Source organism: Patiria miniata, unplaced genomic scaffold (genome assembly GCF_015706575.1).
Source record: "Patiria miniata isolate m_02_andy unplaced genomic scaffold, ASM1570657v1 HiC_scaffold_27, whole genome shotgun sequence".
In the NCBI taxonomy this organism is placed as follows: domain Eukaryota; kingdom Metazoa; phylum Echinodermata; class Asteroidea; order Valvatida; family Asterinidae; genus Patiria; species Patiria miniata.
The window spans coordinates 5,235,326-5,306,901 of NW_024037066.1; the positions used below are offsets into that span (position 1 = coordinate 5,235,326).

General features: G+C 41.6%; 4 protein-coding genes across 6 annotated transcripts; 2 read left to right on the top strand and 2 right to left on the bottom strand.

The window, feature by feature from the left end:
* The first annotated feature begins 1,924 nt into the window (after window positions 1-1,924).
* LOC119734412 (deoxynucleotidyltransferase terminal-interacting protein 2-like) lies at window positions 1,925-9,762 on the top strand. Of its 2 annotated transcripts, none has more exons than XM_038207909.1 (8): window positions 1,925-2,391; window positions 4,304-4,328; window positions 5,776-5,921; window positions 6,532-6,661; window positions 6,842-6,937; window positions 7,088-7,252; window positions 7,877-7,986; window positions 9,382-9,762. In XM_038207909.1, the coding sequence occupies exons 1-8, from the start codon at window positions 1,955-1,957 to the stop codon at window positions 9,479-9,481; spliced, it is 1,209 nt and encodes a 402-aa protein (XP_038063837.1). In that variant the 5' UTR covers window positions 1,925-1,954; the 3' UTR covers window positions 9,482-9,762. The 2 variants fall into 2 exon arrangements, with proteins under 2 accessions (XP_038063837.1, XP_038063838.1); XM_038207910.1 differs by having other exon boundaries at window positions 1,925-2,383; window positions 4,296-4,328.
* A 10,720-nt stretch (window positions 9,763-20,482) lies between these two features.
* Window positions 20,483-42,106, bottom strand: LOC119734290 (ubiquitin carboxyl-terminal hydrolase 20-like). 2 transcript variants are annotated; one of them, XM_038207708.1, is made up of 25 exons: window positions 41,950-42,106; window positions 40,707-40,797; window positions 40,195-40,248; window positions 39,580-39,642; window positions 37,735-37,925; window positions 37,449-37,528; window positions 36,317-36,386; window positions 35,783-35,896; window positions 35,203-35,281; window positions 33,522-34,170; window positions 33,212-33,303; window positions 32,883-33,052; window positions 31,056-31,126; window positions 30,438-30,471; window positions 30,291-30,336; window positions 29,885-30,005; window positions 29,509-29,574; window positions 28,118-28,244; window positions 27,429-27,492; window positions 26,655-26,760; window positions 26,257-26,338; window positions 24,024-24,132; window positions 23,221-23,326; window positions 22,488-22,556; window positions 20,483-21,776 (listed from the first exon to the last, which is right to left on the bottom strand). In XM_038207708.1, exons 2-25 carry the CDS (start codon window positions 40,776-40,778, stop codon window positions 21,601-21,603), a joined length of 2,811 nt encoding a protein of 936 aa, XP_038063636.1. In that variant the 5' UTR covers window positions 40,779-40,797; window positions 41,950-42,106; the 3' UTR covers window positions 20,483-21,600. The 2 variants fall into 2 exon arrangements, with proteins under 2 accessions (XP_038063636.1, XP_038063637.1); XM_038207709.1 differs by having other exon boundaries at window positions 40,707-40,815; window positions 41,950-42,103.
* A 1,475-nt stretch (window positions 42,107-43,581) lies between these two features.
* On the bottom strand, window positions 43,582-45,559 carry LOC119734291 (histone H2A-like). The gene has a single exon (XM_038207710.1). The coding sequence runs from the start codon at window positions 45,398-45,400 to the stop codon at window positions 44,981-44,983; it is 420 nt and encodes a 139-aa protein (XP_038063638.1). The 5' UTR covers window positions 45,401-45,559; the 3' UTR covers window positions 43,582-44,980.
* Window positions 45,560-49,729: 4,170 nt separating this feature from the next.
* On the top strand, window positions 49,730-51,374 carry LOC119734574 (melanopsin-A-like). The gene has a single exon (XM_038208111.1). It carries the CDS (start codon window positions 50,277-50,279, stop codon window positions 51,372-51,374), a length of 1,098 nt encoding a protein of 365 aa, XP_038064039.1. The 5' UTR covers window positions 49,730-50,276.
* The last annotated feature ends 20,202 nt before the right edge of the window (window positions 51,375-71,576 follow it).

Consider the following 71,576-nt stretch of genomic DNA (forward strand, 5'->3'; position numbering starts at 1 on the left):
CGTGCAGACCCTGTGCTTTGTGTTACATTATGAGGCTATTTTGGGGGGTCAGACATGTTGGCCTGGGGCTGGTTTTACCATAGAGATTGAAGAGTTACTGTAGATGTGTAGGTTTTTTGGTGTTTTTTTTTACAAAGTCTTGGGACACAGGGTATCAATTCAGAAGTCCCAATCAGTGAAATGCGGCGGTACCGTAGACGATTCGTGCACATGACAACATGAATGTTTCACGGTGGAGATGTAGATATGACACAGTGATTCCAAAAATGGACGGAGAACAGTAGGGCCCGCGCATTAGCCGCGGCATGTTTCTCACAAGTGGGCATACAACAAAGACACCGCTAAGAAAGTGCAATCAGTGACAGACACGATACCATCATTGTGCGCTCTTTTCCGTGCGGGCCCATAGGCTAATACATTACTTTTGTTTAAACGAATGAATGAATCACCAATCGTGGGCCCACTGATGAGTACACTTTAGAAGACGCTCGGGTTAGCTTTAAGAAAGTGGGGAACCCTCCCCAGGAATATAAACTTGTTTCACAGCCCATTATTTTGACGAAACCAAGAATTCAAGTTGGTCGCAAAATAATGAGGGTCCGAGTGAGCGCTAGGATTCTAGCTTCATAAATATTGTATTGGTTAGAAGTGACGTCACGTCCTGCAGTCAAAGTTTTTATTTTGTACCAAAAAATACGACATTGAAAACCACAACAAGTATTTTCACATTATAGAGAGTCAGTTTTTATACAAATCAGTATGCAAACAAAGCGACTTAAAAATGTTTTGAGAGCGGTGTCACGAATCTGGACGACAAAAAGGACAGTGTTTCCTCGAATCGCCTGTCTGATCATGTCTTTATTTCTAATCTTTCCCTGCAATGTGATTGGCCGACCTGACGCCCGCGCAACATATTCTCCCATGAATCAGTTATACACTCATTAGATCCCGAGGCCCCGAGGCGATAATACATCAAGCCAAGTGGAAAATAGTTAATTAATGTGTTTTCGCTCTCAGCCTGTAGTCAGCCTGAATTTTATTTGCAATCACGCTCCCCTAGCCCTGTGTGTGTAATTCCTAGATGGACTGAACACACCGTCGCACGGCGAGTGCTGTCCTTTTTGAGCGGGCAACGCGCACTCGACGGGGCACGGGGGCTTAAGTCCCAAATTGACGGCGGACACAAACCGTCCCAGATCCGGTCCTAGTCACGGGCATACGATGACGGGGAGCTTAATAGTCGGCGACAGCAAAATGGTGAGGAACAATTAACTCAGTGCCGGCGATGCCGCGTGAATTTAGGATCAGCATGACCGGAAAGAGGGACATCAGATCGGTGCATCAATACGTTGCCCCATTTATGAACAATGTTAATCGACCTTTTTTTCGTGACTTCCTCCTAGTCACTTGGCCCCTTGGGGTCTCAGGCTGAGGGCTACCTGGCCACCTAAAAGTCGTATTTCCGCCGACCCAGTATCACATGATTTTAAATTCTGTTTCATAATTATGAGGAAGCTTGCTTGGATAAGTGCTTTTGCGCGTTTCCCTTTATTGTTGTTGACTTGATATCGTGTGATTTTTTTTGTTTAATTTATTTGCATAGATATGCATGAGTTTACCTATTGTGCTTTCATTGTTAATGAATTAAAATAAAAGATGCTTACCTGAACTGTTCTTCTGTAATGTGCCGGGAAATGTAATGACGGTCCAATGTTTTCCACTTGCTGAGAATCCAGTTGTGGAGAGTGTCGGTTCGTTAGTTTGTCCTTTTCTTAATCTTCCATTTTCCCATTACGTTTTCTAACCGTTTGTAGTTAATTCAGATTGATGCGGTGGCCAGCTGGCTCAGTGATGCTTTGAAAGTTTGATTTTCAATGATATGCATGCAAAACAAGTTTTGATATTTTCACTAGCGCACGGCTTTTGTAGAGAGCGCCCTCTATCATATTTCAAGATGGCGCCGACCACGAGAATATCGAAAACGAAGAAAACTCCGAGTTCTCAACGGGAGAATCAACAGATACCAAGCGCAGATGAGCCTACTGAAGACGAGCCAACATCAGCAGACGATTTCTCCGATGTATCAAGCGATGGCAGTCTCTCCACAGATTCAGAAATGGAGGATCTTGTCCAGCGAACTGTTGCAAATATGACCGGCAGTGCACGCGAAGAAATTACGCGTGAGGGAAAGCCAAAGGGATCTAAATCCGACACCGCGTTAGACATTGGTGCCGGCGCGAGCCGGGGTGGAAATAAAGATCACACGGTTCTCCCGTTCGTTGTGGATGCCAACCCGAATTCAAAGAGCAGTATTAGAATTGAAGTTGATCATGCTACGGGTTCTATGTCAAACGAAGTGAGTGACAATGATGATGCATTCGAGGGAGAAACGGAAATGGGTCAACTCGTACCCGAGTTAACTCGTACCCGAGTCAACTCGTACCCCAAAATTGACACCCAAGTCAAGTCGTACCTGAGTTAGGTCGTACCCGAGTCAAGTCGTACCCCAGTCAACTCGTACCCGAGTCAAGTCGTACCCGAGTCGACTCGTACCCGAGTCAACTTGTACCCGCAGCTCAAAATAGTTGCCTATTTTCGAAAAGAAAATCAGTGAAACGAACGGAAGATCGGAGGGATATGGCCGGTTGTCCGTGCACGGTGACATCGTTTGTGCCGAGCCTGTGCGCGCACTCGCTGGTCGTGGTGGTCGTACCGTGCACAGTGACATCGTTTTTGCCGGGCCCGTGCGCGCACTCGCCGGTCCACGTGGTTGTCCGTGCACGGTGACATCGTTTTTGCCGGGCCTGTGCGCGTACTCATCGGCCAACGTGGTCGTACCGTGCACGGTGACATCGTTTTTCCCGGGCCTGTGCGCGCACTCATCGGCCAAAGTATGCATGCTTTTATCAATTTATTTTATTTTTGTATTACAGATGATCCTGTGGTTTTCCATTTTCTGCTGCTCAAACCGATCGATCGGATGGTCTGTCACACAGTTCATGATGAATCGAATCGGATGTCAAGTTTCGAGGACGAAACCCGATTAGCTCAGTTTTGTTTAAGATAATAAAATTTTCTCTTGCACTTGAATTACAATTTGCTAATGTCAAACAATCTTTCACACCCAAGGATCAACTAACAAATTGGTCCCCTAAAACTTATAGAAAGAGCATCTCTGAATGAAACGAGCCACCATTTTCCTTTATCGTGTTTACTTCCTTGATGCCTCAAATGTAAACAAATAATTAAAAATCCTACATTTCTGTTACCAAAATAATATTCTAGTTGAACTTATCGCAGAAACTTTATTTAAGCTGCACAAGATTTTTTTTACGACATTTACCGAACTAATTGTACAAAAAATGACCAACATATTAAAGAATCATTATAAATTAAATAAAGATGTCCGTGTGACTCTTTTAAGTTTCCTGTAATATATTTTCTCTTCAGATTTGTACTTTCAGGGCCCCCAATCTTCCCAAAGAGATTTGTGCCATGTGCAGTTTTTATTCAATAAATGATGCCAAAAATGGAGTGAGTGAACGTTGAAATATTACTTTTACATTACAAAATTTGTTTTTAATAGCAGCTTTCTTTAAAAAAAAAAAAAGGTCTTAAATACTAAATTCGTAAAAAGAAAACTATGCCCTTAAAACACGTTCGACCGAACAAAAAAAAGACGTAGCAGTTCGCACAGTCACTCCGCAATCTCAGTGATCCAGGGTCTCTGAAAAAAGAAAGAAAAAACATCATTACTAAGAGAAAATACTACACAAATATTAAAATAACACATCTGATGATCTGGATGAAAAGTGAAATTTACCGTTTATCAGCGAGGGCTCCGTCGACTCGCGAGTACCACACTAATGCCGATTTGAAAATGTTCTCCGCGCGGTACCCGTCCGTTCGCGATGAAGCCCTTGCCGATGAACGGTACATTTTCCCTTTTCATCCAGATTGTGATCAACATTTGATACCACCGCCTTCAACTAATCCTTGAACTTTATATGTATTTCTGGCGGCGTAACTAGTATTTCTCAGTCGCCGTTTTTGAGGGTAAAATCGGAAGTTTTGTTAACCATCCATCTGTACTTCCAAACTAAAAAAGGAGGGGAGTACGAGTTGACCTGGGTGCGAGTTGACCCGGGTACGAGTTGGCTCGGGTACGAATTAACCTGGGTACGAGTTAACTCGGGTACGAGTTAACTTGGGTACGAGTTAACTCGGGTACGAGTTGACCCGGGTACGAGTTGACTCGGGTACGAGTTAACTCGGGTACGAGTTGACCCAAAATCGGAGAAACAGATGTGATACCAGCAAAACCCCAACTTTCAACGCTTTCGAGTCATCTCGTACCTTGGGCAACTCGTACCTTGGACAACTCGTACCTTGGACAACTCGTACCTTGGACATCTCGTACCTTGGACATCTCGTACCTTGGACGACTCGTACCTTCAATTAAGACGACTCGTACCATCAGAATAAAAAGTAGATTACGTGCGTGATTTAGTGTGCACAGTTTGTGGTTCCTTGACTCCGAAACGATACGATTCTTTTCAAGTCAAAGTTAATTTTTATCCCACAGAACCACATTCAAGATCTAATGGCTTTGCCAGGCAGCGTGATTTTCGGCGTTGGGCCTGCCGCAGGGCAATGAAATTGACTGCCGGGCCGGCCTCCGATGGCGCGAGCAGCGGTCGCCGTGCGCGGTACCGATGCCGGTGACTCGGAAGCGGCCGGCCAGCGCGGCGCGCGCGGCACTGCCATTCTGTTTTTAATGGAATTACATGTACTTGGAAAAAAAAAACAATTAGCGGTAAACACATAGTTTTGGGATGAAAGTATATCGATTCCGTAATACATTTATTTGCAATTTTTAAAGTAGGCCCAAGTCTCTAAATGCCGTTGAAAAACGGCAAACTGCAACAATGTCACCGTGCACGGACGGTCCGACTTGTTAAAATGAAATCAATCAATTATGGTGGACTATATATAGCAGCAAATGTCTTTCGAGCAGCGAAAGTTAGTATTTCCTAACAAAATTGGAAATATTTGCCAGTCCAAGATTCACGTCTTATCATTTTTGCGGTGATAATATATATGAAGAAAAAAGTAGTTCAGGCGATTAGAGGGATCAATAATAGGAAAATGTTGCAACCTGACGCCACTTTTTTCTTCATATAAATATATCATCTCAATGATGGTCATTCCTTGCAAAAATGATGGTAAGACGTGAATCTTGGATAAAAACATCAGTTCCATAATATTTGCACGTAGCCTAAGTCTCTAAATGTAACGGAAGACTGCATCAAAAATGTCACCGTGCACAGACGACCGGTCAGCGCGGCGCAAGAACCGTGTCACTTTGCACGGATGGCTACCGTAGGTTGACCTTACCGCGTGACGTACCGCGTGGGCCTGTGCATGCCGCGCACACAGTGCGTGTAACATGCCGCGGTCGCGGCCGGCTTCGCGCTAAATAAATTCCTCTTTTGGGGGGAAAGAGAGCCCATACCGTACCAAAAAGAGATTCGCCTTTATTTTAATAAGCAGTCCACTTTCAATGAGTTACGGTCCACTTTATTCAGCCTCGGATCATTATCCTGACTGACGGTACGACTTGACTTACGCGTGATGGTACGAGTCGTCTTAACTGAAGGTACGACTTGCCGAAGGTACGAGTTGTCCAAGGTACGACTCGGTATAATGACGTCGAGTTGAAGGTACGAGTTGTCCAAGGTACGAGTTGCCCAAGGTACGAGATGACCTGTTACCCTTTCAACATCCCTTGAACAGGAAGAAGAAATGTTCATATCCTTGGAGCCTTTGAGTGACGCGCCATCTGCAAAAAGTCAGGCAGTACATGAGAAAAAGTTGCCATATCGTCAGAGTGAACGTCTTCCAGGGACAGCCAAGCCAAGGTATGTCAAAATAAATTAATTTTAAAATTTTTTATCCATTATTCTTCTTGCATAAAACACAGTAACAAAAAAATTAAGTTCTTTTCTGAAGCCCTGGGAGTAATTGCAGAATACCCCGCCACCCGGAAATACACCCCTAAAATCACTGGCTACGAGGTTGGAATCACTGAAAAAGAAACAATTCAAGTCCATTGCCAGCTACGCGGATAATGAGTGGGGGTCCATTATTTGAGAACGAAGCAACACAAAATGAATGGGAGTTCCTGAAAAAATTCTAAGTCCAAACCAACCACCCTGTTGGCGGCTACGAGGCTACGGAGTGGGAGTCCCCTTGAATATGGGAGTGCAATGGAGCATGACGCATAGTACATACAAGCATAGAGCAAGGACAACAGACGCTGAGAATGTTTATTGAGGTCAATCAACCGTGACCTCGTAGCCGGCTACGAGGTGGATAGATCGAGTGGCGGGGTATTCTGCAATTGTGCCAAGCCCTGTAGTGTTAGATAATTAACAGTTTATAAAAAGGCTTTAAATATAAAAGCAACCTTTATATTATTTAGACATAAATTATTGAATCAATTTTTTTTCTTCTTCTTTTTAATTGAAGCCTTGAGTTGCCCACAGAGCTTGATGCAGGACTTGACCTTGAAGAAACATATCTCAACTTCACAGGAGAAGCTCCTAAGGAGAGCAAAATGTCTGCCAAGGGGGTCTTGGCAAAAAGTAGCCAAGACAAGGTGACATATATGAAGAACTTTAATGTTTGTAGAAGTTTAATTAACATTCTGTAATCTTGCACTCTGTAATCTTATACTTTTTCTCTGCTCTGCAACCCGCATGTATAGGTAGTTTGACAAACGAGTTATAATAACAGAAATTGTTGCTCTTGAATAATGCTTTTTTCTCTTCTTTTATAGCTTCTGAAAAAGAGCATCATCACCCCAGACTTTGAGAAACAACACAGTGTTCCACCATACAGAGTGGCCACACGACTGCTTAAAAGACGTAAAAAGGTTTGTTTGTAGCTTAAAACAAAAGAATAATCAAGACGTAAAAATTTGAGGTGGTTTAAAACTGTTTCATGATGTGCTATGTTTAATTAGCAAGTTTGACTCGGAGATTGCACATGTATGTCAAAAATATCCCTTTGTGAAACTTAACAGAAGGAGAGAGAGTCCAGCACGGGTCAGGAATGGTACAACATGGCCGCGGCTGAAATGACAGACCAACTACGCAACGACATCAAGGCAGTACGCATGCGCTCCACACTGGATCCAAAGAGATTCTACAAGCATAACGACATGACAGCAATGCCCAAATTTGTACAGGTATGTTTTGAGCAAAATCTGTCAAAGTTTCATGGGGTAGCCTTAACCACAACTCCCAGGCCCTATCAGGATGCATCATCAGTCCTTCAAATTACTCCAAAATACTCCCACTCACATTTAAGACGTTGAAGCCGTGCAGATGATATCCAGAAGCAGTGCCAATGATATCCAATATAATGTCGACCAATATTTATGTATGGCTGAGCATAAACAAAATACAAGGTACAGCCTAAGACCTTGACATAATGCATCAGCCAAAATCAACACTTAAAAGGTACGCAATCCTCAAAAAGCATCCAAAAGCGCCTGGTTGATTTTGGAGGATTGAGGGTTAGGGTTAATTAATACCAGAGATTCCTTACAGGCAAATAGATTATTCATCCACTTTTATTTTTACAAAATGTCTTGCGCATTGGAATTCCTTTACCCTGGTTATTTCAAAGTTGCTTTAATTTCAAACCTTCAACCAGAAGCCCTTTTCATGAATTTGATTGTGAGCTATTGCGTTCGGAATCCTCCATTTGTAACAAAAGTTGCACTATGCTTGAAATCTTTTAAGCAATCCAAGAAATATCTTCAATATTCCAAGTTCCCACTAAGAATATTTATCCCCCGCCGGTGTAGGTTGGGACTGTGGTGGAGAGTGCAGCTGATTTCTACCATTCCAGGATCCCCAAGAAGCAGCGCAAGCAGACCATCGTGGAGGAGTTGCTAGCCGACGCGGAGACACGAAGGTGAGGCTGACTGTCTGTAAAAGCTCCAACTCCCGTATCAGACTGGTATTCTAGAGTCAGACTAAACAATGAGTTTTCTGAGCAACTCAGGTCATCCAAAGTACATTTTCGTGAAATTGAGACGGTAAATTTAGTGAGGCTGACTCTCTGTAAAAGCGCCAACTCCCGTATCAGACTGGGATTCTAGAGTCAGACTAAACAATGAGTTTTCTGAGCAACTCCGGTCATCCAAAGTACATTTTCGTGAAATTCAGACGGTAAATTTAGTGAGGCTGACTCTCTGTAAAAGCTCCAACTCCTGTATCAGACTGGGATTCTAGAGTCAGACTAATCAATGAGTTTTCTGAGCAACTCGGGTCATCCAAAGTACATTTTTCGTGAAATTCAGACGGTAAATTTAGTGAGGCTGACTCTCTGTAAAAGCTCCAACTCCCGTATCAGACTGGGATTCTAGAGTCAGACTAAACAATGAGTTTTCTGAGCAACTCAGGTCATCCAAAGTACATTTTCAGGAAATTCAGACGGTAAATTTAGTGAGGCTGACTCTCTGTAAAAGCTCCAACTCCCGTATCAGACTGGGATTCTAGAGTCAGACTAAACAATGAGTTTTCTGAGCAACTCGGGTCGACCAAAGTAGATTTTAGTGAAATTTAGACGGTAAATTTATGCATCAGTTTTCCATTGACCAGAGAGCAGAGTCAAGACGAGGCAGTCCTAGTAGAGCTGGCCCCAGGGTCCACAATTGATGCCAAATGGCTATTCGCTGGAAATCTCTTCATGCATCTGTCAAGGCTGAGATTTGTCAGGATTTTTCCTCATTTCAGGATTTCTTGTCAGGATTTTTTTTTTTTTCTGATTTCAGGATTTTTAGAATCCCATTTGAAATCTAAAATTCTGAGCTTTTACCGTTAAAGGTGGTTTTATGGTATTTTGCCGCTAAAAAAATATGTAGAACAAACAATATGGGTATTTTGCAGGTGCCTTTGGGCAAATGAAAACGTATACCATGAACCCTATGTTGCTCAGATCCCAGCCCTCACGATCTGCAATCAACAAACCGTCTGTGGACTATTTCATGGATTTGTTACTTTCCCCCAATCCCACCCCTGATCTTTGTACACAACGGGCCTGATGTATCCCATTCATTGGCATTACGGGGTAATCCTATATGATAGCACTGCCCGACTCTAAGTGAGAGCGAGTCGGTGGGTCAGTCAGTGAGTCACAGAGAAGACTATGGGCTGGCCCTCTGGGACCAGCAAAAATATTCTGTAAATTGATTGAAGGGTCTTTCAAGAGAGTAATATTGAGTAGAAAAATACTTCTTGAAGTTTACCTTCATCAGGATTAACATGCTCTCAGATGCTCACACAGTGTTGTCTTTTTTATCGGCAGATACAACAAGAGGAAGTACTTGGAGCTTCAGGAGAGGACCAAGCGTTGGGGTCCGAGGTCAAGCAGAAACAGGAAAGGGAAAAAGAAAGCTGGGAAGTGAAGGGCCAACATGTGATGTCTTTTTTTTCAGTCTCACGGGCTCAAAGTTTATTCATGCAATTCACAAACCTTTCTTTTTACGATAGACCTGTTGCATCTGATGTCCCGTCTGAGGGCAAGTCTTTGTTAAAATGACAGATGCTGGCCTTAGTTAGGGCATGGTCAGGGTTCACCGTGCAATGGTCTATTGACGAAACTGATACTAAGGGACATTGTTTCACCAGATCATGGAAAGAAGAGTAATAAAATTGTCAAAATGACAAGTTTGCATGATAATGTGAAGTGTTGATTTATCCTGTTGTTATCTTATGTAAAGTGTGATGAATTTTTTATGTAGTTATGAAAGTCAATGAAAACAAAAATCAAACATTTTAACCTAATTGCAGTCAAAGCACTCCCCGTTCCTCCCCCTTTTTTTCAATAAATGAGGATGATGTGTCCAGTGTGGTGTGAAATTTGGAGTCTATGAAATACGGACTCGTCGACAGTATTGTGCATAGCTCAGCCAACAGAATAAAGGGAACTCATGATGCATGTGAGGCAGAGAGTCCAATTATGGTAAAGGGACCGGATTTCATAGGAGTCCAAATTTCATATGACACCGGCCCCCTTTGAAATGATCTCTCCCTTTTCTCCAACATTCACTCCCTCCACTTTTGTCATGCCATCCTTTCAGGAACCATCCTTTATAAGCCAACAAAAAACGTACTGACAATGTACCCCCACCCTAATCCCCAATCGCCGCAATATTGGGGCCTATTCTTTGCCGACCAAAACATGTTCTAGTTGCAGAGTGGCATTAAATAAATCACAGCTTTTGAAGAAGCACAACTTTTTAAAATCCATGATGGAGTTGACAAAGGCTGATTAAAAAAGAACGACATGAAGATTTGTTTCACTCGACCTTACCATCTTTCATTATTGTATCCTGGCAATCGTTATCAACGAATACTAGATGTTGGATCAACAAAAGCTAAATACATGTATTAGGTGTTTTTGACATTATTATTCAATTTAGAGAAAACTGATTCGATAAACGATTTTTTTTGGAGGGGGGGGGGGGAGAACGGACCAATGCTTCCCGCAGATTTGCCAAATTTGTTTATACTTCAAAATACTTATGTCATTTATCCCACCATGATCCCACAGAGAGCCCCCTCAAAAACATCTAAACATTTTTGTTCACGAAAGGGAACCATCCCCCTTGGGGTTTGGGGCGTCAATACAGATTGCCAAGGGCGGATCGGGGGGGGGGGGGCCACCCCCCCCCCCCCCCCCCAACGAACCAAATTTTTTGTTTTAAGTGACGTCGCCAAAAAGGCAGGCACTGCGTACACCGCCATCTTTTTCTCAAAATAATTTAGTTAAAGTGGTCAGAAATTGCAGTCATATCGCACCACAGAGCATCTAGAATCAAACAAATTTTCGGCGCCCTTAAGCGGGACCCGAACCCATTGTGGTAATTTTTTGGACCCACTTTTTGGGGACCAAAAAATTGTTTGCCCCCCCCCCCCCTAAAAAAATATTGCTGTGTTGTTTTGGAAGATAACAAAACACAACCTTCTTATATTCCTGAAATTCGTTTACTTTTGATACGCGGGGATTGGTCGCGTCTCGAATGTAAAATCCACTAATGAGTTGGGTTAGGCAGCCTTAACGACGATCCATTATCACGATTGACTAGAGTGTTAACTTTTCAAGACAGAGAGCAAAAAAAACGTGTGCGTTCTTGCGATAGTGGGTGACAGGCTCCAGCAACGATCCCTCGATCTACCCGCACAAAAAATGTGTTCCTGGGGGACTCCATGTGGGCGGTGGGCCCTTTCTTCTAGTCTCGATAGGGGGTATCTCCCATAAACAAAATTCCTGAAAAGGGTACCTCTTTTGACTGTCTTCGAAGCATGGGTAATGCAAACTAAAAAGGTTCTTTATTGAGGCAGAGCAGAGATACAACCCTTGGCTTTTTTGTATTCTAGATGTTTTATTGGCACGAGCTGATAGAATGGGTGGCGGGGTCCAAGCCAGCAAAATAGACCCGGTTATCTCCGCCTCGCCACCCCGGTGAATGAAACCAATGGAGCAGGGCAGGGATGTTTGGACGAATTAACGGATAAAGCCCATTGTTGGGGCTTCACCGTTTTATTGTTGGGTGTCCGACAACAGATCGATTCACGGCAGACGATAGAGAGGGGAAACATACCGAGGTAGTATGCCGGCCATTCTGTATGCCGGTCTCCGGACGGTAGTTGGCCTAATCTCTTTGATTGAGAGGTGATGTTTTTTATACCGTTTTTCTTGATGGAATTTATTCGCTTTATGATCGAGTCAAATTATTGTGCGAGGCCTAAATTCCGCTCTTTTGATGTAAATGGGTCTTGGGGGTAGTGAGAAGACAGGCCCGAAATCTCTCCTGAATAGTTGCAGCGTGGCGCAGGCAGACAGTCTGATCAATGTGGCACCAGACACGCCCTCGGAGATACGCCGGGACTGTCTACCATCCGACGCCCGGCGACTGCGGTGGGGCGGCTGGAAGCTCTGGCCGGTTCCAAGAGCTTTGGAGGTGGTTTGTAGGATTGTGACCAAACTTGGTTATCCCTTCTCTTCTGCGTGATAATCTCGTCAGTTCCTGACTTGTGGCTGTCCAGTTCGGATCTGGTGATCGATCAGAATCGATGACCCAGAACCAGGGTGCACACATGGGTAACCCACGCGGGCACGGTAGAAATGGTCGTTTGATGGACAACCGAGGAAATTTGAGCAGAAGATCACGAGAAGTCTTCGAAGAAACTGGTAAGCTTCTTCATCAAGTACAAATGTAGGTGTAATTCTTAAGCTGGGCGGGGACCGATAACACAACGTGATTAAATTTTACTGAACCCAAAAACCTTAAAGGGGTCTCCGGGAAAAACAAGAAATTGAAAACAGGTAGGCCTATACTAGTCTTGGGTGAAGGAAATTCCATTTAAGTTTCAGTGTGACAATTTCTTGATAATTTTGTTTTGTATCCAAAATAAATTGCATCAGTAGAATTTAGGACTTGTAATATGTTTGCTCAATTCAACTTTCTGGGCGTGGCCTGCCGCCATTTTTTTCTTTGGGGAGGGGGCGGGTCAGGGGTGGTGTTAGATCAGATGCAAAGACCGATTTTATGGAGCTATAAAACATGCATGTTTAAAGAAGTATTTAATGTCTTGCTCTGCAAAAAAATATATATATATATAGGCATCAAATTAATGTCGGGTGTGAATTTTTGTCAGTTGTTCTCAGTAATAACTTTTTCAGCACACACATTTCCTCAGCCCTATCATTTGATTTGCAAATTTACTATTGACTGTTTAGCATGTCACAAAGTTGTGCATCTTTGTTTTGGGCCCAAAATAAGTCATGTTAATTAGACTCAACAGTGGCGTAGAGATGTCATTTTTATTGGGGGGGGGGGGGGGGATTTCTTGAAAAGGGCACTTGCACATCCGTGCTGAAATGTAGACACGTTTTGTTTCATGTGCTCCAGACACTTGGCCTCCGTAAAATCAAATAGTCGATGGGGTGGGGGGGGGGGGGGGTAGCATCTGTCGATGGGGGCGCTGTTCAAAACCGACGATTATGCACACTAACGGACAATATCTATATCTGGTGCTTTTCAGGGCGATACATGCGTGAAATTCAATAAAAGGCACTCGGAACGGCCGATCGCACAAAAAAGGGCACAACTTCTTTTTACAAAGGGCACTTGTTCAGAAAAAAGGCACTTGTTAAAAAAGGCACTCTTTACAAAATATTGGGATGGGGGGTACGTGCTGGTGAAAAAAGGGCCATTTGAATGGAAAAGGTCAGTCATTAAAAATATTGGGGGAGGGGGTTAGTGGGTGGTAAATACCCCCTTACCCCCGCCCTCCGCTGGCTACGCCTATGCTCAAGAATGACGTATACACCACGGTAAAAGAGGGAGGCGATAGGCCCCGCCCCCTTTTGAAAACCAGCCCTTTCAAACGTAGGTTCAAACTTGTTAGCTCCTTAATTTTGAGAAGCACTTTTTTACCCCTCCATTTCCCCCTGCTTGGGAGGGGGGTACTCAATAGGTTGTTAATAAAATGGGATGCCGGGAATATGCCTTGAGCGCTGCAGAGGGGCATTCTCTCCCCCCCCCCTCCCCCCCCCCCCCCCAAGTTACACCACTGCCCGCTATCGGGTCCGACTTTTCTGAAGGTGACTCGGACTGGAGAGGAGTACCGAATATCAGGCGCGGTTCTACGGGGGGGGGGGGGGGGGGCTAGGGGGGCTGTAGCCCCCCCCCCCAATTTTGTCTAGCCCCCCCAAAATAAATTCCGTAAAAAAAAAATTGCATTAGCAAAAAGAAGGATTGTGATGTACATGTGAACGGTCTCCCCGTAAAGAAGAAATAGCCGTGACAAGGGTGCATTAGTTAATATAGTGCAAGGGCGGATCCAGGAGGAGGGGGGGGGGGGGGGAGGCCAAAGGGGCCCATCGCCCCCCCCCCCCAAAAAAAACGAAACCAATTTTGTTTTGTTTTATGTGACATCGCAATAAAGGCAGGCAATGAGTACACCACCATCTTTTCCTCAAAAACAATTGGTTAAAGTGGTCAGAAATTGCCTCAAATCGCACCACAGAGCATCTAGAATCCAAAAATTGTTCGGGGCCCAAGCGGGCCCCGAACCCCACGCCGTAATTTTTTGGACCCACTTTTTTGGGGGACCAAATTTTTTTTGGGCCCCCCCCCCACAAAAAATTGTGTTCTGGATCCGCCCTTGCTATAGTGTGAATGATTTTAGGATTTTATTGGCGTTCCCCGTTGAAAATATGGCATGAGCCCCCCCCCCCCCCCCCCCCCCCCCCACCACCACCACCTATTGATTTTCGGAGGCCTAAGTGTCTGGAAAAAAGAACCGGTCAACATTTCAGCACGCCTCCCTGAAAAAAATTCTGGATCGACCGTGCTAGCCCCCCCAAAATATTGGTTCTAGAACCGCGCCTGCCGAATATATTTGCTCACTTATGCTTTGTCGTCCGAACCGAATAAATGTAATGTTCATTTGAAATTTTAAAAATTAAGCTGGGAAACAAGGAAATGGGAATGACACGATTGAGGAACTTGCATCTGTGCAGTGAGGCTGGCGCCCAACATGAGTTATGTAAACCTCTAGCCAGCTAAGCAGACGAATTAGATTTGCTCATTGAGATGAACTTTTATGATTACCGCCGCCAAACGGAACAGTGTGGGTCCTGAGATTGAGAATTAATTGATATTCTTTCCCCGTTTTCTATAAGCTGAACCGGAACCCACTGGCAGCTTCTTATAGTTTCGAACGAAGACCTTGCGGCGGATTTGACAAGTTCCCCGCTCACTATAAAATTTGACTTCTTGGTGCAACACAATTGAGGAAGTCAATTGAATAATCGTTTAGACAGCGCCTTGTACGGTGGCCCACAACTGTCACGGCAAAAGCAAAAGCGCCACGGCAAGCGCAACAGCGCCGCGGCAAGCGCAACAGCGCCGCGGCAAGCGCAACAGCGCCACGGCAAGCGCAACAGCGCCACGGCAAAAGAAAAAGCGCCACGGCAAAACAAAAAGCGCCGCGGCAAAACAAAAAGCGCCACGGCAAAACAAAAAGCGCCACGGCAAAAGAAAAAGCGCCACGGCAAAAGAAAAAGCGCCACGGCAAAACAAAAAGCGCCGCGGCAAGCGCAAAAGCGCCACGGCAAGCGCAAAAGCGCCACGGCAAGCGCAAAAGCGCCACGGCGAAAGCAAAAGCGCCACGGCGAAGGCAAAAGTGCCACGGGTTTATTGGGAAGGGGCGTAATCATACATGCCGCTACTACATCAAAAAATAAAATGGGAAGGAGAATGGCCGCCACCAGGAATTCTTATTAAGCACAGAATTTAATTCTTTGAGAAGTGATTTTATGGCTGAGAAAATAGCAAGGCCAAGGAAAACCGGTCACGTCAGGAAATAAATCGTCGATATTAATTTGTTGTAGGATAATTATTATTCCAAGAGAGTTGCTGCCGTGAATCAGAGTTTATCAAGGAGTGGGACTCGCTATCAGCACCATCAGGGCCGTTCCTCATTTCTTTACATTTTTTGGGATGCAAACAATTACGAGGACGGGAGGCTCTGTGAGCTGATGCATTTTTTTGAAGAGTTTTTTTCCTTCCGACTAGCATGCAGAGAAGAGTTCCGATAATTTGAGACTTAGTTCACCCATGGGCATCGCGAGGGGGGCAAGGGGGCGCTCCCCCCCCCCCCCTGGAATAGCACACAAAAAAAGGAAGGGGAAAAAACTGAGAGAAAAAAAGAAAAGAAAAAGAGGCGCGAAGTCATAGTGGTGTAAATTGAATGAGTTGGGGGGGGGGGCAAAATGTCCCTGCCCCCGTCTAAAACTGAGAAATCGAGAATTTGTTCAGAAATACAAGAATTTTTTGGGAAAAATATGTTTTGCCCCCTTTAGAAAAAATTCTGGCGACGCCCATGAGTTCACCGGTGTGTATACCAGTGTAGGCACACAATTGAGCTGCCCAGAGTTTGGATATAGAATAAGAAAGAAAGAAATTAACTCAGAACCTAGAACTCATTGGCCCATCCACCCCCGGCTCAAGAAACCAACAAGCCGAACAAGACCTCATGATGCTTAGCGATAGCGATGATGAGTTGCCCTGTGGACAGTCTTCCACATCATCGCAGAATCAGCCTGCAGGGCAGAAAGAGGGCTTGTTTCCGGCATCAAATAGTTCCGTATTCACTCGAAACAAAGCAAACGGCTCTTTTCAGATTCACCAAATTTTCATAGAAGAGCTTAGAACTGTGCATCTCAACGATAACACTTCTCCTTTGTTTAGTGTCTCTCCCTTACCCCCCCCCCTTTTTTAAGTTAATTTCTTCCTTTCTTATTCTATATCCAAAGTCTTCGCCTGTGTTACGTTCCTTACATGAAATCCACGACCTAACCTCCTCTGTCGAAAGCGTTGCAACTGTCTAATAGAACGATCCATTTCTCGATTTGTGAGTTATCTTCAACTCAGTCGTGTTTATTGGGAAGGGGCGTAATCATACATGCCGCCACTACATCTAAAATTAAATGGAAAGGAGTATGGCCGCCACCATGAATTGAGAAGTGATTTTATGGCTGAGAAAATAGCAAGGAAAACCGGTCAGTGCAAGCAACGTTCAGCGAAGAGTTTTGAAATTCCCGCTCTCTGGGAATTTCTAACCTAATGGGCCCGCGGGCGAGTTACGTGTTGACAAGCCTTACCCACCCACTGCCGCAGCCCTGCAGGAGAGCCTTAATCGACTTCCTATAGATGTGTATGATATACTGAAAAAGAAAAACAAATTAACTCATACACTCTGGGCAGCTCACTTTCGTGCCTACACTGGTATACACACCTGTGAAAAAAGGCTCAAATTAACGGAACTTCTCTGCATGCTAGTCGGAAGGGGAAAAAAATGTTTTCAAAAATGCATCAGCTCACAGAGCCTCCCGTCCTTGTAATTGTTTGCATCCCACGAAATGTAAAGAAATGAGGAACGGCCCTGATGGTGCCGATAGCGAGTCCCACTCCTTGATAAACTCTGATTCACGGCAGCAACTCTCTTAGAATAATAATTATCCTACAACAAATTAATATCGACGATTTATTTCCTGACCGGTTTTCCTTGGCCTTGCTATTTTCTCGGCCATAAAATCACTTCTCAAAGAATTAAATTCTGTGCTTAATAAGAATTCCTGGTGGCGGCCATTCTCCTTCCCATTTTATTTTTTGATGTAGTAGCGGCATGTATGATTACGCCCCTTCCCAATAAACCCGTGGCACTTTTGCCTTCGCCGTGGCGCTTTTGCTTTCGCCGTGGCGCTTTTGCGCTTGCCGTGGCGCTTTTGCGCTTGCCGTGGCGCTTTTGCGCTTGCCGCGGCGCTTTTTGTTTTGCCGTGGCGCTTTTTCTTTTGCCGTGGCGCTTTTTCTTTTGCCGTGGCGCTTTTTCTTTTGCCGTGGCGCTGTTGCGCTTGCCGCGGCGCTTTTGCGCTTGCCGCGGCGCTGTTGCGCTTGCCGCGGCGCTGTTGCGCTTGCCGCGGCGCTGTTGCGCTTGCCGTGGCGCTTTTGCTTTTGCCGTGACAGTTGTGGGCCACCGTAGCCTTGAGAAGAAAAACACCACCACAATACGCAAGAATTAAACAGACTTGCGACGTCCTGCTAACAAAATGGCGGGTGCCAGTGCCAGAGAGTAAACGCAGGACTTGTAGAAGTTAACTCTTTTTTGATAGACTGCATATTCAGCCGTCCCTTCCGTCCTCCAGCGGTGTTCGCCCATGATTGTCCAAACGCAATTCTTGTTCAATTGTAAACTTCAAGAACTGTGTATGGACATCAGTGGCTGACATTAGCGACACACCAAGCTACAAGCGTGAGGAAACTTCTAATTTAAACCTTTTTTTCCTTCAAATTCGCCAAGCTGAAAATATTTTGATTCAGAGAGCCACTCCTTGTTTACCAAACTACGGCTCGAGGTGCGGCAACACCAAAACTGATAGAAATATCTTGCGATGAAACTTAAGAAGGCTACTATTGCCAGACCATGTCCGAATGTTAAAAGGGCAATAAATTGGGTCCAAGTTTAACCTTTTAACATTCGAACATGGTCTGGCGATAGTAGGCTACTATCGTCAGACCATGTCCGAAAGTTAAAAAGGCGATAAGTTGGGTCCAAGTTACTCGGACTAAAAGAGGGCAGGGTTTTTATTTATGAGGAAATTTACGGGGTAAAATGATGACAGTGCTTGAGAGGCTGAAAAACTGTGACGACTCGTCGCACGTCTCCAGGTGCAAACGGGTAAGAAAGTCGCATTTTTTTCCAAAGTAGGCCTACTAATCAAAATAACAAAATAGACTTAATCTCAATCAAAAAGACTGCTTGCATATTGGGGCTGCAAAAGTAATTTTGGAAAATTTGACAGTCATTTTCAAAAGTCATTTTTGAACCGAACAAGACCAAGTAAAAAAGGGAGGTGTCCGTATGTCCTCAACTACACGACTACCATTTTATGAAAGGGTCTATTTAGAGAATTGCGTCACTTTTCATGGTGAAATCTCTTTTTTTCCATCCTGCCTTGATTGGCAACCATAGCCTTTCACTCTGTGACAAATTAAATGACACAAAACCACAATTGAAAAGTGGCGCAATTCTCTAAATAGACCCTTTCCTAAAATTGGTCACTGCTCAGTCAACCGTGAATGTAATGACATGATCAGGGTGTCATTTTAAAGAGGAGATTCAACCCTAACAGAGGATATCTCCGTTTGATTCACATGTGCCCTACTTCTGTTCCAATTAGCAATAATATCTCGGTTTTGGGGTGTTTTTTTTATCCCCCCTGTAGTGTATTGCTCCAGTTCGCTTGAAATTGGGAAATTTATAATTTGCATGACCACTGAAGTTGAACTAGAAGATGACATGCTAAAATAATTTTCTATCACTTTTCGAGAAAAATTGATGTATTTTCAGAAAACAAAAATATGCAAGAGCAAAACTAGTTTTTTAGCATTTTACAAAATGCAATGAGTAGGAATTGAATGTAAAAAATGTTTAAATTGTCTCAAAAACACTTCTAAGAGACATGATTAGATGTCCCAATCATATGTAAGGCCGAGTAAAAAAAAAATAAGTAGTTTCTCTTTCGGACTTTTTTGAAAAAACAAAGGAGGCAGGGACCATTTCCCAAGATGCAAATTTTCCGAGATGGTAGATGGATTATTCAATAAATTCGACCACTTTGCTGATAAACAATTATGTCCAAAGAAGCTGTAACTCTCTCTACGTAGCAACAATTTTGTTGGAAACAAGTAAAAGACGATATGAAAAATATATTGCAAATGTATGAATAAAAAAAAAGAGGCGTCTGGGGGAAAAAAGGAAGGGGGCGGGTACGCGAAACTGGTATTTTTTTTTTTTACTTGGCCAATTTTTGTTGTTTGTTGGGTTGTTGGTGTATTTGTGTTTGTTTTAGCAAGTAAAATACCTAAGAATCTTTGTTCATGATTTTCTTGAAAACAGACTAAAACCAAACTGTCACACCTATTCAACCAACATTAAACTTTCTGTTTTGATAACTACTTCATAATTTATTCTGCATATTTGGAACGAATTCAGTTATAACTCGTAAACAAGTAATTTGTTTTTTCTGTCCAGATACATTTGTACTGTAAATAAATAAATTAATCCAGCGGTTTAACAATTTGAGATCCTCAAACACTGAAAAAACACCACACACAGTGAAATATAATTTATATACATGTACCTAAGCAAAATTACAAACTTCTGCTATTAACAAATTGGTATCTGGAAATAGAAATATATGAAGCGAACTCTGCAGTGTAACTTGTATGATAAAATCAAAGTGAATCAATTATTTGATCATGAATGAAACGTAGCATTATATTCACATTTCACAAATTACAAAGACATTTAATTTGAATTTTTTTAACAGAAGTACATTTTGTGAGTCAAACTGGTGTATATTTTTTAGGAGATGGATCACTTTCCATATTTCATTAATTATATTCAATAAATTCATTGAATCCATGGAAAGAATGAAGTATCCAGGCGCCTCTATGGAGCATCAAGAAAATTATTAGAAAATTATTTCCTTACAAAATTGGAAGTTTCTCAGTCCCAGAATGATGTCTTTTCAACATTTTTGCAATAACTGACCTTTACTGAGACGATATATTACGTCAGGTTGCAACATTCTTTCCGAGTCCATTTCCAAGTACTTAATCATTTATTCTTCAAATCATTGATTCGGTCAAATGTTGTTCATTTGTCACTGTACTGTTTTTGGGACATAAAATGATTACTTTCTTCTCTGATGTTACCTGTATTCACTGTCATGACTTAATTTTCCATCCTGATCGTATACTGACGTACGCTTTGCAAGACCATCCATAGGTCTTCTTTAATTTACATTCTTTTGTTTGTGGTTCGAAAAATTGCCCCATGCAGCTGCAGTGGAATACCTTTTCCAACATAAATAATAAAAATACTTTAGATATTTACTTCACGTTTCTCAAACTTACATATGTAAGTATAAATATTATCTTTATGCTGACATGTGCAAATGACTAAAAGTAATATAAGTAGTGCTTGCAAAGGAACCTGAAAAATGAAAGTAAAGTCTTTTGTTTTCGATATCAAAATTCAAATACATTCTTATTAATAATATAACAGGAATGTGGTTTCAGATTTGCTAACAAGACTAATGTTGACAATGTTGAGTAAAACATATACGCCTCAATATTTAAATTCATGTTTCTTGCGCTCCAATGCATTTTTTCAGTCTGGATTCGGTGTCTTGCAGGCTCTAATAGGGGGATCAGAGGAGGCTGGCTGGGCGTGGTTGATTTGGGCGTGGTTGATTTGGGCGTGGTTGATTTGGGTGTGGTCAAACTGGGTGTGGTCAAACTGGGTGTGGAAGTCGGCTTGGGATGCATTCATGTTTCTTGAGTGCAGGTTTTTTATTTATCTGGAGGAGGGTGTCCTGTTGGCTTTACTTTGCTGCTTCTAAGGAGCCTGACTGGGCGTGGTTGATTTTGGGCGTGGTCAAATCGGGTGTGGTCAAATCGGGTGTGGTCAAACTGGATGTGGCAGCTGGGATGCATTAATGCATCTTGTGTTCAGTGCAGGTTTATTATAGTCTGGAGTGGATGTCCTATGGGCTCTAGTTTACTGCATATAAAGAAACTGAGTGGGGTTGACTGATTTTGGGTGTGGTCAAATTGGGTGTGGCCAAAGTAGTTGTTGGGATGCATTCATATTTCTAGAGTCACGTACAGGTTTTGATTACTGTCTGGATGGTGTGTCCTCGAAATAACTATATCTGAGGTGGCTGATGGTGTTGTCAATGCGGGTGTGGTCAAACTGGTGGCAGTTGGAATGTATTCATGTTACTTGCAATGGTTGTAGATTGTCAAGTCTGGATTCAGTATTTTCCTTTGAGTGCATGTTTTCTGCATATAAGCCAGTTGACCGGGTGTGGTCAATTTGGGTGGAGCAACAAAGAGTTCATACATGTGTCTTTGGTTGAGTGCCTACAGATGAACTCTTTTGTTCAAAGTCTAGATTGGGGGTCGTCCCGCGGGCTCGCGCTCTCCTCATCCGACATGGCTGATTGGGCGTGGTCCATGAGGGAAGGGCGGTTTGGGTGGAGGAAAATCTCGGGTCCCCCGTCGTAAATGGAGTGGAGGTAGCACCACATCTCCTTGGAGATCTGGCCACAGTCGGCTCCTGAGAAGAGCAAGTTGTACATTCAGAAAGTAATAGGGCAGCGTCTGAATTTTGTTGGAAGCTAATGAGAGGATATCCCTGTCGCTGGAATCAGGGTCCAGGCACGACCCTCAGTTTTGAGGATAAGGAACAGAAAGAGTCGACTCAAGTGAATCTTTAAATGCTGATTTATTTCTTCTCCAACTCAAAAAGACCCAACCAATCAAAAAGATCCAGTCCATAAAAGACTTGTAGTTCCTCTATCCTGTCTATGACGCCATTTTCTGTGAGGATGTCCCTGACACTGGAATCAGGGTCCAGGCACGACCCTCAGTTTTGAGGATAAGGAACTCAAAAGAGTAGACACAAACGTAATCTTCAATGCCGAGGGTCATGCCTGAACCTTGATTCCAGTGTCAGGGATATTCTCACAGAAAATGGCGTTTTTCATGGACTGGATCTTCTGATGATCTGGATCTTTTTGAGTTGGAGAAGAAATAAATCAGCATTGAAGATTACTTTTGAGTTCCTTATCCTGAAAACTGAGGGTCGTGCCTGAACCCTGATTCCAGTGTCGGGGACATCCTCTCACTAATATCGACTATCTACCCTCAGACCATGTTACATTTGTATATCAATAGCCCTTTAAAAGAATACAGACAAATTCTGTTCACCTGTACATATAAAGCACTAAAGCAAGATCTGTGAGGTTTTTTTTTTAATATGACTTACCATGCTTTAGTACAGCATGCCCTCCTTTCATGATGGCGATTGGTCGATTGTCAATGGGGCCTGGTGGATCTGTACAGAGGATGGACCAATCAAATTGCTTGTATTAAGCCGATAGCTCTGTATCATAATCAATCTTCGTTCACAGAACGTGATTTGTGATTTATTCCATATGCAAGTGGTTGAGTGCAAGTGAAAGGGTGGAAAAAACTGCTCATTTTCTACTCAAGTATTTGCACAAGAAGGGGTAGGATGGGAGAAAAGAAATAATGATTAATGCAAAAGAAAATGTTATATATTGGCTGCGTTCAAAATGGGGATTCATTCCTGTTCCAAAACAGGCCCAACAAACTCTGCCACTGTTAACTGTTGGGCCAAGAAAAAAAAAGGCCCTAAAAATTATCCAGGTAGGAAGGTAGGAAAATAATGTCATTTTGTAACTTTTTATGCTTGTTTGTTGGTCTTTTATACTTACTGTGTTTACTTTAGTACCTTTAAATTTATTCTGTTTAATAAACATTAATTAACCAAAAGCTCACACAAAATGCTTATCGAATGCTTGGTTTTTATTTAAAATATACTTTATTTTAAATTTTTGGCCAAATATGGCAACAAAAAAGTTTGAGGTCAGCAATTTGGCCTAAAAAATCCAGGTAGGTTGGGTCACTGTTTTGGGGACTTAGTGGGAGTTGGGAAGCCTTTATATCTTCCTGCATTCTGTTGCGAGTCACTGTACCTTTCTCTTTAGCCTTGACAAAGTTCTCCCAAGTCTTGAACCAGGCCAGACTGATGCAGTAGATGACAGAGTCTGGGGAATCGTCTTGGGAGAAAGCTTCGTTCAGCTGTCGGACAAACAAAACAAAATCAAAGATGAAATCAAGGATGGAAATGAAATTAAATCTTACAATGCAGCGAGAAGATTTACAGAAAGTTAAGAAGGGGAATAACCGTGGATTGTGGTAACAAACAAAAATATCAAAGATGAAATCAAGAACGGAAATTAAATTAAATCTAACAATGCAGCGAGAAGATTTACAGAAAGTTAAGAAGGGGAATAACCGTGGATTGTGGTCGAGAAATCAGTGCATGTGCAAGGGCAATCATCAAATTTGAAAATCCCAAGATGACTGCAGAAAATTTCCCAAAATATTGTTATGCGAATGGGGCTCACGAAGTGCTTCAATTAACATTTTGCGCAAGTGCAATCCATACTTTCGTGTGTTCTCAATACGCAAAAAATCCCAAGGCCCAGCGAAACGCTCCCAAGCCCCGGCCTAAATTCCCAAGATCTGGGGAAAATTCCCAAGGAGTGGCCATGCTTAGTGCAATCCCTGTTTGAAACAATGGTGTTACTGTTGCTGTTATTTATCCATGAGCAAGATTTGTACCACAAGCCTCAAAATACTTCTGCATGAATTCAACGTCTGCCATGCCAGTATCATAATCATAGAATGCTTTACTACCTAGGATACATTAAGAAAAATGGTTAATGTGCAACATTTTAAATGTTGCGCTGTAAACTGTTTTTAACTTTCTTACTCTGAGGAATGTTTCCTTCTCGTCCTTGCGTCGTCTCTCAATTTGCTCAGCTTCTGCTTGGCAGGTGGAGCATCCATACAGGTGGTTGACAGCTGGGCCTCCGCCATACCTACATCAAATCAATCAATCAATGTTAAAGGGAATATACATCATTTGCTTTTGCTGTAATTTTCAGAAATGGATGGAATTGGGAGGTTGGAAATATATAGCACATATAGTTACACTGACTTTTTTGAGGTTTTGGGTTCGAAAATGCTATAAAAACCAAGAAAAACAATCATTTTCCTGTAGTCTGGTTCCCTGACTCTATTTAAGAAGAAACAGTGCAGTTTACATATATTGGGGAATTGTAAGGTCAGGGAACCAGTCTAGCTGGCTTGTACCTGTTCATAGGTGTGTAATCGATTGCAAACAAGTGCGATTGTCAACTGGGGCCAGTATTTGAAAAAAAGCCAGTTTTTTCCAACGCTGATCGGCCGATCAGCGTTGGAAATTGATACAAAAATACCACTTTTCTTGAAAATGACAGTATACCAGGTGCCATGATTTTACAGGATGCTTTACACTGTCATTCACTAACAGTCCAGCAAGGTATTTCAAAATGATTTGGTAGTTTTATTTTTTGAAGTTTGCAAATGTTGTAATTTCCCTTTAAAGATATAGTCCATCATTTGTAATTTGTGCATTTTGTTCGTTTGAAGCAACAAAAGTGCTCAAAATCTAAAGAAGGATACTGAACAACTAACCTGACGAAGTTTCAGCTCAGCTTCAGCTGTACATTCCGAGAAAAACAGCATTCTAGGATCTCAATTTCAAATCGAAAGTTGCTGAATCATGTTTTGAATTGTGCCTGAATTCAGCGTCCGAGACACGTTCCCACTGAGCCGATTGCAACTACGCGATGTCGCGCACTGATCCGACGAATTGTAGCAACCGCGCATGCGTGTGCATCGTGCCAATGCTTGCGCGCGCTTCGCCGAATAACAAAACGAACTACTAATTTAAATTGCTTACAGTGCGTCCTAAGAAGCACCGTTGGAAAGGCCTTCTTTCGTTGATTACTTCAAAATGACAGCTTGCTGGAAAGTATAATTTCACAGGGAGTTTAGTCCCCTTACTATCTTTCAACCAAGTATGTTTTTCAACAATAATTACGCCAGTTACTTTTCGGATAGCTGCAAATGATGGACTATAGCTTTAACCCTCCTGTTGTCTGATCAGTCACAGAAAAATCAAAAATTTCTTCCACTTCCCCTGCCATGGATTAGTATACAGGCTTGTCAAAAAACAGTCATATCACATTCATGTGAAACACTGTGACTAGTCAAATTCCATCAAAAGAGGTAACGGGTAGGCACATGAATAGCTGGCATATCAATCACCTCCAGTCAAAACAAGGCAAAGCAAGGGAACTCTGAACAGTTAAAAACAGTCAAATCAATCAAACTGCTTCAACTGACGACGAGAACCATGCAAAACCATCCAACTAGCCATTTAAATTAAATCATTCAATTCAACCTTTTATTAAAAATCACATCCGATCAAATGAAAATCAGTCAATCAATTCGGGGCGATTCACAATGCAGTACACCACCAAGAGTTTGCCATGGAGAGTTCATTTTTCCCAGTGCATTGTGGGAGAGAGTCGACAAATTCGCAGCGTGAGACATTTGAAATTTTTAGTTTTTCCGTCAGTAATTACATAAGCGTATGATTCAAGGATCTGTTTGCCCTTTTCTTTTCATCAATATTGTGTTTTTTGTAAGGTGGCAGAACGCTATGCCCCAATCTATAACAAATTAGCTCAAGTTGTCTACTGACACTCATTCAAATGGGCCATGTTTTGTCGACCATAAACTTCAAAAAAATGGACTCTCCATGGAAAACTCTTGGTGGCGCACTGCATAGGGTCATGGCCTAGCGGTTAAGAACACCGGACTCATGCTCTGGTGTTTCAGAGGCAACAGTGGCGTGGGTTCGAGCCCACCAGGTGGACACTTGTGCCCTTGAGCAAGGCACTTAACCATTATTGCTTCGTCCTTCGGATGGGACGTAAAGCCGTAGGTCCCGTGTAAAAGAACCCAGTGACACTTATCGCTAAGAGAAGGGGTTTGCCCCGGTGTTTCTGCTCTCCAGTATAAACTCCCATGCAGAGAATTTAGGAGATGAACCAACCAAGAACGAAGAATCGCCCGAATTGAAGATGATCTGATGATCTGATGAATGTACTGACCTTTGATGGAGATACTCCCAGACTGGCTGTGGCACCTTCAGCACCAGCTGGTCGACGTAGGAAGCCTTGCTGGGCGGTACACCTACACAGAAAACAAAAATGGTTGAATATGATCTAAAACTGTATTCTCGTATTTCCACATTAAAACCTCATTATTTTACAAACAATTACCTTCTGCTATTACCTTCAGCCATAATTACGCATGCCAAATGACAATATTAACTGTGCGAGCGACGTAACCCGAGTTGAATGTGCGCTCAACATTTTCTTACTTTTGAGAGTACTGAGATTGACCCAGCAGACGCAGCTTATGAGAGTGACGAAAACAAAAATTGACTATAGGCAAAGTAGAGTAAGTTTCACGACAAGACATGTTTGGTTGCGCGGCTGTAACTAACCTCCGTGTTTGCACAAGAAGTCATTGTTGGAGATGGGGCCCGGCTCGGCAAAGCTGTTGAACTTGTTCAGCCATTGCAGCGACACATAGAAGTGGAGAAAGCTTGGCTGCAGAAACAAAAAAAAGTGGATATATAAGCTTGAAAGCAAGTAGCAATCAATTGAATCTATCAACTGAGTTAACACTGATGATTTTCTGACAGTTCAAGGCATAAAGGATCACTTGCTTTTCATGCATGACATTAAGCCAGATGGAATAATTCCACGGCTGGGTGTTTAACCCTAACTCCCTGGGCCTTTTTACTAGGATGTGGCCTCAATCCTGCAAAATCCTCCAATTGGCCTCATGGAAAAAAAGCATATAGCCTCAATCCTGCAAATTCCTCCATTATTTCTTGAATATGATCCGTGGAGGGGTGACCACTGCCTGAATCCTGCAAAATCCCGCGGCAGTGACTGTCAATATGTTGAGGCTTGGCCAGTGACATCCCGGAGCAGTACGGAGGATTTCAAGCATAATCCAGGCCTATATTTATGCATGGCTGAGCAAAAACAACACAAGGTCCGGGCCAAGACCTTGACAAAGTGCATCCTTCGAAATCAGTAACGCTCTTTTGCCATGTAACCTCAATCCTCAAAATTCCTCCACTTTGGCAAAGAGGATTTTGAAGGATTCAGGGCGGTTAGGGTTTAGTACCAGTAGTACCAGGGGTACACAACTTTAATAATGAATCCAATTTACAGACGTGTAAGTTATTCCAGCCGATGATGCCTACCTCATGTTGTTCAAACAAGTCCGATACTTTCTGCCTTTCCTTGACTGCCTCATCTGAAACTTTCCTGCAAAACAAAATAAATAATAATAAAATTATCTCAAAATCTGCTGATTTATGATCCTAATGAATTTAAAACTACTAATCCAATAAACCACACATGGAAACTGACTAGGTGCAAATTTAATAATTATATAGCTGAAAAAAAGAAATTGACTGAAGCGGGGTTTGAAACTGTGACCTCCGGATTGCCATTCTGGTGCTCTACCAACTGAGCTATCCAGCCCTACGTTTTCCCAATTTTGTCAATATCTTTGGTCAAGGGTGGTGGTCAGAAAGCAGTTGAAAGACTGCCGGTATGATAATCTAGAGGTCGCAGGTTCAAATCGTGCTCCTGCAATTTTTTTGTTAAACTTTTTAATTATTATGATTTTAAAACTGAACAGAGCTCAAAAAAGTTATGATACATGTAGATGTATGTTAAAAAAAACAATTCCAGAGTAGCAGGTACCATTATCTTGACGTACAATGGAAATTTGTAATAAAAGAAACACCAAGAACCAGTTACAACCAATATACATTGCATGGTATTTTAGGTGGTATCCTGTTTTTTTTTTTTAATAACTAAATATTTTTCTGCGCTTAGTGGATCTCTGTGGTTAGCAGCTTTGGAATAAGATCGTTTCGCTTACTTGTAGAACAAGACGTAGGCCTCGCAGTTGGCCACCTGGAGGTCACTGACCTCCGTGACATACATGTCGTCGTACTCGTACCACTGACCGTTCAGCCAGTTCTGGCCGTAGCACGTGTAGTGACCACCTGGAAGAGTGATTGAAGATTGAATTTTTGGGGGGTTGGAATTTGCAAACAATATGGGACATTAATACAGTCTTCAAAATTAAGGTCTGAACTCTACGAAGGGATCACAGTGTTTCTGTGTCCCTAAGCATGACAATTTACGGCAATGAAGTCTCTATATTCCCAGGGGTAATACTGATGTTAAATGTATATACAACATTTGCTTTTGCTGTAATTTTCAGAAATGGATGGATTTGGGAGGTTAGTATTTTATAGTAAATATTTTGCTTGAAGTTGTGTGTTCGTAGATGCTGGGAAACAAAAGAAAAACAATCAGGTTTTTGTTGTTTGGTTCCCTGACCTCACATTAGATGAAACGGAGCAATTTATGGATGTCGGGGAATTGTAAGGTCAGGGACCCAGTCTAGCTGGCTTGTACCCATTCAGAGGTGTGTCATCAATTGCAAACAAAATGTAGACTAACTAAAGTATTTGAAAAAAAAGCCATTTTTTTATAACGCTGGTCGGCCATGATTTTACAGGATACTTTATACTGTCATTCACTAACAGTCCAGTAAGGTATTTCATAATAATTTGGTGGTTTTGTTTTTTGATGTTTGCAAATGTTGTATATTACCTTTAAAGGGAATGTACATCATTGGCTTTTGCTGTAATTTTCAGAAATGAACTATTTGAGGGGTTAGTATAATAGATCAAATATTGTTACACTGACATGTTTGAAGTTTTGTGTTCGAAAATGCTGGAAAAACCAAGAAAAACAAAAATGTTCAAGTAGTCTGGTTCCTTGACTCCACTAAAGATAAAATGGATCATTTATAGATGCCGGAAAATTGTAAGGTATTAAAGGGAACCAGTCTAGCTGGCCTGCACCCGTTCATGAACATGTAACCAATAGCAAACAAAATTTGGACTGAAAAAAAGTGTAAAGTTGGAGGAGTAGTTGAAAAATAGTTAGGTTTTTCCAACGGTGGTCGGAAATGTATACAAAAATACCATTTTCTTGAAAATGACTTCACACCAGATGCCATAATTTTACAGGATGTTTTAGACTGTCATTTACCAACATCCTAGTAAGGTATTTCGTAAAAACTTGGTAGTTTTATTTTTTGATGTTTGCAAATGTTGTATATTCCCTTTAAGGTGGAAATAATGCAAGAGAGGACCAACATTCTAACCCACTGATGTTGGAAAGAATATTCAAAAAATTTAATCTCAACACAATAAATGAAAATCGAACAAAACAATTTTTTCTTCTATAACTTGCCTCCAGCTGTTCCATGATGACAAATAACGGCTGTCAAGTCATACATGTAGCACTGATTGTTACATTCTGTGGTCGGAAAAAAGGGGGGGAAATGAATAAATTTTTCAAGGAAAGTACTTTGAAAATAGACAAAGAGCCTTGAAGGAGAACAACCATTGACTGTTAAAAAATTTCGTGAATTTAGTTATGTACTTTCTGCAAACTAGATTTGTATAATATTTGTTTTTATACATGCACTGTCCTTGTGCTGTCATTAAGCATGTCAATATAATAATAAATGTCCAATTGAAATAAAACGAAAATGAAAGAAGAAAAAAGGCATCACTAATAAAAATATGAAATCTTGGGAGGAGAACAAGAGAAATGCCGTGCCTACCTTTGGCAAGATAAGGAGACATGTCCAGACCGTCCATTGGGAAGGAGACGTAGCTGTTGATCTTGGACGAGTAAGATGACATCGACTCGTGTCGGAATCGCTTCAAATGGACACATAAAACCTGCACAAGACACGCACACAGGTTACCCGCAAGATAAATCACCACAAATAAAATAACGATGGTAAACTTGAAGATCTTGCAGTGTAGAAAGAAGCTGCTGCTGGAGACACAAATCAAGCTGATTTGTAGCAAATCTTCGAAGCAAATGCTTGGTAACACACTGATTTGTGAGTCCGCCAAATTGGGCCTTTGATAAAGAATTTGTCTTTGACCAAAACATCACAAGATGTTATGCCTCTGAATTCTTCAAATTTGTTGTTTAAATAACACTGATGCTAGCCTTACCTCTGGCAGTTCGAGTACTTGGGAGAATTTCACTCCATTGCGCAGCCTACGGAGAAAGAGAGATACAAAAATATATCATTTATTTCCTCATCTGACAATTTAACGTTTGCAGACAACTCATTAAAAAGCTACGTTTTGCACACTTACTTTTTGCACTTGTCGCAGCTGTACATATTATCCCCTGAAAGAAAATGATGAAATACGTATGGCTGTTAGAAAGCAGGAAGTTTGTGTGTTTGATATGATAAACACAACAGACAAAATAGATATAATATAAATCCGATTGAAAAAGGGTGCGAGATAACAAAAAGTAAACTCAAGTCTGTCATGAGCCAATATGACCCATCCGGCCGGCATTTATGGGGGTTTCCTGAGACATGAAACGACTGAGAATATTTCTTTTCTCCCTGGATGGGATGCCAGTCCATCGCAGGTTACTCCCAGGTAATGCTGGTACCCATATTCATACTCCTGGATGAAGAGAGGCAAGTTGGAGGGAAGTGGCTTGCCCAAGGACATAATGTATGGCCAGCAGCTGGATTCGAACCCCTGACCCTCTGATCGCGAGTCACAAACCCAACCACTAGGCTACACTCCCCCACGGACAACGAACGACAAAACAAATCCTGGTTGTCCTCTCATCAAACCAATAAGAGACCAAATTGATACAAACTCGGTTGAAAATAAGTGGTGCGAATTGCGCACAATTCTATTGTAACTTGGTAAATGCTAATGTGCTTGTTAGTTCTGGCCATTTCTCCTCACCTTTGAGATCATCGGCAGAGAAGAACGCTGCCAGGCAGTTGTCTAGAGTGACATGTGGTCCCCAAATCCACCTGCAATACACAGTTCAAGTTTTCAAAATGACTTCGACAAAAAAAGTCCCATATTTTCAAAGGCATACTAATCTTAATTGCAAGGTCTCTTAACCCTAACTGCCCTGAATCCTTCAAAATCCTCTTTGCCAAAGTGGAGGAATTTGGAGGATTGAGGTTACATGGCAAATTGCGTTACTGATTTCTTAGGATGCACTTTGTCATGGTGTTGGGCCGGACCTTGTGTTGTTTTTGCTCAGCCATGCAAAAACATAGGCCTGGATTATGCTTGAAATCCTCCGTACTGCTCCAGGATGTCACAGGCCAAGCCTCAACATATTGACAGTCACTGCCGCAGGATTTTGCAGGATTCAGGCAGTGGTCGCCCCTCCACGGATCATATTCAAGAAATAATGGGCGAATTTGCAGGATTGAGGCTGTGCTATTTTTCCATGAGGCCAATTGGAGGATTTTGCAGGATTGAGGCTACATCCTAGCAAAAAGGCCTAGGGAGTTAGGGTTAAAAATAGAAAATGGTCTTAGTGTTTTGGACTATTCATCCCATCATTCTTGGCAACTTTTGGAATGTGGTCCTAGACACTTTTGAGTAATTCAGTATTCGATTGTTCAAACTGGTATTTGATCGAATATTCAAAACACGCCGCTAAAGTTTTACACGCGCCAGAATCAATTGCATGCGCCTGTGGGAATGAAGTGAAACGCTGATCGGGATTTGCATTTGCCCGCGCCTGTTGAAATTGAGATAAAAAAATTAAGAACATCATGTACGTATCAATATTGTTTTCAAGGTAGCTGACCAGGTGATATTTGACAGATTTTAAAAATGCAAATTACAGCTGATATTCCTCACGGAAGCTCTAAAATCATGTGTGTAAAGTGACCATCAACACAAACGTGGCATTAAAAAAACAATGAAACTATGGAACGATTACACAGTGTTTTTTATCGTCTTCTCCAAACTTTTCAAATATTCAAAGTGTGAAATGCTTTTTGGATATTCAGTTAAAAATCAAATATTTGAATAGTTTAATTTAAATATGCCTCTTTTGAATTATCCTTGTTCTTCCGTGTTCACAAAGTGTGTGGTGTTATGCAGTTCGACTCATCGCTGTATTGTTGATGTACCCTAACGTGGCGCGGCCCCTAACGTGGCGCACTTGGATTTTTCGCCGGTAGCGCCTACCTAGAGCAAAATTTGAAACTGAAATTTCACAGAAAGTGAAATTTCATCAAGTTCTAAAAACGGTCCTGTTCATAAATCGCGAGTTTATTTACCCGTAACAAAGTTGGAAGGAAAAGCTATTTTGGCGTGATTTTCCGATTTTATTTTCAAGTGCAAAGTGAACCCTTTGAAAATGCCCTGAAAAATAAGAAAATAATTTTCTGACAAACATTTGGCTGGGTATGTAAGTAAAGATATTAATTATTTATCAGAATTTATCAAGTTTACAGGAATTCGTAAGTGTTAATTTGGAATTTTCCAAGATTTATTCAAGTGCGCCACGTTAGGGAACACTCCGCCAATTTGTGCCCAATTTCCGGACACCACCGTTTTTGAATTTCGGATTAAATTTTATGAAACTGAAATTGTTCACAGAGGTTAAATAGCAAGCATTGATAAGGTAAAAGTACTAGTATTTCATTGCATGAATTGAGGTTTGTCAACAAAGAGGTTTGGCAACACTACACGAGGAAAGTCGGGTAAGCTTCGAAGTGTGCCACGTTAGGGAACACGACTATATTGTAAATGTCTCACCCAGAGAACCAGCTGTAGACCCATGACAGCCATCCCTGCTTGCCGTAGGCATCCGAGCACGGCGTGACCCCCTTGGCCAGCAGGCTGTGGGACTTGTGGATCCTGGCCAGGTCCTCCTTGCCTGGGATGGGGAGAGACAGGTCCTGGAAGGTCTCCTTGCGAGTCGAGATCTGGGGAGAGGGATTAGGAGTCAACAAACGGAGGCAAGGTATCTTTCAGTCTAGAAATTTTATGCTCAGTTATGTATTTTCAACCAGATATATTTAGTTGGAAAAACTTTGTCAAGCATAACAAAAGTTTTTACTTGGATATTCATTGCTGTTTCTTACCGTGTCGCATGTGAGACACTGCACTGAGCTCAAGATCTTGCCGTCAAAGACGTCTGACACAATGCTGCGGTACTTGGGGCTCAGCTTCTTGCCTTGTAAGATAGGAGGAGATAGGTAGGTGATTTGTCAGATAATTGTTTCTGTCCGTCTTTTATCAAATATCTGTCATTCTCATCTATGAATCATAATGGACCTGAGAACTAATAATGCACTTACTATGTTGCCGTCTAGGAATCAAGTAATGACATTGGGGAACTCTGTTCTTTCTGCAAGCTAAATCTTAAAGACAATATTTGTTAGTGCTACCTACCTCTGTTGGAATCAGCTACCCTGAGAGCCACCTCCTCATGACTCCGACTTCTCACTAGCTTCCCGTGACCTCCAACCTTGTAGAATCGTTTGTCCTCGGGCTGACCCCCGCCTCTGCTTTCTTCCACCTCTGCTGCCTCATCCGTGGTCTCGTTGCAGGGCTCCCTCCCCGGCTCACTTTCGTCCACGTCTTTCTCCGGCGCATCTTTCTCTCGATCCTCCTTGGTGCGTCCCCGTCTGGAGATGCCCCGCCCGCCGGTCTCGAGGATCTGTGCATCTCCGGCTTCCCTTGGTTGCGAGTCCTGCTCCGATTCCGACATCGGCCGCTTCCAGTTGCGTCTGTTCTTGTCCGGGTGGGGTTCGGGGACGTTGCTTTGCCTCCCCGAGTGACGCGGCGGTGGGGGTGAGGATGAGGCGTCGTCGGATGTAAGGCTTGTATTCTCGCTGGCCATGCTGTTGTCATGCATGCTGGTGCTGCTGTACTCCCCATCCGAATGGCAGAGCGAGTCGTTAGAGCGCGCCCGTCGAGGGCGCTCTATGGCAGCATCAGTATCGTCGCCACCGGAGGGGTTGTCGTTCTGGTCCAGCAGGGGCTCCTTGAGCTCATCATGGAGTCTGTCCATGAAACAGCGCAGGAATTCCTGCGTGTCCTGTCCAAGGGTAAGAAATCAAACGTGAGGTCGGTGAGTTGAGCCGTTCTTAATCTGCAGCCATTGCATCTTCACGGTAATACAACTACACACTGTGGCAAGCCATCATGAAACCACTGTCTACATCAAGGGTTCCACACCGACATAAAGCAAACTCTGTTTGACCAAGCCCCAGGTTGCCAACAGTGTATCACAGTTCAATTCATATTATTATCATCAACTGTGAAAAGAAACGGTGGCATAACACATTATCACAACAGCATAGCAAAGATATAATGCGGTGCAGAGATCCTTGCCTTTAAAGGAAATGTACAACATTTGCTCTTGCTACAATTTTCAGAAATAAATGAATTTGGAGGATTAGTATGGTATAGCAAACATTGTTACACTGACTTGTTTCACGTTTTTGGGTTCGTAGATGCTGGAAAAACCAAGAAAACCAATCATTTTCTTGTAGTCTGGTTCCCTGACCCCACTAAAGATGAAACAGAGCAATTTGTAGCCTTGGGGAATTGTAAGATCAGAGAATCAGTCTAGCAGGCTTGTACCTCTTCACGGGTGTGTAATCAATTGCAAAGAAAATGCAGACGAACTAAATATGAACAATTAGGATCACTTTTTGGAAAAAAAAAAGTTTTCTCCAACGCTGGTCGGCCGACCAGCGTTGGAAAAATACAATTTTTCTTGAAAATGTCAGCACAACAGGAGCCACAACTTTACAGGATGCTTTAGACTGTCATTCCCTAACAATCCAGTAAGGTATTTCGTGATAATTTGATCATTTCGTTTTTCGATGTTTGCAAATTTATGTTGTATCTTCTCTTTAAGTCAATGTGTGGGATTTTGTGGAGAGATTACGCTGTGAGTGCGACAAACCCCATAAAGTGCCTATACCTCGTACCAAACAGGGTTTAAGTGTATTCACGTTTACTCGCACTAACGCACACCCTATCATGAACTCTCCTTTGCCGGATGATCAGAAGTAACAGACAGACATGTAGTTCTCATTTGCATAATAATATGCCATCTCACCTGCTGTGTGAATCCTTTGAACATGGGGAACGCTAAACGGATGCTGTTGATGAGACTCGACGGAGTCAGATAGCTGGGTCTGTGCGGAAACAACCAAATCAATTTTTTTACAAGGAAAGATTTTTGAAAAGTAAATTCCGTCACCAGCCAATATGGCCCATCAGGCTTGCGTTTATCTCCAGTTTCCTTGGCATGAAATGACTGAGAAGATTCCTATTCCCCCCCCCCCCCAGGATGTGATGTCAGACCATTGCAGGTTACTCCCCAGCTGATGCTGGTACCAATTTGTACTCAAAGGAGTAGAGAGGCAAGTGGGGGGTGAAGCAGCTTGCCCAAGGACACAACATATGGCTAGCAGCTGGATTTCATCCCTGACCCTCTGATCATGAGTCACAAACCCAAACCATTAGGCCACACTCCCCGTAGGAAAGCTAACATGCAAAGACAATGTCAATGGAGCTATTTACACGTGTGTACAAAGATATGCTGAGATAATGCTGAATATGACTGAACAAGTTTTTTCGCTAACAAGTTTAAAATTGTAATTGTCACATCCTCAATTTCAAAGTGACTGTTTCACCTCCTCTTGCCCCAGATCTCCTCCATCAGTTTCTGGTAGCTCTTGGCCAGATACGGCTTCTTCTCCGTCTTGACGAAGCTGCCGCACTCCAAAAAGAAATGGGTGAACGCTGGACTGTCAGGACAAATAAACAGAAAAATAATCAGGTGTAATTATGGACTCGGTGCATGAACAGTGGGGTGGGGATGGGGGAGAGACAATGTAGGCGTGCACTGGTTAACCTGCGTATGGCGGTAAGTACCCCTAAAAACCCTCCTACTGTTTGAGCAGTCACAGACAGTCAGAAATTCAATCCACTTCCCCTTCCATAATTTGTACACAGGCTTAGTCACCAACAGTCAGATCATATTTCATGTAGACACTATGTCAAGTCAAATTCCATCAACAGACAAAAGCAAGCAACTGGTAGGTACAGCTGGCTTATCAATCTCCTACAGTCAAAGCAGAGTTTGACAAAACAAATCCACCTTATGGATTGGATCGGAGGCCATAAGCAGAATCATTGCTGGTGCATATGGTGACAAAGCAGCTTACCAGTTTGATAGAGCTTGGATACCAGCACTGATGTAGCACGTATTGCCCAGGTTTCGTAGACCTGTTAAACCTGAGTAAGCAGAAACAATATGGATCACTCAGAGAGGGCTAAAACTTGTTTCCTTTGTTTAAAGGTATAGTCCAACATTTGTAATTTGTGCAGTTTGTTCGAAGCAACAAAAGTGCTCAAAATCTAAAGAAGGGTGCTGAACAACTAACCTGATGAAGTTTCAGCTCAGCTTCAGCTGTATATTTCGAGAAAAACAACATTCTAGGATCCCGATTTCAAATCAAAAGTTGCTGAATCATGTTTTGAATTGGGCCTGAATTCAGCGTGCGAGACACCTTCGCACTGAGCCGAATGCAGCTACGCGATGTCGCGCACTGATCCGACGAATTATAGAGGGCGCGCGCCCTTTGCCATATAAAAAAACAAACTACTAACAGAAATTTACAACGGTGCTTCTTAAGACGCACCGTTGGAAAGGCCTTCTTTCGTTGATTTCTTCAATATGACAGCTTGCCAGAAAGAATAATTTCACAGGAAGTTTAGTCCCCTTACTATCTTTCAACCAAGTATGTTTTTCAACAATAATTACGACATTTACTTTTGGGATAGCTGCAAATGATGGACTCTGGCTTTAACGATTGAAAGCATTTATTCAGCAGATTCTATTACGTTTTAAATATCTGACATGTCACAGCAAAATGAGCTGTAAGTCAGAAATTGCCATATTGCAATACAGCAACACCAAAATTCAAAGAGGTGATACTTTTTTGTTTTTGTTTTCAGGTGAACCTTAATCGGTAAATCCTGTTTTACCTTTTTTTTTCTTTTTTCTTTTTTTTCTGTAAAATATCTTTGAATCCTAATTTCATCATGTTTTATAAGTTGACTGTTCGTTCACTGCAACACAACAGCAGTATTTTTCAAATGACATTTGCTTAAAGTTAGTTTTACAACTTCGATTAAGTTTGCTGTCTTTATTTCTGTTGATAAACTCAGAAACTAAAAGGTTTTATCTACCACTGGAAAGCTCTCATTCTGCCTAATCCGGATACAATTTATAAAAAGTCTGACTGACTTTTAAAAAAAAAAAATTGATTTTTTTTTTGTGTGTGACTAACTCACCTCTTGGTTTTCGGTCCTTATTGAAGAACTCGTCCAGGGCCTGAGTTACTGAGGAATCTGAGGGCAGCAATGAAGGGCCTCTGCCAAGACAAAACAAAACATATACTCTTGGTTTGCATCTTGACTTGTTCCTTTATCTTGATTGTTTTTCCTGATTCCTGACTTAAAGGCTATAGGATGAATTTGCACTTCATGCATTTTGTTGGTTTCCAAAAACAACACCACTCAAAATCCAAAGAAAAGCGTTCAGATGTACAACACTTGAATGCACAGAACGGACACTCACTTCGGCGGCAGATCTCGCATGATGCGCTGGTGCTCCACGCGCTGCACCTCTCTCTCCACCACCACGCGGTGGCGCTGTGTGACCTCCATGGCGCCCTCGCGGATGACGCAGTCGGGGAAGGCTTCCTCTTCGCAGGCAGAGCACCAGACGCGGAAGGACAACAGATTCAGGTTCAGCTGGTGGTCCATATTCTGTAGGAAAAAATCGCACAGATAAGATTTACTGAAAAAACTCTTTTAATAACCCTGCTGAATCAAACATGATCCAACTATGTCACATACCCGATGGAGCCTGTTAGATTGAGCAGTAAACCCCTTGTGTACATTCCTCATGCAAAATGTTGGATTCAGCAGGCAACTGAAGTAATAGGGGGTTAGGGTTAAACTACCATACAAATCTAAATGGGTTTTGCTCCAGGGCCTGAAAAATCTGACATGTTATACGGTTCCAACAATGTTGCACAAGACGTTTGCAATACACCATACATACTCAAATCGAAAGACCATACACGTCTACATTGAAAGTACAATACATATAATCATGTATCACTCTGGCACGGCGATTGTCGCGCAGCAGTGCATGCGCAATGATCTTAGCCTTGCACACCAGGTCACTTTCAATTGCTGTACACATGTGAATGTGGTAAATCCATGCAGAAAACCTAACTTTGATTGAGCGCACTCGGAACAAGTCTAGCATGCTGACGACACGTAGGGTGTAACCAATTTTCTTACGGCTCATGATTGGCGGTCAGACTTTTTTGCCTAACCGCTCACAACACAAGGAATAATTTTTCTGGCCAGTGAAGGGTAGTCTGAGTATCACCTGTATCCACGGAGCCAAGAGTCTCCTGTGTAACGTCTGATGTGTCTAGACATGCAGATATATGCAAGCCGCGCGCCAGCCAATTGGAGTCGACTTTACTAAATTGTGTCGTCATTTCATTCCAAATCAGGACTAAACGGTTTGATTGGTCAATTCGAATGCAGTGTTTTGTAATACAATAGCCGGGCGCATTGTCGCGTAACATGATACACAGCGCGTGACACTTTTTTTTTTATCCATTGTCTATGACGCGCAACGGGTGAATGACCGAAGACCCGACATAAAAAGTGCCGGCTGATTGGTTAAAATCTAGAGGTCAAGAGGCGGTTGTCTTGCCTAATTAATCAGCGAATCTGCTCACATGTCATAGACCACGGCGATACATAGACTATGTGAAGGGATGGAGTGCCAGATTTCTTTTTCCAAATTTTTTTTTTTTTTTTCAATTTTCCGACATCAAATTGGTAGGTACTTTTTAAGGTAATTGTAAATGATCCTACATTACTTTAACTGCTGTGTTGGTGTAATTAAGTTGTGTTAAGGAGTGTTTTGGGTCGGACTTGTCTGTGTGGTCTATTTTTGGTTTACCGAGTCTGCCTGGTCCTTAACCCTAACTCCCTGGGCCTTTTTGCTAGGATGTAGCCTCAATCCTGCAAATTCCTCCAATTGGCCTCAAGGAAAAACAGCATATAGCCTGAAATCCTGAAAATTCCTCCATTATTTCTTGAATATAGTCCGTGGAGAGGTGACCACTGCCTGAATCCTGCAAAATCCTCCGGCTATGACTGTCAATAGGCTGAGGCAGAGACACCCTGGAGCAGTGCGGAGGATTTCAAGTATTATCAAGGACTAAATTTATGCTAGGCTGAGCATAAACAACACAAGGTCCAGCCCAAGACCTTGACATAGTGCGTCCTCCGAAATCAGCAACGCACTTCTGCCATGTAACCTCAATCCTGCAAATTCCTCCAATTTGCAAAAAGGATTTTGGAGGATTTGGGATGGTTAGGGTTAATTTACCTTTGTGTGTACTGAGCTATGGTCACTGCCTGCTTCTCCGCACCCGACATATCCACAATTCTCCTGTAAATAGCAGAGAACAAGGACAACTATAATTCTCAAGAATGCTTGGTTACTTACTTGGTACTTGTTTGGTTCTTCTCCTAAGGACTTCCACAAGGGAGTATAATTAGGAGGCCAGAAACACCGGGGCAAACCCCTTCTCTTAGCGATAAGTGTTACTGGGTTCTTTTACGTGCGTTAGGCCTTTGTTTGCTATTTGTTCCATGTTCATGAACGGGTTGCAGGCCAGCTAGACTGCTTCCCTTATCTTACAATTTTCCGGCATTTTTGATCATTTCATTTTTAGTGGAGAACGGGAACCAGACTACTTGAACATTTTTGTTTTTCTTGGTTTTTCCAGCATTTTCGAACACAAAACCTCAAACATGACAGTGTAACAATATTTGATCTGTTATACTAACCCCCCAAATAATTCATTTCTGAAAATTACAGCAAAAGCCAATGATGTACATTCCGTTTAAGTTGGGACGGTCCCATCTATAGTGGGGACCGACAGAGCAGTTAGGGTGTAACATTAACATAAGTAAGCTACTTCAGAAGACTTCAACTTACAGTCAGGCACATCCACAGATTGGGTCCCGCAGCGTCACAGGAGTTGCAGCATCCCTGTCAAATATAGGAGTTATACTAGACTCAGAAAATCCTTTGAGCAAAATCAACTTTAGTTGCCTACATACAGGCAACAGTAGCGGATATATTTTCTCACAAATTTCCACAATGAAGAGATGAGTTTGAGGAGTAATTTCACAAACCCAGACTGAGGTCTGAATTCAAAGGAAAACTTTTCAAAATACTAAGGGTCCTAAATATTTGAAACTGCTATTAAATCTTACATTCACATTTTCAAGATCTTTCCAATATAAAAGCCTCATGAATTTCCAAAATTTCAGTTCAGATCCCAAATCTAAAATCTCATTTTCATGGCCTCAACATTGAAAAAAAAAGAGACTCTCCCGTCCCCCCCCCCCCCCCCCCCCCCCCCCCCCGGAAAAAAACAAACAAACCACAAAGAACAAGAATAAAATCTAACACCACAAAACAAAGTTTCAGGCGACACACTGTACCTGGGCGCGTTGCCTCAGATCACCCTCGTGAAAGGCCGCTGTCCTGATTGCGTGGGGGCACTCTCTACCCATCGTGCCCAAGTTGAAAATGCTAAAAAAATATAAATACCTGGTAAACAATATTTTTCTTTCAAAACCATTGATTGAAATAAGGGGTGCAGTTGGCATGCTTGTGATAAATTTGATGAATTCAAAAGACACTAGCCTATATAACGCCGTCACGGGGTGTCTAGTCGACTGTTGTATTTGAGATTGTGACCTCTGCACGTGCGGTGAATTCATTTCATTTGAAGCAAAGTACACTGTGATGGTGAAAACTGGTCTTATTTCATTTGCAACCACAAAATGATCATGACTACCATTGAAGCCCAAGTAGTTTTATTTTTGATACCTTGAGAATCAAGACATCTTTTTTTTCATAACTTTGTAAAAGGAATGTTTTTCTGTAATAATTTATCTGTTTTTGTGTAATGGCATGCCTGACACAAGCTATGCTTTTAAGGTTTTGCCACCTCTAGTGCCAGGCCTTTATATCTTGTTCTGAGTTGTTCATTACTAAGTTATAGTATTCTTCTTTTCTGTCATGAAGAGGAAGTAAATAAGTGTTTGAGATTTTTGAGCAAGATGTGTGGCAAATTATGAGATTGCAGGTTTAACGCATCACAGTGGCTATCGTTAACGCAATTTTCAACTGCTATTTGCATTTCAAATCTGCATAATAATATTATTAATATTTATAACTGCCCAACCAACCAGTATGCTTTCGTAGCTCGATTGGTTAAACATGTTAAAGGTTCATGACGAAGGTCCCGGGATCAAATTGTTTATGTTTGTAATGAAATCCTACTTTTAATTGAAGTAGGGCCTACATTTCATTTTCTTCTGAAGTCAGTGGCTTTGGCTTTGCAGGATTTGTTTTAAATTAAAAGGGAAATTAACTTAGTCTGAGAACAATGATTTGGTTGCCTGGTTCCAAGAGCCACAGATTCTGACTTTGAATAATATTTGGCAGGGAACCAGACGGTTGACTGCCGTAACAATAGCAACTACCAAAATATATAGCTCTCTATATTTTGTACACATTTTCCCGTTTTCCAAATTAGGCCTTTGGCATTGCACACACTTCCGGCATGTCCGGTAACTTCAGGCCTACTCGCCGGTATTTTTGTACCTAACATTTCTTTAACGTTAACAATAGAAGAGAAATGATGTTTTTAGTTAATTTGTTATATTATGATCTTACCTTGATATGTGACTGTACGTTTAGGCTTCGATTAGTAATTTTGTTCGTGTTTACCATGAAAAATGGCGGGGTGCTGTTTGCTGTGTCATTTTTTTGTGCACGATCGATCGCAAGAGTATTTTTTTTTGGTCAAGCCCGCCCTCATTTGACAAAATAATGGCAATCCTTATTTACGCCCGTGGTGGTTTTATTGAATTAGATGAATACAGGTCAACTCGTACGCGAACCAACTCGTACGCGACCAACTCGTATGCGGGTCAATTCGTACGCGAACCGACTCGTACGTGGACCGACTCGTACGCGGACCGACTCGTACGCGGACCAACTCGTACGCGGACCAACGGTAGGTCGGCATAATTTTACCTTTTCTGAAAGGTTGAGATTTTCAAATTAAATGTAGTTGATTTTTGAATCCGCCAGTGCTACTTACATTCGCGATTTTTTAGAGAAGAATTCTGCGTTTTTTTTTTTTTTTACAAGTTCGCTTGATTGATTGGGAAGTTGTCTTCGCGATAACCAATGCAGTATGATAGGTTCCCGCCGCACCGCGCACTGTATAAAGAATGCATGATTGAATCGCTGTAACCTGTGTATGCCGCGGTACAATTGCTGGTTGGTTAGACAAGTACAATGACAAGAAAACACCGATTTTTGCGAGGTCTATTGTATAAAAAGGAGCTACTATAAAAAAAAAAAGGAATATAGCATCACGCATGCAGTTGTACGGACAGCGTCCGCCAGTTTTTTGCTTGGGTCAGATAGTTTTTAAGTCCTAATTATTATATATCCAAATAATATTTTGTAAAAAAAGAAAAAATGGGGAGTTGATTTTTATTTTTTGTTAAAATCAGAATTTACAAAAATCAGTTACTTTATTATCATCATTCACGGGTTCACTCCCAATCACACACAACGGTCACACATTGAACTACGGACTACCCGTCACACTATTCCCAAATTCTTCCCAACCATGCCAACCCAATCCTCGAAACCACTCCTAAAACGGCCCGCGTACGAGTTGGCTCGCGTACGAGTTGGCTCGCGTACGAGTTGGCTCGCGTACGAGTTGGCTCGCGTACGAGTTGGCACGCGTACGAGTTGGTTCGCGTACGAGTTGACCTGTTTCCGTTTTATTACGCGCCAGGGCCGCCAGCGCAGCCTACGCCGCGGGGTCTACCCGATGTTCCCCAATACCTATATTCCCAGAGACCTATGTTCCCCGAAATCCTTGGGGGTTGGGGGGGGGGGTAGGTTTAGGGAACATAGGTATGCACCCCTAGTAACGAGTCACTTACTTTTGTGACTCGAGTCAAGTCCAGTCACTCAGTTCTAAGTGAGTCGAGTCGAGTCGCGTCGAGTCGAGTCCAGTCGAGTCCAGTTGAGTTCTGTCACGGTGTAGTGGGTGTTTTTATTTCGAACGTGTGGTTCGTGTTTTGTTTTATTTAGGACATACTGTATATGACTATTTTCTTGTTGGCTTTTTTCACGCCAAGGAGATTGAAGATGGTGATGGGTTTTATTCCGTTTATGTGACTATTAATTTTTTAAATTGCAACATGAGATGTGGATTTGTTTTGCCATGTAGGTGATGATTAGCCTATGGTTTTGTTTATCAAACGTCATTAAAACAACAAAATAACCAACATGAAAAAGTCATTACAGCTCGACAACAAAATAAATTTAGTAGACAATAACTATCATCTAAAACCAAAAGCATTGTTTAATGAATAAAGAAAATCTTTTTTTACATATGTTCCACACAAAATAAACATACATTAATGTTCGGATCATTGTGAGAAGCACGATCGCCCCCCAACACCCCCCCCCCCCAAAAAAACCCGCCATTTATATTGGTTTTAGTTCCAACCAGAAATGGCCAAAAGTAAATAATCCTTTGAAATTTGCTACATCGATCCAAGAAGGAAAACAAACTCTACTGAGGAGTATCAGACGAGAGACTGGAGAATGATAATTGACAAGTGACAGCCACTTGAATAAACTGTGTTGATTTTAGGTTATAACGTAGCGACAGAGACGAGGCGAATCCTCAGTGCCATCCATCCAAGGCTAACGCTATGAAGACGTTATCCAATCAACCCAGTAAAAATGGGGCTTTTACACTTGGAATCTTTAATTATAGCGAGGTTTTTTTGGTATTATTTCTTGTGTACTATAGACTACTCTAGTGTATAAAGCCTATGTTCTCCAATAAATTAAAGCTGTCAAAACGAGACAGGAGCAGACATTGGCGACGAAGGAGGAATGTTTTCCTTGGAAAGTGGGTGAGCCTTATTTATCAAAATTTTCATGACTCGTCTCATCTGGCTCATGTTTTAAATACATGTAAACACTTTAAACACTCATTTTTTTATTCAATAAACACTGGTTTTTATGTTGGTAAAATATAAACTGTACTATGTAGTCTGCGATATCCACAATATACCTTTACCATGCTGCCACCATTTCAGTCATGTTCCCTGTATCCAATAACAGTACTGAATGATATTTTGTTTGTGCAAAAAGGAACTAGACTATTTTCCTTCCAGCCTCGCTTTGGTTACGTTGATTGAATGGGAAAAATCAAGATGGCCGCAACATGATGGTCAGTACAGCAAAACATAAAGCTGTGGTGTTTTTTTTAACACTGATAATCAAAAGGAATTAACTTTATTCCTTTGCAAATGAGGTTTTCAATAACATCTTTTAAATTATCTATACCATAGCTAGATTCAAACATAATACAAAATGCATGACTTTTCTATTGTCGAAAGTATGTTGTGACGCAAGACGAATATGGATTCTAGCTCAACAGTTCTTGAACCAGGAAATTAATCAAGTAATCTCTTCTCAACGTCTTCTGTTCACTCGTAACAGAGGTCGGCAGCAACCCGTCGATACTTCTACATACCTTGGGAAAAATGTCTCACGACTCAGTTGTTCCCAAGCGCAGTTGTAGTCTTGTAGACCAGCTCTTCCGGTCAGAACCTCCAAAAGTCTGGGAGGAATTTGGCCAGGTATCCCCGATGAGTTATCAGTACTCCTGGCTCTGTGCTGCCAGGGCTTTGGCCGCCTTGTTGGCCTTGCTGGTGGCCGGTAGAAGAACGGACTGGATGTTGGGCAGCACCCCTCCCTGTGCGATGGTCACTCCGGACATCATCTTGTTCAACTCCTCGTCGTTCCGGATGGCCAGCTGCAAGTGACGGGGGTTGATTCGAGTCTTCTTGTTGTCCCGAGCTGCGTTGCCGGCCAACTCGAGGATCTCAGCTACCAGGTACTCCAGCACGGCCGCCATGTAGACGGGGGCCCCGGCCCCAATACGATCGCTGTACCGTCCCTTGCGCATGAACCGGTGGACCCGGCCCACGGGGAACTGCAGCCCTGCCCGGTTGGAGCGACTGCGTGGCTTGGCTCCCATGGCTTTGGCCTTGCCCCCTTTGCCTCTTCCAGTCATGACAATCCCAGCTCTTGGACCAAACTCCGGAAAGAAGTGCCAAATAATCACCTCAAAAGTAGTCAAAACCTGAGTGTCGGAGGGTTAGTCGTTGCTTTCCAATCTCAATTCCTACTTGCGTAGCATGCCCAAATCACAAATGACCCCAGTGCGTCGTTGTTGTTCGGTTTAAATACAGCGGTGTTAAGCGCCGTAACAAAAATTCCCAGGTGTTTCATTGAACAATTGCAGTCTGGTATTTCTTTATTGTTGGAACGCTCCCAACGAGGCAAGAACAGGACACAAGAGTTCCATAAGGCCATGTCTGATTGGCTAAACATAGTTTTTCCACTACCTGAACATTTTTCAAATTTTGTTGAAAAATACTTTGAAATATTCTTGACTCTCCATAAATTTTGTACACAGCCGCTGAGATGGCGTCTGGACATTCTTTTCGTTCTTTCTTGGTTGTTCTTCATTTAAAGGGCCCATGAAGTGAATATTTCTTAGGAACATATTTTGTGCAACTTTTTACTTCTCTTAAATGTATGTAAACTAATCGACATCCTTTTTGGATAATTTTATTGAAAAGTGCACCTTTTTAAAAATTTATTTTTCCATACTTTTCCGGATAACTGAGGGCCCTGTTCATTTAAGGTGTTTTCTGTTCAAATTCTGAACCCCAAAATTTGCTCATTTAAAACATTTGTTAAAAAAATTTACTGATTGGCTTACTGCCATGTATGACACCAAGGTATCACTAAAGAAAAGAAAGTTTACGACAGCGAAATATCCCAAATTCTGGCAACTTTTTGTACTGGAACTAGTTGTAACATTGAGGTTTCTGCCTGAAATGACATCACACTTTTGCTCATGAAATATAGAATTTTGCATTAACATAAAACCCAAAAGGGCACCAACATACCCTTGAATCTGCAAAATGAAAATTGAAAATAAGGTTAAATTGGACACAAAGGTGCATTTTCATGGATTGAATTAAAATAAATTACATTGCATGGGCCCTTTAAGTTTTCTAGAACTTGGGGCCATCACTGTAAATAATAATAAGGTTGAGAAATAGCGGTGACATTTGGCATAACCTATTTTTTTTCTTTTTAGGCTCTCGTCCTTGGCAAATATAATGCAATTAATTAACAAGCCACACGACCTGCTTGGAAACAAATCAATCGACCAGCACACAGCAAAGAACGCTTCAGCAATCTCGTGAATTGAAGTGTAATTTTAAAAAAATAGTAAACGAGATAACGAAACCAGACAAACACACACGTCGTTTGTATAAAGACTAGCATTTGTTTCTACTGCTAACTTTAACCCTAAAAGGGCCGGGTTATTTTGACCATCTCTCAGCCGGGGGGGGGGGGGGATTTCGGCCCCCCCCCTAAGATCTTGGCCATCGAGTGACGGAAAATTTTGAAACTCGGTACATGCATAGGGCAACTCATCATGAACATACCCAAGACATTTCATGGCTATAAGTCAAAGGGTTTTGGAATTATGGCTAATTAATTATTCATATTATGTACGAATGGTAATTCTGCTCTATGTACACGACGTATATGGGAAAATTCAGTTTTCACGGCGCGTAGAGCCGGAAATTTTTTAGGGTTAAAGCATTTTGCTTGTACCTGTATGAATAAAAATGAAGCATATGCTTTTATTGGAAAGCATTTGGTAAAAAACTAAAAGTGTTTAGTTTTACTTTTGTAGATTTGGCTGTACTATTAGCATTTGCTTCGTTTGGTATACACAAAGGAGTAAATGATTGGGACTAGTCATCTTCCAAAATGGAGGAAAAACAATATCGCAAATTACACCATTTTGGAGACACTTGAGCGTAGGAGATGTACCTTTGGGAGACATAAGGAGCTCCAGAATGCCTCAGCTCCTACTTGGCAACATTTTAAGAAATTCAGCTCCTATTTACAATTCAGCTCCTATTTAGAGGGTTTTCCCACAGGAAAGCGCACATGTAAACAAAGCGTGACGTCATTATGTCTGAGGTCTACGGATGCTCTGTGCACATGTAGGTGAAACTCTATCGTTATAAACCATTCAGCTGTGCAATCAACCACAAGTATATGAAGCTTTTACTACCAACTAGCAAAATAATGCGGAACAGTAAAAGAAGCTTTTATTCATACGAATTCAATCGCTGTTTTTCCTTAATGCTTTTACTTTAAAGTAATTGCGTTTGCTGTTTGTTTAAACTTCCTAGCATTTGCTAGTTTGTATACGTACGACCCCACTTTTACACAATGTACGACCAATGATTGTGTGGTCAAAAGAGAAAGACAATCAAGAGAAAGACAAATTTAATCAATGATAAAAACATGTTTTTTATTGCCATAGTTTACAACATTACCAAAATGGCTCGCCTTTAGCGGGAATTGTTTTCAGACAAAACAGAGTTTCTGCCTTTTCCCCATTCGATCATGCATCATGATTGCACCGCTGTTTTGAAGAAAAATAGAATGTAGGACTTAAATGTCAGCCAAATCGAGCGTTGTCGTGAAGATGTGGCGGAAATGCGCCGATGTTGCAATATGCAATTTTGTGACTTACATTTTGGCCGCCCTTGAATTTTCAGCTATTCAGCTTGTTATATTTGTGCTCGGTGTTTTTTTTCAGGGAGGTCTTCTCTTTTTTTGTTCATGCGCACCAAACGCGCCTTTAGCTTTCGAGGACTGTCTCATTTTGATGTCGGTATTTTAGGAAGTACGTACATCGATCCACCGCGACCTTTCTTGAAAAAATTTAAAGGTCTCCGTGGATCGATATACCTTCCTAAGACCGATGTCAAAGCTTTCTTGTCACTGATAATATCAAATTGGTCACTTTGATGTGGACCGTGTGATGTTTTTTCTCCTGCGCTTGCAAATCGCAGTTTCATCGAAATAAACAGATAGAGCGATAAAAACTGATCAAAAAGGGGAAGATTATTAAATATGCACTGTAAATGGCGGTGTAGTTTCATTGAGCCAAATTTGTTGAGGACGTCACCAAAAGGGTGGGCGGGGACCAGGGCATGGATTGGAGGCGGACCCGTTTCGTTGGACTAACATTATTAATTAGTAGCAGAACTGGAATTCCCATCAAATGCTCTAATTTTTTTTTTGTCCACTTAAACTGAAGTCGGTGGATGTCCACTGTAAAGCAGCACAAATGTACGACCTTTTTTTCAAGGCACACAAGGTTACAGCCTAGAAAATCGGGTCAAATCGTGTAAATGGCTATTTTTACTACAGGAAAACTAGGTGTCCGCGTAAAATTATACAAACAACTGATAAAAGTCAAAAGGTTAAAAAATACCGAAAACAAAATACATTATCCAACCTCTCTTGTTTAATTCCCACTTCGAAGTTGAGACTCCCATCTTTGCAAATTGCTTCTGTCGACAACGTGGGTGTCAGCTTTTATATTAGAGAGTGACGATACGTTTCTTTTAAAGATTAAATTCCATCCGAATTGAGGAATTTAAAAAATTGCTTTGGGAAGTTGAATTCTAATTTGTTTGAGTTCTTTGGGTTTCCTGTATGATTTGATATGAATGTTCGAGCGATTTGAATAACAGTTATTACAGCCTCCTATCCTCGCAGCAAGTGCGGTGCGTGCCATTTGTAAATTATTCATTTTTTTGTAATCTCTTTTGAGAAGGGTGACTGGTTTTTCATTCGACATAAAACGACCGTTTGAACAAACCAAGTTTGTCCTTAGAGCCCTCATTGCAATTACATGTGCAAATTTCCGCAACTGTCGAGATCTCGGGGGAAAAATGCTGGAATTCTATATGTACAATGTAAACAACCAATGCCTGCCTATCTCCATACAGCTAATTGTGTTGTCCCACCTACTCTCGCTGGTGGGCAATAAGGTTTTTTTCTGCAACCAAGAATAGTCACGAACCATAATAAGCATGCGTTAATACACCGGACATGATGACGTCACGCTTTGTTTACACGTAGGTCATGATGACGTCACGCTTTGTTTACACGTAGGCTTTCTTATTGGAGCTTGGTGCTTCTGGTCTCCACGTGGCTCCCATAAGAAATGCCCATTATGTAAACAAGGCGGGGCGTCATGCATTGTGTCTCATGTCTCTCGACAACGGATTTTGCGCTTAGATTTTCGCTCCAAATCTGTAAAACTTATCAAGTTAACTTAAACCACGTGATATGTTATTTCAGTCACGTGATTTTTTTTACGCATGCGTATTATGGTAAGTGTTATACGTTGTTGCAGAAGAAAAAAATACTGACCGTGATATGCGCAAACGCGCCATCTTATTGGTGTGTGTAATCGAAAGTGAAGGACTCTTTCTTCGTGATGACGTTGACGTACGGTCGCTTGCTCCGTATACGGGGAAAACATTACTCGCTGTATTTACCTGCCTGTCGACTGCGCCACAGTTACATTTTTAGGATGTCGCTCTATTGCATGAGTTTGTCCTCTTGTTCAATTGTTCAATTTCACGGGAGGAGAGAAGTGCCTCAAAATGTGTACAGCGGGGTTATACATTAACTTGAGTGGACAATCTCTTCTTGCGAATGCGTCTCAATCATATTGGCTTCTATACCCCTGAGTGTCTCGCTTGTCTCGAAGCAAACAAACCAGACAAATTTCAAGACTTGGAGCCTAATCTAAGCGTTTTGTGGTGTTTATCCAAGTCCAAGCGATTGATGGTACGCATACATCGCTTTTTCCGGCGGAACGAGGAATTAAGGCAGAGCCAAGTTGCAGTGATGGATAAGGTTGAGTGTTTGAGTGCATTCTGTCTCGAGATTTAGGAGAGGAAGGATTTTGTTATTGGAATCTGGTAGCTTGAAAAGATTCTGACCATTCTGTGGCCTGTTTGGAGTTCGCCATTCCAAAGGACACCATGTGGAATTTCTCGGACTTTGAAAATGAGACATCGCAGCGGGATGATGAGGACCTGTATGCCGTGTCGGACGGCGTGCGCATCATGCAAGCCACGGCCATCGCCTTTTTGGGAATTACGGGTGCGATCGGTAACTTCTTGGTCATACTGTCCATCGCGACCACTCCGGATCTCCGTACACTGCACAACGCTTTTGTGCTGAACCTGAGCGTGTCGGACTTTCTGCTGTCCGCCGTGACCTGCCCGTTAAATTTTGCGAGTGTACTGCTCGACCGTTGGCCTTTAGGTTCGGTCGCCTGCCGGCTCTGCGTCCAGATCTCCCTGGCCCTGATGGGCGTGTCGCTGCTGACTCTGGCCGCGGTTGCCTCCAACCGCTACTTCCTCATCTCCAAACCCCGCACCGTCTACGAGCGGTTCTGCGGCCGGAGGAAAGTCCTGGCCAACATTGTCTTCATGTGGCTGCAGGCTGTCATCATCGGCTTTGTCGTGGCCGAGTTTGTCGCCCGCGTGAAGACCGACTTCAACCCCCTCTTCGGCACCTGCGCCTTAGACCCGTTCCACCCAAGCACCTGGGTCTTCATCACCGTGCTGATCGTGCTGGTGATTTTCACCTCCCTGGTCGTGATCCCCCTGCAGTACTTTCTCATGTTCCGCACCATACGGGCCAGCAAGAGGCGAGTGCGGGGCGTCGTGGGTTCAACCGCCGTCTCGACAGCGGTTTCCTCCGGTACCAATGACGCCCTGGCGTCGGTCGCCTCCCAGGGGGCAGTCGACCCCGACACCGCATCAGTGCAACCGAGCATCCACAAGCATCGCCCGAGAAGAAATATCACCTTCAGCAAGGAAGAGATCAGACTCGTCAAGATGTCTTTCTTCGTCACTCTCCTCTTCGTCGTCTGCTGGCTGCCTCAGTCTCTCACCTACGTCCTCGGCCCGACATACCCGGTGCTGTTCCGGGCGGCCAGGTTCGAGTTTTCCCTGCTTCTCCTGGGCCCCGCTGGGAATCCATTCATCTACGCGTGGATGAATACCAACATGAGACGAGCTTGCTTGAGGCTCATCAAATGCCAAAAATGTAGAGGATTGGCTCTCCACTAAGGAAACCATGATTCGTAACTCGTATGCGAATTGTCACATTTAACGCCCGCAGCTGCATAAGTTCTACAATTATTCAAAATGTTCGCAATGCTATACATGTGTAGTTGGATAAGTCCTCATTATGCAGTAAAATTATATAAAAACTAAAATTCTCACGTTTGAACAACATCAACGACTTTGCCCTGGCATTTATGTTTCAGATCATCAGGGCCTACAATCTCCTATTTCCAATGAGTATAAATACTCACTCTACTGGAGAGAAATGTTCTCCAGTAGGGACAAGATAGACTATCAAGAGTGAAATTCTTAACCAAGTTTTCACTCGAGTTTCGACTGAAGTGAATCCTTTTTTCTTCAAATTATTTCAATCTAAAATTAGAGTGATTTTCACTCTAAATCGTCTTGTTCCACTTTTTGGAAAGTAGAGAGCATCGAACTTAAAACACTTTTACGTCACGAACGTTTTGACGGATTGTAAATTTTTTCAGGGCGAAAGATTATGCTTATTTTACTTATGAATATTTTGCATGGTGCAAGACTTGTCCTCGTCACATAATAATTGGCCAGCTTGCACGCTTGTTTAAGGACGGTTGCATTTCATCGATCTCCATGGCTTTAAAGGCAAAAACCTTGCTCAACGTTAAGACTGGTCCCATATTCCCTGTGAAATTATTCCACCTGATATGGTTTCGATCGAAAAAAAATAAAGCACTCATTGAAGGTGGTTTTAAAAGTGTGTCCGTGGGCATACTCTCGAGATCGCCGACTGGAAACTGTGCGTGTGTTTTCTCCGTTTTCTCAAAATGTATGTAGGCCTAATAACCACTGAGCAAAAACTGTATAACAAGTTAGGTTTAGGTAGAGTAGATCATTTGCAGCTATCCAAAAAGTAACTGAAGTAATAATATTGTTGAAAAGCTTACTTGGTTTAAAGATAGTAATGGCAAGAAACTCCCTGTGAAAATATTCTTTCTGGCAAGCTGTCATTTTGAAGAAAACAGTAAAAAAGAAAAAGACCATTTTTTGTCGGTTCAGTGCGTGACATCGCGTAGCTGCAATCGGCTGAATGAGAACGTGTCCCTGATTCTGAATTCGGGCGCAATTCAAAATATGACTCGGCAACTTTTGAATTGAAATCGAGATCCTGAAACATTGTTTTCTCGGAATGTACAGCATTCACTGAGCTAAAAGGTCATCAGGTTACTTTTTAAGCACCTGTCTTTGGATTTTGAGCACTTTTGTTGCTTCAAATGGAAACAAAAAAAACACAAATGGCAAATTATCTACCCTAGATTTCAAATTGTTGTATTTGAGAAAAAGAATTACTACGTTTTTGTGCTGGGCAATTGCCTCACATTTTCCCTTAAGTTCTTCTCAAATGATTTCAAAGAATTAATCGACAGTTGTGGTAATCAACAACACTGTGCAACACTTTTCACCAACTTTTTTATTACGGTGCAAACAAATTAAACAAATGCCGATCATACAGTCCTAGACGTGATCATGATGCCAAGTAGGCCTACATGTAGTAGTAATAAGCAACAATGACAAATTAATTAATTATGGAAGTTTTAGTTCACTGAGCAGTCTGAGTCCCTCCTAGCCTCGGTTTCCCTCCTCGGGAAGCCGAGCCAGAACTGCCCGACCGTCGACGCCAGAAGCAGGATTGTAGATATACCTGTTTTCTTTCGGGCGCGCGCGAGTTGGGCACCACCAGGTCACCGCCGAGGCGCGGCGCGGGCAGTTAGGGGCCATTCATAATTTTCAATGTTTTAAAATTTCGACTATTTTTCCAAATTGTGGGTGGGTGGGTCAAGCTAAATAATTGAAAATCGAAATTCACTTTTCATGGAAAAAAAAGAGCCAAAAAAATTTGATCTTTTGACTTGCCTGAACTACGCGCAAGCGTTCCGATATTGCGATGCGTGTTTCTTTTCCAACTTCGTCCCCTGTATGTTCTGTACATTTTTTCCGAAAGGACACGCAACCCGCACAGGCTCGCCAGTGGGATGTAATGCATGTACATGTACATGTTTTTTTTTATGCCTAACAAATCAGTTTTTTATTAATCGAAATTAGGGGTGGGTGGGTGGGTCAAAATAATTTGGGAAAAAAGTCGAAATTTTAAAACATTGAAAATTCTGAATGGCCCCTTAGTGCGGCTACATCGTGTGCTGCACCGTCTTGTCCAGACCGTTTTTACAATCACTTGTGGTCCAAGCCATCCCGGACATCATCAGACAGCCAACAATGAGTAAAAAAAAACTCGGCCAGATCTCAGAAACCATCTTGGTGACGGACTGATACCAGACGAAAACCTTTGCAATAACGGATCAATCGTTAAATTACTGAGGCATACGAAATAAATCGTCGTCTACCGTCCATATAATATTGTTCACAATAGTATTGCTAGCCGACAAAAAGTACTTTGATTTGGTGAACAACCTGCCCCGCAAGACCTACCCTTTATCTACTCGAAATTGAGTCTACTTTTGTTTTGGCCCAGTCAGCCCAGGGAGCAATTAATTGAATTTGAGGAGAATATTTCTAATTAGGTCCCAATGAGTCCCCCTGGTGTTTTTTGGGTGGAAGATAATCGCACATCGTCATGAGGTTTGAAACATGAGCCTAATGAGCATGGAATACTTCATATTGCCACACAATGCACATTGTGAATTAGTTTTTTACGTGATGTCAGTGACAAAGGCGTCCTTCACCGAAGTAATCATTTACAAGAACCCGGCAGACAATTAGGGAATAGAACCAGCAGCATGTAAATAGGAAAAGCATGGCGGTGGGGAGGGGCAGATGACCGAATACCACCTGACTGGGGGGGGGGGGGGGGGTGACATAGGGGCGGGGGGGGGGGGGGGGGGGGACACTCGAGGCCTGTACCAAACTTGTGCCCCGGTCAGAATTTCAATTTTTTGAAAAGAAATCTACATTAACTGGCTTAAGGGAGACTCGAACCCAAGTCCACGTGCTCTGACGTCTCGGAACTCTTATTCTAAACTTGACGTTGGGGGCGGCTGGTTGGATTGGCAGAGCAATCGGAAATGGCACCTGCGATTGTTTCGATTTAAAGTTCAAGTAGATATTTTCATATTGACATCAGCCATGAATGTACAAAATGCAATAGTATTTTTCAAAACAAATTTTTAAAGAAATACCGAAATAGGCAAAATTTACAAAAAACGGCCGGCCGGGTACGGGGTACGGATGAGGCGCGGCAACCTTTTCCTTTTCTACGGTCTAGAAAATAGTCTACCGCCCTCTATTGTTTCATTGTGCTGAAAACCTTTTACATCACTGGTAGCCATCACATTTCACAAATGGAAAGTGGACATGATTGACGGGCACCAACAGCTTACAAGACATGTAAGATGGCTGACACTTCCTGATCGATTTACGTGTGAAATTTTCGATAACTCAAGCCCTCGAATTATCGCGCAAATGACTGTATCCACGGCATGAAATGTGATCAAACTGGAGCACATCCCGTAGCTGCAACGTCCCGTCAACGGACGGGTGAGCCGAGGGTCCCTTCACATCTAATCCGGGATTTATTCCAGGTAGAAAACTCGGTCGGGGTACGGCTGCAAACGAATGAGATCGACTTCGTGCAGGGAGTACTTCCGCACCATGCAGTAACATGGGCCAGCAACATGGCAAGGGCGACCAGGCACCGTCAGCGAAGGAAGCGGCGCCCGTAAGTCAGGCCGCAGCTGCCCCTCACTCCAGCGCCAGCGGCAGGCGACACTCGGCCAGTGGTGGGCGGGGACCAGGAGGCAGCAAATCGTCCCGACAGCATGGCCACGGAGACAGCAGGAGAGGGGTGGACCACCGGATTCCACCTGATGTCAAAGGTAAATAGTAACACTACCACCCCCCCCCCCTCCAAAAAAAACCCTTCAATAACAATGACGCTGACAAAATTTGGAAAGAATGTTGCATCCTGACGCCAATTTTTTTTCATCATATATTATTACCCCAAATGAAGGGCAGTCACTGCAAAAATGTTGGAAAGACATGAATCTGGGACTGAGAAACATTTCCAATTTTGTTAAAAACTACTTTGAAGTTTGAAAATGTACTCAACCCTCCATACACTTTGTACACAACTAGTGGCGTCCGAATATATCATTCTTTCCAGTCTTTTTTTTGACCTGTTGACAGGGCTATTCATCTTTTGTTTTCCATTTCTTTAATCTTGAATGGCTGAGGATCTAACGAATAATTATCCCCGTAAATGTGTTTCATTCTCAAATACTGGACTTCCTCCATATTGTAAACCTCACAGCAACGTACGCTAAATTTCCTGGAAAGTGGTGTTCCCTGAATTTGAAACCTAGACTGTTTTTCCACTTGAAATTCACTATAGAATTTAGAAGATGCTTACCTGGTTAAAAAGCAGGAAAAATAAAATGCCCTACTTCTGTAGGCTAGACATTTGGTTATCCTAAAGAAAGAAAATCCTGCACAAATCCAGACTTTCTCCAAATTTACCTTCAAAATTTAGCGTATAACATTCTCCCACGAGTCCCAGGTAGTTTGTGTTCAAGTATTAGAAATGCAAGTAAACTTTATCAACATCTGAAAATTTTGTCTAAAACCCAATGATTAAAAAAAGGTCGTTAAAGAGATTTTTGAGTAAGTTGTCATTATGATAAAAAACTGCTTAAAAAGTGATAGTTTAGCTGACATTATATGCCTAGCAGCCATTTTAGAGGGCAGTGCCCTTGTTTTCCTGGGATATGCCTGAGTGAAACTCTTGTGCATTTATTGTTACCGAATTAAAGTAACAAAGATGCCCTCTGATATGGCTGCTACGCAATTTACAAAACAAATAGTTTGTTAAAAATTGTCAATGGTACATAAGTGCCCTTTATACTTGTTCAAACCATTTTAATTGTTGCAGGTAATTGTCTCAAATTTAACAAAGTCCTTGGTCATTTCAGTCAGCACTCAGCATTATAATAGCCTTGTGTGGTATTTTTTATTGAACAAGAAATTAAGTTCTGAAAATATTAATTCTATCCTATGAACAGAAAAGTACCCCCCCCCCAAAAAAGGGGCGATTGTGTATATAGGGCCCTGTTCAGGAAGCAGAATCAACTCTAAGGTTATGGGAATTACCAAACTAGTCACTGTATGGCAACATTACAAACCAACAGGTGTGCCATGGATAGAGGGCATGCTTTTTATTTTTTGAGGGAAATTTTGGGGTAATGCCACGACAAAGACGACAAAATGCAACATGAAAATAAAGATGACCATCACCCCCAATGCACAGTGCACACGCAAACTGCGTTGATTCGCATGGCATGATAGCACTAACCATAAAACATGTAAGAAAATTGCATTTTCTACTGCAAGAAACCGTTGAAAATTACACAAAATTATGTCATTAGAATTAAGAGAAGTCTGCTTTAGCTAGAAAAAAGTCATTTTAGAATGATAAAAAACACCCTGGACTCTAATTTAATCAAATCTAAAGATGGCCCTACACTACACAATCGCCCCAAAAAGGGAAGTTAAAAGAGAAATATATCATTATCACGAAAATGAAACCCCATACAAAAGCTTTCTATTAATGGATGTACATTGTCATCCAATATGGATAAATAATGATTATATCAATCTAGATGACATTTTCTCGTCAGAAGAGAACAGATGTGTAGTATATAAACCATTAAAGCTATTCAGAAGAATGTTGAGGGAAAAGTTCGAAAGGAAACTGTTATTGAAAGTTGATATACACGTGTGTTTTGTCAACATTGATTTGTTGTCACTGTGTTTAGGTGGTTCCGGATTCTACACTTGGAACCCGGAATTCCAGTGTTTTGATTGTTCCCTTCTTCATTGCCAAACGTAAATATTTGTTACACAGATTGAGTTTTAAAAATCATGGAGTTGTGTCCTCGTGTTTAAGTTCTATTATTTCTTGCTAAGTAGATAGCCATATTGCAGTGTCGGTGTTTACTGAAGTCATGTACATGTACACATACATGTATGGCATACATGTATGAACGTGTGTGGTGCTGGATTTGTTTTAATGGGAAATATACACATCGTTACTTTTTCATGGGAGATTGGCGAAATTCAATACGACAAATTGAAATTGATACCACGACAGGTACATGCTGTTGACAGATGTTTATTTTTGAAACATCCGAATGCATTTTGAAACATTCCTAAAATGAGAGCTTTCCTGGAATAGAGAAGCTCCCTGTCGATGATTTCATCTGCTCCTATGAACCCAGCTGTGAAGAAGATGTCATTGAGACGTGCTCAGATAAGGGTGTATATATGTACAGTACGAGCAAAGGGATGCTACATGTAGAGGTCGTTGATGCTGACCTTTGGAGGCATTGCCCCCCCCCCCCCCCACCTGCCTCCCTCCATCCCAAATTGTTTGGGAATTGGCTTCTGCATTCCATGGGGCACTCAGCGGCTAATCGCTTCTGATGAAGAAACATCATCAGTTGCCTCAAGACATTGAAATCTTAAGAGAAAAAAAAATATATTGTATGTAACTTCTCTCTGGCAAAGAGATGTCTTACAGGGAAGAAATTTGTTTACACATTATTGCAAACAAAAAATGAAATAATTTTATTTCTTCAACTTTTTGTAGATGTGTACTTGTATCAGTACATGTACATGATAAAGTAGCTGATTTTTTTGTTGTGGGAATTGCGGCTAGGACATGTGTTTGATTGTTCAGTGAGCCTTCTTGAGATGGCCGGCATTGTAAATCTAATTAATTTCCAATTAAGACATCTGGAGATGAGTTGCGTGTGTCTCGGAGGAATTGGAAAACAGATTAAGTCGCTGATGACAAATTTTTTCCTACTAGCCCTTGTAGATATATTACATTTCAAATTAAATTCTTACGAAAGTGCATACATGTACATGTATGTAGATGAAAAAGCTGCTTCTCAGATGACCTGCCTCTTACACTACTTACATTTTTTTCCAAGGTTGTGCCTATTACATTTCAAATGAAACTCTTAATGAAAGTACATGAAAATCCCTTCCGTTATGTATTATTGGTTGTGCATTTATAGTGCTGCAACATGTTTTCATGTACGTGTGTACAAGAAGCGCTGCATGAATGACTTTTTGCTTGTGTAACTGTTTGCCAATGTGCAGTATGCATGGGAAAGATTCTGCAAATTTCAGAATTTACTTAAAATACATAGTGTCTTTAGTGAAGTTACTGGAACTTTTCAAAACCATTGAAGGATGACACACACAATAAATCATGTGACACATAAAGATCTGCAGATATAATGGACATGAGTTGCTTATAAATAAGCTCTGTTCAAGTGGGTTCATCAAATTAATGACAATGATGTATACATGTGCTAAATGTACAGTATGTGTTTCTGTGCAGGTACAGACATGTACAATGTATGCACATGTAGGTGGTTGGCACATACATTATTGTGCACTGTTATAACGATAACACGCTCATGTTTATTTACACGGGAATTTGCACCATATGATGTACCATATATATACGGTAGCATTATAAAATTTGCTTGAACAGAATAATGAGAAAAATCGTGCTCAAAGTGAGATGGTCCCAAATTAATACCCTGTGGATTTATTCTGCCTGAAATGGTATTGATCGAAAGAAAACAATAATTGAAGGTGGTTTCAACGGAATCCTCTAACGAGACCAAAAGAATTAAACTTGAGTTTTACAACCTCGTGTTGTCGTGAGCTGGTTTCATTTTGAGGGAGAAAGGGAGACGGTGTTCTTAACTTTATAGTCAAAAGGTCTAAAAATGGCATCATATGGCAACACTTGATGTGATTGGCATTTTTACGATGGGCCAGTTTCCTTTTGCCTGTTGCCCTAGTCCACTGCGGTTCATTTCCTGACTCAACTCAAGAGGACATTGCCTTTATTGAAAAGAAAATACACAGTGCATACAAAACTGTGTGTTCATGCGATATCTGCCCAGCTTAGTGTGAACTTTTGACAATGTACATTGCAGTGCCAGTGGTACAATGTACACATTTTTTTTTTTTTACACAAAAGGACAGCATTTAGCTACAGAGAATTAACCCTAACCCTCCTCAATCCTCCAAAATCCTCCGGGCGGTTTTGGAGGATTGAGGCTGAATGGCAAAAAAAAGTGATGGTTGATTTTTGGGCATGCATTGTACCGTGCATTGTTTATGTTCTGTCATGCATAATTGAGCCCTGCATCATGCTTGATATCACCCACACTGCTTCTGAATGTCATCGACACTGTCTCAACCATTACAGTGATTGTTGGAGGATTTTGAAGGATTGAGACAATGGCCACCCATCCACTGAACAAAAGTCAAGAAATAACGGATGACTTTGGAGGATTGAGGCTGAATCCAGTTTTTACATGGTAGCAATTGGGGGATTTTGCAGGATTGAGGATGGTTCCTAGCCAAAACACCTGTACCCGTTCATATCCCATTTTTCAGAACTTGGCTCCAATTCTCACAACAGTGCAGTCAGTTGCAATTCAGTACCATGCACTCTTCTTGTTCATTTGCACTGAAAAGTCATTTTCAATACTTTTCTCACACGTGGTATTGACCTTTGCCCACTAGACAGCCCCATTGCATAGTGCATACAAAGTTTTCCCTTCAAACCCAGCAAATAAACACTGAGAAAACTGGTCCCCGGTAAGTAAAACAAGAGTTTCAGTCAAACACATTGTAAAAGTCGAGGTTTTGAAAGCACAATGGAGTAATTTTAACCATAAAACACTGTGTCTGTCAAAAAATCTACTTGTTTTTTTCCCACAGTATTTGGTTGGATTCCGCACTATGAATCCCAGCCACCATTACTTGACACAGAGCTAGCGTTGCAGTTGAGTACATTTCCATGAGGAAAAGTACGAGTACGTTTTAAACTTTTGCAACGACTCCCTGCTATTTATTGTGTCAGTCATTGTTGATTTATCATGTCAGTCACTCCGATCTGCAGATCAGCCCTTTGTGAAATGGCTATAAAATGTTTAAATGTTTAAAGGGAATATATACATCATTTGCTTTTGCTGTAATTTTCAGAAATGGATGGAATTGGGGGGTTGGAAATATATAGCAAATATAGTTACACTGACTTTTTTGAGGTTTTGGGTTCGAAAATGCTATAAAAACCAAGAAAAACAATCATTTTTCCTGTAGTCTGGTTCCCTGACTCCATATAAGAAGAAACAGAGCAGTTTACATACATTGGGGAATTGTAAGGTCAGGGAACCAGTCTAGCTGGCTTGTACCCGTTCATAGGTGTGTAATCGATTGCAAACAAGTGCGATGGTCAACTGGGGCCAGTATTTGAAAAAAACCCAGTTTTTTCCAATGCTGGTCAGCCGACCAGCGTTGGAAATTGATACAAAAATACCACTTTTCTTGAAAATGACAGTATACCAGGTGCCATGATTTTACAGGATGCTTTACACTGTCATTTACTAACAGTCCAGCAAGGTATTTCAAAATGATTTGGTAGTTTTATTTTTTGATGTTTGCAAATGTTGTATTTTCCCTTTAAACGATTCGTAAAATATTTGAACGTTTACAGAATTAAAGGCAAAGTCACATCCTGAAATACTGCACAGCGTTGTGTTTTTGGCTGATTCAGGAGGCTCAATTGTCCAGGGATGAATACAACATATTACCTGGGTAGCTTTGATAATGCCAGGAAGCCTTTAATTTGATACACCCAGATGTTTATCTGCTGAACCGCAGCGGCAGGTTATGCATATGATATAATTGTATTATTCATAGAGCGGATATCAAATGAACCATGCCTGAGCATCCCATACATCTGAGACTGAGGTTTAAGACACTGTGTTCTGCTGAAATATGTCAATTTAATAGAAATCTTTGTGCTGCCTGTGAAAAACATCCTACACTCTATTTGATATTCCAGGAAAATTTGGTTTTTATATTGAAATATTATTTTTAAACTCTTGACGTGTTAAGTGCATATCATAATGCATCACTTATTAAACGAAATGATTAAGAGTATGTTATCAAAATTCTTGTGCAAGTACTGGTACTTAAGAAGAAAAATGAAACAGTTTGTTGCGATTGTATACAGTGTACTGAGTAATTTGCCGAACAAAATGAGAAGCCATTTTGACATGGCGCCATGTCCAGCCGCGCGCATGCCACATGCATTCTTAAAGAAAGAAGTGGCGTGCGCATTTTGGTAACACTATTGGTCAAGGGAGCCCGGAGTGCGTTCGTATTATCTGAGCCTGGCTCACGCAAGCCTGGTTCCAACGGCTGTTGCCGAATTAGTCTTTAGACTTAAAATCCAGTGAAGATGATAACATTTCCACAGAAGAAAACAAAAAGTCCGGATGAGTATATTTTCTGCCCCTCCAACCTTTTAGAATAATGTCAAGAAGCAGTCTGGACAAATTTCTGACAGTGTTAGGAATTTCATCAACATGTGTCATCAGATTAACCTAACTACCCACTCTCAACATTGCATTGCTGTACCGGTGTTTTGGAGGGGGAAAAAAAAAAAAAACACCTCCCATAATCCCTCTTGACAGTGCCAGACAACGTTTGATGAAATCTTCGCTCCAGCAGAACGCAAGGTTTTTTCCTTCTTTTTTTTTTTTTAACCATCTCAAGACCGCAACCACCTTGACCGAAATCCGACGCAGAAAGAGAAAAACGTTTGAAGATGACGTGATGATTCATTTATTGATTTTTTTTCTTGATCAAGGTGAATATGGATAAAAGAAAAAGAAAAAGAAATTAACGCTGACTTGAGCATTTTCTAGTCGTTGTAGTTGTAGAGCCAGAGGCGTCCAATGGTCTAATTTCTTGATTTTGCTTGTGGGGGGGGGGGGGGGGGGGGGAGTTGGCAAGTGGCTGATGTGAACATCTGCATGTCAGAACCTGGCAGAGTTCAGCAGGTGCATGCGTTTGAGCTTGGGGGGAATTTTATGCAAATTTATCAGTGATTAGTCAGGGGTATTTTTTCCTAAATCAATATCTTGAAATATGCATTCATAATATTGTACTCACAAAAAATGTTTACGGAATCAATTCTGAACCTCTAACTGTGTTCATTCTTGTTAGATTTTGATGTTTTTTGTAATAATTCTGAAGCATACGGTATCTGCATTATTTATTGTGATTTCAAGTTTGTACGTGTACACATTATATTTCCTATTGCAATTTTTGTGCCCAAAAGTGAGCAAAAAGAAGAACAGCTAGGGTTCATGTCACACTTTAATTGTGCAACACTGGAGAAGTAATGAGGCTGGTTCATAATTCTATCATGTGAATACAAAGTGAATACAAAACATTCGCTGCGAAAGTCGTCATTTGTGTTTCAACTTTATGCAACTTTGCGATTTCCTTTGTTTTAGTGACAAATTTATACAAATTAGCCTTCGAACAGATTGTTCCTCATACACATACAAATGTATGTGTGTACCAGTCTAGTGCTAATTACTATAGTTTTTTTTTTAAGTCTTAACAAAGTCCCAAGTTCTCCAAAGTCCTCTTTGCAAAATGGAGGAATTTGCAGGATTGCGGCTATATGGCTAAAATGTGTGGCTGATTTTTGGCAGATGCACTGTGTCAAGGTCTTGGGCCGGACCTTGCACCGGTTATGTTTATTCTCAGCTGTGCATAAAGTTAGACCTATATTATACTTGAAATCCTCCGCACTGCTTGAGGATGTCACTGGCTCTGCCTCTACATATTAACAGTGATTGCTGGATGATTTTGCAGGATTGAGGCAGTGGTCACCCCTCCGAGGACCACATTCAAGAAATTACGGAGGATTTTGGTGGATTGAGGCTGTATGCAATTTTTACATGGAGGCAGTTGGAGGATTTTGAAGGATTGAGGTTGCATCCTAGCAAAAATGCCCAGGCAGTTAGGGTTAAGGTTTGACTCTCAATGCCACGAGTTTAATTCAAACATGTTGGAATCTTGCCGAAACGTGCCCTGATCTCTTCAGTCTCTAAATGACAGTGGCCCCCAGTCTCTAAATGCCAGTGCTTACCTTTGCACTACACAAAGTTCCACATGTTTTAACACCTGCAGCAGAACGTCTGTTTACACCGGCATACGGCATGACCCAATCCCCTCGTTTCCTGAACAACTTTGTTACTGTCACATCCTGTTCGGAAAAGTTGGACGGAAATCAGAAAAACCTTTTTCTGAACCCCTTCTGAGATTGGAATAACTGATAACTGAAAGCTTGGAGCTTGTTGCTTTCCCCGATGTTTAAAAGTGCACGCAAAATCCCTATAAAAGTTTCTGTTTTTATGTGTCTTAATATCCTCCAGCATCCCTCACCCCCTACAAAAGCTACAGGTAACTTGGCACACAGTCCTGTTCTGTAGTTGTGGGGACATATACACTCATCTGTACGAGGTATTTGAGGGGACTGAAAACGCTGTGAGGACAGCAGAAAGTCCCCATAACTCGGGCCTAATTTGCCTAACAATAAAAAATTTCCCCATAATGCGGTGTAGGCCAGGACACATCTGCTTCTGTTCACACAAATGTGGAAAACGGGTTAAAAAAATTGGTAAAATGCCAAAAGATGTCTGATGTTCCGCTGTAATTTTTTACCCCATGCATTTAAATGCCTGATTTTTTTGTCTCCTCTCCTCCTTCACTCCGTATATCATGCATAAAGTGATCTTTTTCCCTCTAAAATCGTCTCGTTCATTACATGGGCCGTTCCCGTTCCCGTGTAGTTCCCTGCGCTGCATCCATGGCCGGCCGTGTGACCGTTGAAATGCAAACTCTACCCCAAAGGCTAAACTGAGTCAGGTGCAGAGCAGCAGGGAATGCACATCGCACGAACCGCACGGTAAAAAATGGACCTCTCCCCGCGGGGAATGTATACATCCTCTTGACTGCAAAGAACGCGGGGGAAAAAGAACGACAGACAAAAAATAAATGGCCAACTTGTCGGGATTATGTCTTGGGATGCGTATTCGCCTGAGTCCTCATGACTCAAATTCAGTGCAATTGACTTGACAACTCATCATAATGTATTTTAATGTGCAAGGAGGTTTACGTTAGTGACTATAGCGGGCATACATGTCGGACATGTTGTCCACTTTGATTAATTGAGGTGCTATAAAGAATACAGTTGGTAATATTTTAACAACAGAGGATGAAAGTAATCAAGCATTTTCATAACGTCTACCATATTTGTAAAAAATAAAAAATAAAAACCCCCCAGAAAGTAACATCTTTTTGGGACAATGTTATCGGAAACACAACATTTAGGCCTATTATTATTTTTTTGACCTGAGTAATCAAGCATTTTCAATATGTTTACCAAATTTGTGCAGCCTGCAGTTCATACTCTGCACTGGTGTGTTCGCATTCTAAGTGATAAAGTCTGATTTTGCTAACTGTTATTTTGTTTGAGCAGTTTTTGTGTCGCATTGCATCATCTGTGATGGGTTAACAGTGTTCTTACAAAGTAGCAAGGTAACCATGGTAACAGGAACAGGAAAAATGTCACACTTGGGACCTTTAAATGACCCTCCTATGCAAACATACGTTCTGTGCCAAGTAGTCCTTTCAGTCAAAATCAATCAAGTTACTGTTTTCAACAGTTAATACTGGTAATTCCCAGCCTATACACCTCAACCCTCTATAATCTGTGCAGGTAACGCTTGCAACACGCGCGCATTGTCACACACAAATTGAGGGCAAGTGCATATAAATAGGACTACGTAGCTTTTGGGGGTCTGACGATAAAGTAGGATTGACTGGCTGTGACTGTTTATGTAACTTTATACAGTTTTGCTTTGGCTGTGGGTAATTGATAAGCCAGCTGTGCGCACAACTTGCCTGCTTTGTCTGTTCATGGTGTGTTGACTGAGTTTGACTAGGCACAATGCTGGCTTGACATATGATCTGACTGTAGGAGGGTTAGCAGGACGGTTAACCCTAACATGCCTGAATCCATCAAAATCCATACCCTTGTTTTGGAGGATTCTGGCGTGTTTAGGATACCTCCATATTGAAAAGGAGGGGGATTTTGATGGATTCAGGACAGTAAGCCTAGCGGGATTATGGTGGATTCAGGATACCTCCATATTGGGCAGTTGGGGGACTTGGATGGATTCAGGCTCTCAACAGTTTTCCTTGGCTACGTTTGGTGTGTACAAGTTGTCTGATGGATTTTGATGGACTCACTGGTGGATTCTGATGGACTCAGGACACCAACATTTTTTTTGCATTTGACAAAATGGATGGATTTTGGCGGACTCCGGATACTTTGTAGGAAAAGTGCTCAAGGGGTTAGGGTTAATAGAATGACCCATTTGTTTCTGCACAGCGCACGGTGGAATCTCCATAGATACCTAAAGAATAGTTAACAACAGAAAAACCTGGGAGAACCCGGAAGACATGAGTCACATTAACTTCACCCTGCCTCCATATCCTTCTCCCCCCTCCCCCATGCTTCTTCCCCTTCCTCTCCAATCATAACATCCCCCGCAAGCCCTCTTGTGGTTTGTAAGTGTCGTGGAGGCTGCCCAGTCAGAAATGTCACAGTGCTTAAAGTTATTAAGATTTACCAATACTGGACTGTTAGTGAATAATAGACTCAAGCATCATGTGAAAATCATGGCACTTGGTGTGCTGTTATTTTCAAGAAAAGTGGAATTTTCTTATAATATTGCAACAATGGTTGGCTGACCATCGTTGGAAAAAAAGGACTTTTTTCATATACTGCCCCCAATTTAGCAAATTTAGTTTGCAATCAGTTACACATCCGTGAACGGGTGCAAGCCAGCTAGTCTGGTTTCCTGACCTGACAATTTCCTTTCGTGGTCTGAAGTAGGGTCAGGAACCAGACTACAAGAACTGCACTTCTTTTCTTGGTTTTTCCAGCATCTATGAACACAAAACTTTAAACAGGTCAGTGTAACAATATTTGCTGTTAAATACTAACCCCCAAATTCATCCATTTCTGAAAATTACAGCAAAAGCAAATGTTGTATTACCTTTAACAAATGCAATGGAGCAAGTATTTTTAAAATTTCACTTTCTCTTTGATTGTTGATTTAGAAGCCAAGCTTCATTGCCCACTGCATTTGAAGAGTTTGTTTCCAAAACATGATAAGCGCCATTTTGTCAGCTTTTCGAATCCCACTCAATTCTGATTGCCCAAAGCCAGTTTTGACTGCCGTTCTATAGTCAAACACAAATGAAAAAAAAACAAAGTTAAAAACGCAGTTAGAAACAGCTGTGTTACGGTGTATGTTCTATACTTGACACATTTTCATAACCGTGAAACTTTTGCGCTGTTTTTCTCATTGATTTATTGGGTTTTGAAAATAACCTCTTCATAGTACATACCTGCAAATGTACAAAAGGGGCAAACTCCATTGATATAACAGATGATACGATGTGCAAAGTACAAAATTTCATGAAAGAAAAGTACAAATTCTCGCAATTCATCGCCATGTCATTACAGTTAGTCTATACTGGTATCTATTTACATGCACTGTGCAGGCACACAGAAAGGTGAAATATTGTCCCATCAGAAATCACTGCGCTGTTTCCACAACACTCGCAACTCAATCCCAAAGTGTACACACTATTCGGTTCGTAGGGGGACGGGGGAGGGGAGCGCGACATGTTCAAATTTGCAGACACGGCCTCTTTCGTGGCAAGAGATATGAAATAAATGTAGGTTTTCCTGTCTTCGCGCACACGCAACACAGGGGCCAGAGTCTGGTATTGATTTTTCGGCATCATATTACGGACTCAGTTGCACTGCTCTGCGCCTACGCACACATCGTCAGGGTTTTTTTTTGGGGGGGGGGTGCAGGGTTTGCGGGGAGGTGCAGCATGTCGCCTTGATAAATGAAGATAAGGCGTGGGAGAAAAAAATCGAAAATTTTATTACGAATCATGTCTTCAGGTCGACATACTGTGCCTTATGTTCACATACATGTTGGCCTGAAGTACACCATGCACTGTTCAACAGGTTTATTAACATACGAACATGTACCGGTACATGAATGTTCATATGCACCTGTCACGAAAACAGGGTGCTATACAATGATGAAATTGTTGGGATAAGGCCCTTGTACATCACAAAATAGCATTTTGAGGAAAGTTGACATGTGTAGAACCAATGGTTTAAGATTCTTTACAAATTTAAAGTTCCATTTTAGGAAATCCTCATTTCCATTTTAACCATAAAAACAAAGTACACATTTGAGGAAATGTAATTGCATGTAGAGTTCACATTTTATTTCATATTTCTATAGTATAGGCCTACTATACATGTACATGTACAAACCCGGTTTGTGTACACATGTACAATGTACATGAAGTAATGGTTCGTGTACATGTATGTACACTGTACTGGTATTAACTGCAAATGGCTGAACAGATGTTTCCGCCATCTAATTTTCTGACAGAATTGAAGTACATCTGTGAGCAAAACCATTAAAAAAAAATGTACAGTGTGCACAGCATTTAGTACCAAATGTTTCTGTTTAATTTTCCTTGTAAAGTTATTTTTTTTTTAAATTCTCTTATTTCAAACAAAACCAAAATCTTAATACAAGTCTTTACATAGCTGAACATCTGAAATTATAGCCTGTCATTTCGGATGCATTTATCAACCATTCCGTCAGTAACTGTATTTTGACAGTATTGATCAAGTCAATATATGTATATGGGCATAACCCCCCCCCCCCCACCATCTGAAAAATTAATTGTGGGATTAAAACCAAATTGAACCAGGAAACCACGCACATGACTGGAAGCATTTTGCCAGCCAGCGCACCCATGCTTACGCAGTAGCTAGCAGTGCTGTGTGTTTGTGCAGAACACCTTTGTCGCACGCCCGACTTCACTTGTTAAAGTCTGTAGTACGTGTAGTGTATTGTGCCTTGTGTAGAATTATTCATAAGTCCATACTTCTCTCAGGCTAGACGCACAATTAAGTCTTTTCTGGGTGCACTGCTTCATGTACCGTAGGTGTCTAAACCCATTTAAACCTTTGAATATCAGTAGAAGTTTTCTACATGTGTAAGGTTGTTCGAGGTTGTGCACAATTTTTGACAAATTTGTGATTTGTTTCTGAATCTTATGCTAAAGTGTGCAGTATTCTGTACTTGACATTTTTGGATCTGGAATAAAACTATTAGTCCTGTTTTTCCCATGACTGACTTTCAAATAAAAACAAGTAGTTTTATTTGTCACCATGAAGAAAATGGTGAAATATACAAATTGTTTTAAATTTTTAATTTTTTGATGGTTTTCCTACGTGTATGTTATTGTCAAGTACCGCCGGTACACAGTGAAATTTACAAACATTCATGTATTGTCTTTTTCACCAAGCAGATCATGTTCATATTACCAACTACATGATGAAAATACAAATTTTTATTTTTTTTCACTTGTAGGTGATGATATTATTTTTTCGCCGTTAATATTTGCAACTACACACTGAAAAATTACAAAAACATATGTACAGTTGTACATGTATACATACATGTATGTACCGATATATGTAGACGTACGCATGCAGATGCACATGTACATGACTGGCAATGTGTATAATGTCATGGGCTTGAATGTGCGCTTTAACGCGCTCTGTATGTGAAGCGAGTGACAACCAACCCTTTTCATCAAGGCACCAAAATAGCCAGGGTATTGCACCGTGACTGTTATGTGCGGCTGAACGTACATGTACAGTGACATCCGTGCGGTCCCTGCTGAGAAATTGCATACCTCAGGATCCTGAACACGAACCGACTGAGGCCTTTTTGGAATTCCAAAAACTAACGACAAATTGGTCGCGGAAGGAACATTGCCCGACGTGACAGCCGACGGTACGCGGAGTGTATCATCAATTAAAAGATTTCTGGATCTCTAGACGGCCATAAGGCAATTATACAGAGATTTTTTATTCTGTTCCCAAATGTTCCCCTTTTTTTCCTGTGTTGGATGTTTTAAGTCTATTTCGACTGGTTTATTTATTGGATCGGCGGGAAGATGATTTGTGGGAGGATTCGGTGCTCTGGAAATTCCAGCGTAGTGTGACGACGTGCCCTGCCTGACATTACATGTAAATTTCAGCAAACCAATATGCACAGATTTGACGCTCGGCCTGAAATGAGAATATTGGGGATTTTGCTTCAGTTTTTGCCATTAGAATGTAGTCATTCCCAAAGACATGTTAACTGTAGTGATGTTGTCACAGAGTACATGTAGCTCGCTACTTTTTTTAATACTTGCACTACTTGTCTTTAATTACTGTCCGTGTGGGATTTAAATTGGGATTTTTAAAATTTGGGTTGAATTTCACTATTCGATTTGGATTTTTTTAAATTCGGTTTGAATTTCACTATTCGGTTCGATTTTGGAAAACGGATATTCAAAACCAACATTAAAGCAAATGAAGTTTTTCATTTTTTGTGGCACAGGCTAAAGAAAACAACTGGAATATCCCCCAATTTGCTCCATGGTCTCTGATTGCAGCTGCATCACTTGCTAGTGGCCGTCTTGGTATATGAATAGCTTGTCCAAATATCAGACAGTTCCTGCCCATTTTGTCAACATTACAGCTCTGAAGTGTCATAATTGTAAAGGCCGAATAGTCATTGAATCCTGCAAACTACACCCAGTCATTGGGAGGGCTTTGCATGTGACACCTCACTCATCATGACTGTGAGCTGGATAGGAACTTCCGGTCCGGTGAAATCGGATAACCATTATTCGGTTTGAAAAGAAAATGGGATAACCGGATTTTGAAATCTCTGATTTCTCCAACCACTATTACTTGCAACTCCATGGCCATTGTCATCAATTTTTCATAGAGGCTGTTTTGAGAGAAGCCTTAACACTTTTTCAACACTTATGGAATAGCAACATACACTAGTATTGTGAATTGTGAAAAGTTTTAAATTCCCATAAACAACTGAAGCACTTCATGAGGAGAAAGTGAGTACGGTTTAGAACCCAAGGTGAAGGGTTCGAATCTCAATTTATCTGTCATTCATTTTATCCGCATGTACCAGTACATATAATTGTATTTATAGTCTTGTATTTATTTCAACATTTTTTCCAACACGCCTCAACCTGCATTAACTGTACATTGCAGTTGTCGCTGCAAGTGCAGTGTTTATCTTGTTTTGAGGAAACCCCTTACAAGGAAGAAACCTCGGACTGCAAGTTTTTGTTGTTGTTGCACAGGCACTCGATACTCGGCATATCTGTGATAAGGACAGGGAATTCCGGGTTGGTAGGTGATAAGACACGAGCAGATCGACCGACCCCGGCCCAGAAGGGATACTGAAAGACATCTGACCGCGTAGCTCACTGGCGTTTATTTCACACCCGGCCTCTCAACACAGAAAGGTCCTGTAAAATTGTCACACACATATACACAGAGGGTCAGCAGCACTTTTTTTCTAAGCTCATTAAGTTTTCCGGAGCTTGAAATGTCAGCCTCATGCGATGATAGGGAGAAGGGGGGGGGGGGATTGTTTGAAAGCATGTTACCAAGCTATCGTCCGCGGAGATGTGTTGAGATTTTTTTCCTGCTGACTTGGAACGTGTTTGGTCTCAAGGGTCCTATTATTGAATGCGGGAAGGTTTCAGTTGTTTAAGTTGGTCACAAGAGGGCTCTGTTGTTGAACATTGTGTGTAGTGGGTTCCGGCCTAGTTGGTTTTCTGCACAGAGTGATCAGTCGGAGCCGTGTTTATATTTTCAGTTTAAACTTTGACAGATATGATTTAATTTTTGCTTTTTAGTTGGGTTCACTTCGTAACTTCCAAAAATGACAAGTAAATTTTTTTGTTTGTTTAACATTTGGGAAGAGAGAAATGTGAATTTTCTATATTTCTTCTATTTTCCTTTAAATTTTTCTCTATTTTCTTTCCATTTTCCCTCTCTCCCATCAACTGATAAAACACCAGTGTGTTTCCATCATTTAATTTTTTTATAAAAGTCCAACTTGTCCCAAACACCACGGTTGGTGATGTTCAATCGGTCTTTATTTTCAAAACTAACAAAAATGGGAGTGTCATTGTATTCTGTTGTATAAAGCCTGCATACTTGAACGCTGATATTACACACTCTTACAAAAGGGAGGATTTGCCCTTTTTGGTGGTCAGTCATCTGCGACCTTATTACACCATAAATGCCAAGATCAGAGAGAGATTACCAAATAG

Excerpts from the sequence above, each read along its gene's own strand:
- LOC119734291 (XM_038207710.1), bottom strand. The coding sequence starts at position 45,400 with ATGACTGGAAGAGGCAAAGGGGGCAAGGCCAAAGCCATGGGAGCCAAG.
- LOC119734290 (XM_038207708.1), bottom strand. The coding sequence starts at position 40,778 with ATGGGTAGAGAGTGCCCCCACGCAATCAGGACAGCGGCCTTTCACGAG. Across the intron at positions 40,249-40,706 it reads ATCTGAGGCAACGCGCCCAG|GGATGCTGCAACTCCTGTGA; the intron begins GTACAGTGTGTC and ends TATATTTGACAG. Across the intron at positions 33,304-33,521 it reads GGTAGCTGATTCCAACAGAG|GCAAGAAGCTGAGCCCCAAG; the intron begins GTAGGTAGCACT and ends CTATCTTACAAG.
- LOC119734574 (XM_038208111.1), top strand. The coding sequence starts at position 50,277 with ATGTGGAATTTCTCGGACTTTGAAAATGAGACATCGCAGCGGGATGAT.
- LOC119734412 (XM_038207909.1), top strand. The coding sequence starts at position 1,955 with ATGGCGCCGACCACGAGAATATCGAAAACGAAGAAAACTCCGAGTTCT. Across the intron at positions 5,922-6,531 it reads CCAGGGACAGCCAAGCCAAG|CCTTGAGTTGCCCACAGAGC; the intron begins GTATGTCAAAAT and ends TTTTAATTGAAG. Across the intron at positions 6,938-7,087 it reads TGCTTAAAAGACGTAAAAAG|AAGGAGAGAGAGTCCAGCAC; the intron begins GTTTGTTTGTAG and ends GAAACTTAACAG.